The sequence below is a fragment of the Armigeres subalbatus genome, chromosome 1, assembly GCF_024139115.2.
Source record: "Armigeres subalbatus isolate Guangzhou_Male chromosome 1, GZ_Asu_2, whole genome shotgun sequence".
Classification (NCBI taxonomy): Eukaryota; Metazoa; Arthropoda; class Insecta; order Diptera; family Culicidae; genus Armigeres; species Armigeres subalbatus.
Window position 1 is genome coordinate 107,975,314 of NC_085139.1, and position 72,089 is coordinate 108,047,402.

Here is a 72,089-nt window from a genome sequence, read left to right on the forward strand (position 1 = left end):
TTCCTTCTATCTTCATCCTTCTTCCTTCTTCTTTCTCCCTTCTTCCTTCTTCTTTCTTCCTTCTTCCTTCATCCTTTTTCCTTCTTCCTTCTTCCTTCATCCTTTTTCCTTCTTCCTTCTTCCTTTTTCCTTCTTCCTTATTCCTTCTTCCTTCTTCTTTTTTCTTTCATTCTTCTTCCTTCTTTCTTCTTCCTTATTCCTTCTTCCTTCTTCCTTCTCACTTCATCGTTCTTCCTTTTTCTTTCTTCCTTATCCCTATTATCCCTTATCCATTCCCTTCTTTCTTTCTCCTTCCTTCGTTTTTGTTCCTTCTTCCTTTTTTCTTTTTCCTTCTTCTTTTTTTCTTTTTCCTTCTTCCCTCTTCCCTCTTCCTTAACCCTTGTTTTTTCCTTCTACTTCCTTCTTCCTTTTTCTTTCTTCTTTCTTCCTTCTTTCTTCTTTCTTCTTCTTTCTTCCTTCTTCCTTCTTGTTTCTCACTACTCACTTCTTACTTCGTAAGGAAACGTATTTCAACTATTTGGCCAAACGGCATTCTGCCAAATGGCGTTCGGCCAAATGGTCCTTTCGGCCAAATGGCATTCGGCGAAACGACATTCGGCCAAATGACCCTAAGCCTCCAGAACGGAGCTGGTAAGGTGTAGTCCTCGGAGAACGGTCCGGCTGCCTGTATCGTTTGAATTTAGCGGAGACGTTAAATCGAATTCAAAGTAAGGTATACCATCTAAATTGTCAGCATCCAGAGGCGCCGTCACGTTCTGAGACGTGGGTAGGACAAATTGGGTTATCAAATCTATTGAATACTTTTAGAGACTTTCCGGAGATCCCCTAGACATTTCTAGAGATTTTTTCGGATATCCTCAGATAAGCTATAAATTCCCTGTTATGACAGTCTTTAAATTTTATAAAATATTTAATAGTCACAAGCAATTATCACTAACTTCTAAGAACTCGAACCCTTCGAAATATTCGGAAACAGCTACGATCTATCAGTGAAGCTTATGATCGTCCAAAAATCTCTAAGGCAGTTCGGTACTATTTACAGTTTTCCAGTTTTCTTTCTAACTTCTAAGATTTTATGCAAACGTGGGTATATTTGTGATTCCTGCAGATTCCAATAAACTCTTAGAAGCTTTCAACATTTTTCTCTCTCATAGGCTTACTACCAGACATCCGCAAGAGCTACAATCATTATAAAATGCTTCATATTCGCATATTTCTGCGATTGTTCTTTCATATCTTTGCTTCTTTTTTCAATTTTTGGAGACGAGCTAGGCAGTCTATTGACTACCGCTTCTGCCTTATAGACAGGAGATTTGGCGAAGACTAAACAACTACATAACATAATGTGAAATAGGCTACATATTTTTTTAAGTGAATCCTCGATCCATACTTTTGGTCACCTACGTTATCATGATAACCAAATTTCCTTTCCGTGCTAATCTTCGGATTCTGATTTTCTCGGTATCTAGTAGCAACAATAACCACACTAACATTACTCTCCTTTCCCAACTGACTGGACCCGTATGTAGTAAATACCAACCTTTATTCAATTGGATCGTAGCACAATTTACACAAGTTATGACCAGTCACGGAGAGGCAACCATTGAAAAGTACAGTCAGTTTTAGCTAAGTTAAGCTAATCTATATTCTTGTTTAGATATTCATCTTTTGATTACTTCACCTGTCAGACTGTGAATTCTTATAAAATTTCAGAAATTCTCTGAGCCTCCCTGAACTAGCAGAAATAATTACGTACTTCCAGAAAATGTTCAACAAATATATGGAACAGCAGAAACTATTAGAAACTTGAAGACTTGAAGAAGATCTCAATAAATCATAAGGAACTTTTTAAAATGGAAAAAAATCTTCATAGACTCTAAGAAGTTTTTCGGAATAGATTTCTCCTTTACAATCCCGGAAACTTCCACGACTGTCAGTTTTACCACTTATTAACTGTGAAACGTTCAATGATATTTTTTTGATCTAGAATTTAAAACAATATTGATAGTATTAGATCTTTTAGTCATCCATATGGTATTTACTTACCATAATCATGGGTAGGACAATGCTTCGACTGTCCTACCCAGGTATTTTCATGCGTAGGACATGTCCTACCTGTCCCACCCACTCCCGGCGCCACTGTCAGCATCAGTGGCACCGACGCCTTGGGCATCGGGAGCCCACTGTAATATCGGGAATTAGCAATGAAAACCAGAGTGTGGGCATAAATTTAAGTGACTGTGAGATTCGTAAAACATATGAACCGTGCTTAGAGGGAAAATTATCCCGAAATCCGATCCCCAAGTTAGAGGAGCGGAGGTCCACGAAGGTTCTGGATCTGGTCCACACCGACCTGTGCGGACTAATGAGAACGTCAATGCCTGGGGGAAAAAGGTTTCTAATGACTATGATAGACGACTATAGTCGATTTATAGTCGTTTATTTGCTGGAAAAGAAATCAGATGCGGTACAGCGAATCAAGGAGTATGTTCGCTTTGTAGAAAATCTCTTTAATCGAAAGCCAAGAGTTATTCGATCGGATGGTGGGGGGAGTATACAAATAACGAGCTACGAGCTTTTTTTTGCCGCAGAGGGAATCAAAGCGCAGTATACAATGCCATACAACACCCAACAGAATGGCGTCGCAGAGAGGAAGAATCGTTCTTTGCAGGAGATAGCAACGACGAGATCGCAACGGCGCCGGTCTAGCCAAACTGTATTGGGGCGAAGCAGTGTTTACCGCTGCATACCTACATAATAGGTTACCGTCGCGATCTGTTGATGATACACCGTACCAAAAGTGGTATGGTCGGAAACCAGATCTGGGACATCTCAAGGTGTATGGGTGTATGGGTGTCCGGCTTACGTTCATATCCCGGACGTAAAACGAGCGAAATTTGAAGGCACTTAAATTGAGATTCATCGGTTATGCGGATGAACAGAAAGGGTATAGGCGAGGGTATAGGTTTGTCGATACCGAGACCAACAGAGTAACGATCAGCCGCGATGCCAGATTCCTGGAGGTGAATAATGGGTCAAACCAGGAACATAAAAGTGAAGATTATGGGAACAATGTCGAAGAGTGGTGCTTCGTTCCGAAGCTGTAGCCAGTGCAAGAAACTGAAGAAGAACTACGTAGGAAAAGTCGTAGGCAGTAAGTGGGTCTTTAAGGTGAAACGAAATGAAGGAGATGAGATCGTGAGATACAAGGCGCGTATCGTAGCGCAAGGGTTCTCCCAGCGCTATGGTATAGATTATGGCGAAGTGTTTTCTCCAGTGACGAAACACGCTACCCTTCGAATCTTACTGACATATGGATGTTCGAATGGCGTACTTATACGGAAATATCCAGGAGGACATTTACATACGCCGACCTCCCGGATACGAAGTTCGGGGGAAGGAGGAGTTTGTCGGCAAGCCCCGCTGAAGCATTTATGGCCTGAAACAATCCACCAGATGCTGGAACCAGACGCTTAGCAGCGTGTTGTCCAGCTTGGGGTTCAAGTTAAGTTCAGGCGACTCTTGCCTGTACGTGGCGTCGAGGAACAGAGAGAAACGTATATGTCTGGTCGTATATGTCGAAGATTTTCTCATGAGATGCCGCAGTTCGACGATTTTCTCATGAGATACACAGTGTTTATAAAGAGTTATGTAACCATTTTGAGATCGTGTGCCTAGGAGATGTGATGTATTTTCTTGGGTTAGAAGTGGAAAAAGAGAACGGAGTTTACAGTTTGAGTTTGAGAAACAACATCGACAAGCCAATAGATAAAGTGAGGAAATTATTGTAATTACTGAGAACTCGGTTGCCCGAAATAATCATTAAGTGTCAAAAAGTACCGATCTATTCAGTACTTTTTCCTACTGAGTTTTTCGGTAAACTATTTGTTTACTTTTTCACTACTGAGTGCTGAGTTTTTCAGCAAAAAATATCATTAAAAGTATGATGCAATAATAGAAAACAAAAATGTTAAAATATTTAAATTCAAACTTATTCTTTTCCTCAAATTAGGTTTCTTATGTGCGATGAGAGAAAAATTAAATGTTATCCTAATCACTTATCGTTGCCGTCGTCTTAATGTACAATTTGTTATGTTCTTGGCCCTTGGCCCCAATCCGCAGCCCCGAGTATGGCTCAACGCCCCGTAACAAAAATTGCTTCTGGTATTTTTTCTAGTGCAATGTTTTATCATTTACATGCACTTTTTCTCTGGCTGATTGGATGAACATCTAAAATCGGATGAGCTTTTTAGTTTGCGGTTGCTCTAACAGCATCGGAGAGAAAACAGGATTGGAAAAATTTGGGGCACGATGTCGTTATAAATAAACTAATAACCGCGCTGAAAATGATCAACAAGTTAAGTTGTTGTAACGTTTAGTCTGTATGAAACGGTATAATTAGCATAAGGATAAACATTTGTTAATTAGACATTGTAAATAAAACAAAAGTTCAGCAACACAACCAACTGCTCCGTGCTTGTCATGTTGAAAACCCCTGAAAGCATAACCATCAATCACATCATCAGTCTGACTGAAAATACATCGCAGTTGTCCATACTCCACCGCTACCATTTTCAACATATGTGCACATACATGCGAAGAAAGGTGGAACCTTGCTATAAGCGAAAATCATCGCAGCCAAATTCACACACACACCGTCACGTCGCTCTCACCTCTCTATCATAACATCGAGACTCTCCGAAACAACGTCGCTTTAGAAGGCTCCGCTACCGCGTGAATACCATTACACTCACACGACAGCTCCAGCAAGCCAATCTTGACTTGGCACAATTAGTGCTCACGGGTCGCTCGGTCGCGTCGAACGACGAAGAAAGTTTGCGCAACCGTTACATAGAGCGTGCTTTAGGACAGAGCGTAGGAAAGCGGTAATTCGGTTTGGGAATATTCCTCCGCGGTATTGAAAGTAGCCAAAATAGCAAAATCGGGACACAAAACCAGCAGAAAAGCACAGCATTGTAATTTCAGAAGCGTGCCAAGCTGGAAATGATCGCCATTGTCGATGCGCTAGAAAATTGACTTCCACATTGCTGGCTGAAGGAAGGTGGTTTCCCGGGGGAACATACCGAAATACCGACGATAAGCACGAAATAAGGTCGACACGTGCCCGAGCAGCATTCGGATCGATCGCCATATTGGATTGGCACCCCGTGAAAGCAACGAGTACAACGGTTGTGAGAAGTTTGCATGAAGGTTGATCCCTACTTCGAGGAGACCGACACGAGCCTGAACTCACACCGAGTGGCATTGGAGTGGGTCGCGTAGGAAGAGCGTGCGGAGTCATAAAAAAAACCCTACATAGGGTTTTTTCCTTTTAGTGGTTTTATTCCGGCGACCCATCAAGCGTTATTCGTCGTAGCAATTCTCCCCGGAGACGGAAGATTGGGTACACCGACGTCTCGTACGCTGACGTGGCACGGCGAGCAGAGGCCGACGACAGGCGTGGCAGGTCCCTCGGCCTGGTCAGACCGGACGCACCTAAGGATTCGGAGTTTTGCTACGGTGGCGGACGCGACGGGTGTCGACTGTGTGTGTGTGTGTGATTGCGTGGAGTGAACGACCAGAACCCCGAGGATTGATGCAGAGCTGACGTGCGTCATGATCAGGTGGTTGAGCATCGATATTGCTTGAGTGGAGGGCTCGTGAGTACACTCTGAAGATTAGTTTTAAGTGCAAACTATTATATGCACGCCGAGAGCGTCATCGATAAGTGATAGGGCAAGAGAATAGGAGGAGGCCAGAAGGGCCAAGCATATACAATGTGTAAATAAATAATGTATACTAAAAGTTGGGTTTTGCGCTTTTTGACTCGAGCCACCGGAGCCGGTGTAGGTTCTCATTCCCCCTGCACGGCCACTCGTATCATTGTCATTCTAATTTGATGAAAACTCAGTAACAATACTGTGAAAACCGAAAACTCGGTAACAGCTTTTACTGACTTTTTGCTCGATATCAGAAAACCTCGCAGTAAACATCACAAATACTGAAAACTCGGTACTATGCATTATACTAAGGACACACCTGTGGTACTTGTACCATGGTACAAGAGGACAAGAAAATTATTCCAAGACTAGGGTAAATGATGTATTTTGGACAAGCGCAGGACATTCATTAGAAAATATATCGAGATTGAATAGTATAAAACAATTGAAAACCACTAGGTTCATCCAAATACATAATCTATGATTAGTCTTGCGTCTCCATTGCCCAATTTTTGAGTAAATTACGTTTACTAGGTGTAAACTGTGATATACTGCGAACTGAAATATTTTCTTTTTAGACATCAAATATATAATTTCGACATGGAAAATGCATATATTTTGGACAGAGTCATTTTCTCCTAATTTAAAAATGGCCACCTACAGATCTCAATGGTATGACCTACCTACACGTATCCACATTCATTTAAATGCATTTATTTGCTTAACTGACATTGATTAAACCAGAAATTAACATTGTTTCGCAATCTTATCGATATCATTGAAAACAGCCTGACAGTTGGCAATTAATGGTTCATCCATGTACTGTACATGGGGTGACCAATAAATGTCTGATGCATAAAACATAACTTCATTTTGGTCACTCCTTTTTCATCCGTCTCAAGTTCATGTTAAGCGATTGGAATATGTTAGTATCTCAATTACAATTAAACTTTGGCCGCAGGACCTCAAGATTGCCGTTTGAACCAATTTAAACGTGTTTCAGGTGCATGTTACGAAGAGTCCTATAATGCATGTTCTCCTGCATACTGGCGTCCAGCAGGCACTTTGGTAGAAAGCTTTACATTTTAGATAATTTTAAAGATAAATAATAGTTGATTTGTGAATTCTCATCAGGAGCCGCTAGAGTTGAGGTAAAAGTATGCAATGATCATACTTTCGATAAAAAATTTCCTACACATTATCTACAATTGATCGAAGAAGCTCAGGCTTGTCCAAAATATGTACATGTCCAAAATATATCATTTACCCTATCTTTGATAAAGACAATAATCGGTACGGAACTCATTTCAAGATTCTTGTACCATACCACCAGTGTGTCATTAGTATTAACTGTATACAGTAAATAATGAGAACGTTTACAAAAAATCTGTAATTTCCAATGAAATAGCTGACTTTCTCGGTAGTTTTCATGGTTTACGGAGCAAAACAGTAAAAAAAAATACCGAGCAAGAAAATCGAGAATAAGTGTATATCACCCAAGTAACCATTAAGCCGTAAAAACCGACTTTATTTCGGTTCTATAGTCGCATAAAAACTTGAACAACAGTGCTAATAAGATTTAAATTATATTTTAGTGCATCTCAAAAGCCGCTTTTGGCGAATTATTTGGGCTGATATAGTGCTTGCCCCTACCTTTTTTTCCACGCCTATGCCAAAATGTCAAAATTTTTAGACGAGTTGGAACGGGACCAAAAAAAAAAAGAAATGAAAAATAATTGTTTGCGTTCCTTCTTTTTTCTTCCCATAGGGATTCGATGATTTTTTTGCTTATTATATTTAATTCCGGGATTGAACTATTGAACTGTGTTCAGGTTTTGGTTTTGATTCAGGTTTGCTGCTTTACCATCTGATCCATCACGGATTTGAATGGGTGTATTGCTGGGAAGGGATAAAAACAGAAGGATTTCATTTGATGCCTTTGAATCAAAGGGCGAGAAACTTAGCGAGATAGCATTGAACGAAGCATTGAAAATGAAAAATGAATCACATGTAATTAATTGGACGGAACTAAAGGTATCTTTTAGGTAAACATCAATAAATATATTGCCGTAGAACACATTCACATCTCATATAGCATTTATCCGGCATGGTCCATGTAATGTGTTTGTTGTTGTTTCTAATGCGAGTGAGACAGGTTCTAAAATTCTAGGTGTGATTGTTATTGATTCTACCAAAACGTCATAGATCGTAGCTCTAAATTGGTAATAATAATTCCCTTATTCGGCTTGAATTCCCAAGGCTTATATCAAAGCGTTATATACCGATATACGGCTTCTTTTAATGCTTGAAGTTTATACGGCTAATTGGCACTTGAAAATCATATATACAGCTTATAGGCACTGAAATGTTGTTCTATGGTTTATTTAAGGCTTATTAAAGTGCTTAATGGTTACCTGACATCCTATTGTTTAGCCCTGGGTGATGCGGATAGAATCGATTTGGTTGTCAAAGTGAAGCCAAAATTTTCTATTGTGCCGGAGCCAAACATTGAAGATTGTGGTTATGTTCGTTTTAAATCTTATATTGAGAAGTATTGTTATTATTTAGGGAGAAAAATAGAAATAAACTTAGTTTGAGTTTTGCATTCTTTTTACCAAATATATACACATTATATTTCGAGTGGAACATTAGTAGGAATGCAACTAAAATGCACTCGTTACGAGATTTCACGAGATTCAGCAGCTCATTGGAGCTGGAATATATGTAAACCATCGTGAAGTCATGTAGAGTCTCGCGCATCTGTGCGCCTTCATGCAGCATGGAAAGAGAAATTCGAAGAGCGGGAAATGTTTGACAGCCGGAGAACTGCAAAATAATTCTGCCTATCCAGCTTTCCACGCTCGAAATCAATCGGTTGCTGTACTGTTTGACACTAGCTGGAGGAAAACTCACTGTCGAAAAGGCCTTTTTTCCCTTCCCCTCACCCAGGAACGCCAGTGGGCTTTCATCCGGCCAGAGACGTTGGTAATAGATAGAGACCCGCAAACAGTGAAGCCGAAAGTACCAAACGAACCGTCAAACGCGGTACCAAACGAGCAAAGTAAACAAACATTACCAATTGGTACTAAATGCAAGATAGGTATTGTAATCAACATTATAGAAATTATGAAAAAGTTTGAAAAGTTCAGTAAATGAAGATGTTTTCAGAGTTCTCATAGCAAATTTATATATTGCATTCAATCATATTTATTGTTGAATATAAGGGAATGATGCTAAAGAAGAGAAAATATGTAGTTGGAGCAAACGAAATAACTGCTCACACTGAGAGTCACTTCAAGTTCTCACAAATTTTTATGTTGCCGATCGCACAGAATTTTTTTGTCTGCTGCCCGTGAAGCCAGAATTGCTTTTATTCTCTCCGCGTGTCTCTATATAATACAATCGTCTCTGCATCCGGCTAGTGTCAAACAGTACAGTGACCAATTGATTTTTACACACCGATAAGCCGCCATTACCGAGCGTGGAAAGCTGGATAGGATTGAAGAAAAGCGGCTCTATCCGCAGCACCCAGGTTTAGCCCATCGCCAGATCGTAGCCATACACTCACAAAAAACTCCGCATTATATTCATGAGTTTACACATGGATTTTTGCAATGGGGGTAGCGAAATGGATTCCATATTTTCGACACATATATTCCATGCGTACACATGCATTGCATGTATGTTCACACATACTTTCCATGTGGGTCATAGTATCCATGTGTGAATTTGTATGCAAATAAGAATGTGCCGACGCATGATATGTATATTTCAAAATACATGGATTTTTGCCATAAAGTATGTGTCGATTTTCCTGAGTGTAGGATGTCCTGCGGTCAAGTCCTGGGCTATATAGTGATAATTACCGATTTTTTCGGTAATCAATAAATTACCGAATTCGGAATCCCGTTCAGTAAATGAGTTCATTTAACTAAATTTGACTTCACTCGGATGAGCGTGCAAGGATAAAGGCTGTTTGACGGCTAAACTGTCAATTGACAGCGCGTCAAACGTCATCCTTCGCAGTGAAAGTCGCGCATCGCCGTTTTGCAACGCGAGCGGGTTTTGTGAATTTGGTACCTAAATTTTGGATATTTCTCGTTAATTTCGGTATATTTCCGCGTAAATTTTATCGGATTCCTTTCGTTCTGTGACCAGGGTAGTAGTGACCATAGTAGCGAGAACACAAAATCCGCCGAAATGGGAGTACCAGCATTCTTTCGCTGGTTATCGCGGAAGTATCCGTCCGTCATTGTGGAATGCGTGGAGCAAAAGGTGAGTAAAGAATTTAGTTATTAAGAGATGCTTTTTAGTTTAAACAACTTGTAAGGATCAACATATGTGGTCCGCTATATTAATTTCCGATTAAATTAGTTTTTCAATGGAAAAATTGATTAAACTATAACCTCATTTGGGTGGCAGAGATTCCATGTTTGTTTTGCTTGTTTGATAACACGTAGGGGTGTCCATTTTTATTGATTCGATTTAAAATCAAACAGCGATTTGAATTGTTATTTTTATTTGTTCCGAATCTTCTTTGTAGCATGCCGATGAGCACGGAAACCCGTTGTATGACGATATGACCGAACCGAATCCGAATAAGGTGGAATTTGATAACTTGTATCTGGACATGAACGGTATCATTCATCCGTGTACACATCCGGAGGACAAACCGGCACCGAAAGACGAGGACGAGATGATGGTGGCCATCTTCGAGTGCATTGACCGTCTGATGAACATTGTTCGACCGCGGAAATTGCTCTACATGGCCATCGACGGTGTGGCCCCACGGGCCAAAATGAACCAACAGCGGTCACGACGTTTTCGAGCATCCAAGGAAGCGGCAGAGAAAGCTTCCGAAATACAGAAAATTCGAGCGGAACTGCGATCGAAGGGATGCATTCTTCCACCTGAGAAGGAGAAAGGGGCCCACTTCGATTCCAACTGCATCACTCCGGGGACTCCGTTCATGGATAGGCTGAGTAAATGCCTGCAGTACTACGTGCACGATCGCATGAACAATAATCCGGGATGGAAGGGCCTGAAAGTAATCCTGTCGGACGCGAATGTGCCCGGCGAAGGCGAGCACAAAATTATGGACTACATTAGAAAGCAAAGATCGCAACCAGATCACGATCCGAATACTCATCACGTCCTTTGTGGGGCGGATGCCGATTTGATTATGTTGGGACTGGCAACCCACGAGACACATTTTACCATCATTCGAGAGGAATTCCTTCCTAATAAGGAACGGCCATGCGATATTTGCCAGTTGATGGGACACGAAATGAAGGACTGTACTGGTTTACAGTCAGAGCGGGACGTCAATCGGACCCCACCTCCCCCGGGTAAAGAGACACAGTTTATATTTGTCCGACTGAACGTACTCAAAGAGTACCTCGCTAAAGAACTGGACATGCCTAACTTACCGTTCAAGTATGACTTTGAGCGCGTCATTGACGATTGGGTGTTCATGTGCTTCTTCGTAGGAAACGATTTCCTACCACATTTGCCAAGTTTGGAAATTCGAGAGAACGCCATCGATCGGTTAGTCACGCTGTACAAAAAGTGTGTCTACAAGACTAAAGGCTACCTCACCGATTCCGGTAGCGTCACTGTCGATCGCGTCGAGTTAATCATGACGGATCTCGGCTACGCTGAGGACGAAATTTTCCGCCAACGCAAGGTAAGTGAGGATCGCTTCAAAGAGCGCAACAAGCGCATGAAAATGCAAAAGGAACGCGAACAACGACCCAACTTCGAGCAGATTAACAGATCGCAATTTGCACCGACCCCCTTGGGAAGGGGTGTCACTCCGCAGGCCGTTCAGAACCCGCGACAGGAGGCGGCCCACTTCCGGATGCTTGGCAATAACCAAACGCAGCAGCAGCAGCAGAATAATTCCAACGATAATCAAAACCGCCGGGGTCAGAAGCGTAAAGCGGAGGAGCCCCTCACTCCGGCTTCGGCCGAGGAACCAGAAACGCCCGACGAGGTTCGTTTGTGGGAGGATGGATTTAAGGATCGTTACTATGAGTCCAAGTTCGATGTGGCGCCCCAGAACATGAAATTCCGGCAAACTGTTGCCTGGGAGTACGTCCGTGGTCTCTGCTGGGTACTTAAATACTATTACCAGGGCTGTGCCAGCTGGGAGTGGTACTTCCCGTACCACTACGCCCCGTTTGCTTCTGACTTTAAGGCTCTGAGCAACGTTAACACTCGCTTCGAGCGAGGCACTCCGTTCAAACCGCTGCAACAGCTGATGGGTGTGTTTCCGGCTGCCAGTAGAAGTCACGTTCCGCCGGCGTTCGGAGAGCTGATGGTCGATCCGAAATCGCCGATCATTGACTTTTATCCGATCGATTTCCATATTGATTTGAACGGGAAGAAGTTTGCCTGGCAGGGCGTAGCCCTGCTACCGTTCGTCGATGAGAAGCGGTTATTCAAGGCGACCGACCCGAAGGTTCCGCTGCTGACCCACGAGGAACGTAAGTAGCAATTTTTAGATAATGCGTACCTATGTAACATTCGGTAGGAACAGAGGCTTCACAGTTGCCTAAACTTTAGTACAATCAAAACTAATTGCCTATATTCCGGGTATAAGCCACGGAGTGGAAATTAATTACTATGTCTGAAACTCGTTTTGTGCAAATTGCACAACATATGAAAGATTTAGTTCGGAAAATGTATTGGAGGGTAATCACTTGCTTAGGTGGAGTTTAATCCCACGAAACCAGTACGCTAGACAAGTGCTTTCCCTACTAAGGGAAAATCCACAAAGTACTTACTTGATACTTGTTGGGCTACAGCTCTTCGATGAACCTACGCCGAATGGAGTGTCCTTCTCCACTGGACTCGATCTTGGGCCAATCGCTTCCAGTCGCCCTGAACATTAAGCGCCCTCAGGTCCTCTTCAACTGCAAAAAGCCATCGTGTACGCGGCCTTCCACGAAGCCTGCGGCTTCGTTCTCTGCTAAATATTATCTTCGTTTGACGTTCTTTCGGCATACGAACAACGTGACCAGCCCACCATAGTCTGCCGTGTTGTATAAGCTTAATAATATCCAGCCCTTTATACACCTGGTACAATTCGTGATTCATGCGACGCCGCTAGATACCATTCTCCGGTTTACCGCCGAATCTTGTCCGCAGCACCTTACGCTCAAATACTCCGAAAACTCTACGATCAGCCTCCTTTGACGTCCATGTTTCATGGCCGTAGAAAGCCACCGGAAGAATCAGAGTAGTATACAGCGCGAGTTTTGTTTTCGTTTGCAAACTACGGGACTTAAGCTGCACACTACGGAACGTTAGCTGCTATTGGCAGCTGCAATACGCCTTTTCACCTCGCGGGTAACATTATTATCCTACGTCACTAATGTTCCAAGGTACCAAAATTCTTCCAACAATTCACATTTTTCAAATTTTGATCGTGAGTTCAATCCTCGCTGTCTCCATCTCAAAGGGAACAAAAGCGCTATATTGAACAGTAGATTTAAGAGTGCATCACCCTGCTTCAATCCATCTAAGGTAGTCGGTAATGATGTCGATATTTCATCCGAAACCCTTAAACTTGATTTCGATCCGTCCAACGTTATATGAATCAGCCGTTTCAGTTTCGCCGGAAAACCATGTTCTAGCATATTTTGCCATAATTCATTCCCTTTCACTGAATCGTACGCCGCCATGGAATCAATAAACAAATGATGTGTCGGCAAGTTGTACTCCAGGAATTTATCAAGGACTAGTCGGCCCGGCAGACGTTGTCCTGCATAATAGGCGAATATGCGCTTTGTGAACTGCTTAGGTGAAATTTTCATGCGTTTATTAATTTCAGTATTTCATGGTTTAGTCAATTTAACCAATAATTTTCTGAATAGGGAATATCATATAAACTCGTCGGAAACGGTTTCGAACATATTTGCTAAAGAATGAAGTGTAGGAGTCAGCGACGATACAGGATTCACAAGCATGCCATGATTACCAAACTGTTACTATGTATAGCAAATAAATAATTAGGGGGATTCACTTATTAGCGTAGGTTGCTGCGTATCTGATTATAGAAATGTTTCACACTCAATCACAAGGGACATATTTCAAATCACCTTTGAAACATTTCCATAAACAGACACGCCGCAACCTACGCCGTTAAGTGAATCCCCCTATTGTTTTTTCATTCACTATCTGAACATCGTACAAGACAGACGTGTTCTAATTTGATCTATGGCTATATTCCTACAGGTTATGGGCCTGCTAGAACGTTTATTCACTAAATAGTTTTGAAACAAATAAAAGTTTGACTGATCAACCCTAGACAAGGTCACGGGGGTGAACGGTACTGAAGATAATATTCATCTGTGTATCATATCACATTTGGAGCACTTCAGTGTGCCTCTAACGATTCACAGTGGATCGGCTGCTTTGCAGACTGAGCCCCTGATCGTATGTCCCGGCATACTTATCAGGTATAGCTCTTTACATGAAGGATTCGCTAGGGCTCATTAGCACTCTCCAAGGGGTCCGGAAATTAATCAATTTATCGTCATCTGGAAGTAGCGAAGCCAACCTATCCTATCCATAGGTAGGATAGGATAGGTTGTAATATAGTTTGAAATTGAGAAGTCTATACTTTGTATTTTAGAAATATTCAATTTTCAGCATGTTTCAATTGGGAGTGGAGAACTATTTAGACTTATCAGGATGTACATCAGGTTGGAATATTTAAAATAGTAATGTCGATGCATTATGCAATAAAATGAATAGAAAATAGCCTAATGATAGGAATCTGAATTTATGTTTCTTCATAACAATGAATATATGAATATTTCTTGCATAAACCTTGTATTGGTTCTGATGATAAGTCTTAACATCATAGCAAACCAGAAATCAGCCAAGAAAAAGATAGGATTAAAAAAAATGGATTTATCATAAAATGAAATAATAATATTGAACATTTTAGATTCAGTTATTAACCAGATTTTTTTTTTTTAATTTTTGTTTGAGAAATTGTTTAGAATAGCCAAGGTAGAAGTTTACTGTACTATTGGATAGAAAAATATAAAAAATGGAAAATCTGAGATAGAAGAGAGGCAGAAAAAAAATATATAGATTGAGATATAAAAGAGAAAAAGAGATTGATAAAAGGTGAAAGCAGATATTGATAGATAGAGGAAGGACATAGGATTTGTAAGGCAACACTCAACAATTCTTTTGTAGTTTTATACATACTGTATCTAACAATGACTAAAACACTAAGAAGGGAAGATCCATAAAGTACGTCACGCAAAAATTGGCGATTTTAGACCCCCCCTCCCCCCTTCGTCACACTTTTTGTATGTAATCTCTAAAATTTTTGTATGAGTCGTCACGCTGCTCGGAACCTCCCCTCCCCCCTAGGAGCGTGACGTACTTTGTGGACGGCCCCTAAGACAAAGTTATATAAGACCTTTATGTTGAAATATAACAGACAGACAACCGACAACAACACAATGACAATAACAGATCTTAAATATAGAAGACAAGTAGTATTTTACATTAATTATACAACTCACAATAATAGAAATGACTCAATAAATTATCAACGCCTAAGTACATAAAAACAATACTGACATATTCAAGCTGATTCCCACAGTCCGGTGTTCATTTGGTCAAAGTAGACTAGTCTTTCCGGCATAATCACTTGTCAATTTTCAAAAACCCACCCCGATCATAGCAATCCAAAGGGGCAAAAAAAAAATAAAAGTTTGACTGATCAAGATTCTGCCGCAATTGGATTTGCCAGAGGAGATCAAAATGGAGAAATTCGGAATCGAACGGCTTGGAAGTGAAAATTATGAAAACTGGAGTTTCCAAGTAAAGAGCCTTCTGATGCGAGAGGAATTATGGAAATATGTTGTCGGGAATCCGCCGGAGCCTTGGAAGAATGGAGATGCAAAAACCCAAGGGACAATATCCTTATTTGTCGGAATAATGCAGCAGTCCCTGATTCGAAACTGCAAAACCGCGACGGAAATCTGGGACACACTCAAAAAGCACTATCAGAAGACATCATTGACAACCAAAGTATCGGTATTGAAGAAGATCTGTAATCTTACGTACACTGATGGAGATGATATGGAAAGCCATCTACATGAAATGGAGGATATGTTCCTACGTTTGGCAAATGCAGGATTGGAACTCGGTGCAACCCTGACCGTTGTACTTGTTTTGCGAAGTCTACCATCGTCGTTTGAAACTCTAACTACCGCTTTAGAGAGCCGTCTAGAACAAGAATTAACAATGGACCTTATCAAGCAAAAACTATTGGATGAATCATTAAAGCGAAATGAGAAAACAGGGAGAACTGAAACAATCCTATGTACCGAAGCAGTATCCAAAGTAATTGTCTGCCATCACTGCCTGAAGCCTGGACACATGAAACGAGATTGTCGCTTGCTGAATCAGAAGAAGCATGGAAAGAATAAAACTGGTCCGAAACCACCAGCAATGTTCAAGCCAAGAGCCGGTATTGTAAAGGAAGAAGATACGTCAGAATTTGTGTTTGCTGTTACTCCATTGAGCACCCCTACTCCTGAGTCAAATGTAATGAAAGAATGGCTTGTAGACTCTGGGGCTTCGAATCACATGTGTAGTGACGAAAGTTTTTTCCAAGTCATTGAACACATCTCACACATGTCTGTTACCCTTGCTGATGGTCGAGTTGCTGATGTGACTGGAAGAGGAACTGGAAAGTTAAGCTGTAGAAACGGAGACGGGAAGAAAACTGTTATCTCACTGTCGGATGTGCTCCTCATCCCAGAACTTGACGCGAATCTCATTTCAGTTGGTCAACTGGCTGATAAAGGTGCGGAGGTCCGATTTACTGCGAAAGAATGTTTTATTGAACACAACAATCACGTTGCTGTGGTGGCTATCAGACGAGGTGGTCTGTACAACTTAATAGTTACACAACATAATGTGATGGCCGTTACGAAACAACATCCAAAGGATTGCTTGCATAACTGGCACCGTAAGCTGGGACATCGTGACGTTGACGGAATCCAACGACTGGTTCGCGAGGGTCTTGCAACCGGCATTTCTATACGAGACTGCTGTATCCATGAAGTTTGTGAATGTTGTCTTGAAGGAAAATGACACGACTACCTTTCCGAAGCATTCTCACTCAGAGTCCACGAAGATAGCAGATTTAGTCCATACAGACATATGCGGGCCAATGAATACAGTATCGCCAGGAGGAGCGCGGTATTTTATGGGGTGATTGATGACTACAGTCGTTTTGCAACAGTGTATTTTTTGAAACGAAAATCAGAAGCTATCGAACGAATTCAAGATTATGCAGAAATGGTTCATACCAGATTTGGAAGATATCCTGCTGCTATACAATCGGACCAAGGAGGAGAATACAAATCCAAACAGCTTGAAAGATTTTATCGAGCCAAAGGAATAACACTCCAGTTGACGACTGCTTATACGCCGTAACAAAACGGCGTTGCTGAGCGGAAAAATAGAACGCTAGTAGAAATGGCAAGATGTATGTTGCTAGATGCAGGTTTGGGTTACCGCTATTGGGCCGAAGCAATAAATACAGCAACATATTTACAGAACAGAACAACTACAAGATTTGTTGAGCTGACACCACATGAATTATGGTATGGACAAAAACCTGATCTTTCGCATTTACACTTGTTTGGTTGCCAGGCGTACGTGTATATTCTAACAGAAAAGCGATCAAAACTAGAACCTTAATCCACGAAGGTGACGTTTGTGGGCTATTCGGATAACCATAAAGCGTATAGCTTCATCAACCCATCAAGCGATAAGATAGTTTTTAGTCGAGATGCGTGTTTCCTAGAGAATGAAAACACCAGCAAGCATCAGATGAAGCATAACATTGTGATTGAAGTCGAGTCCAGCGTTAGTTCAGAAGGTGACAATGAACCAGTTCATGATGAAAGAGAATATGAAAGCGAATCAGAGTATGAATCTGGTGAAGAAACCCTTACTTCATCATCCGAGGAGATAGTGACACCCGTACGAAGGTCTCAACGAAGTAATCTAGGAGTGAAACCAGCCAGATTTACAGAAACAACCAACATGGCGAAAAAGCAGAAGCATGTTTCTGAGCCAAGAAGCTATGACGAAGCTATCAGTGGTGCAGAGAGCGTTCAATGGTAAGCGGCGATAGAGGAGGAGCTGAAAGTCGCTTAACAAAAATTTTACCTGGGACTTGATGCCACTTCCAACTGGACGCAAAGCAATAGGATCAAAATGGATTTTCAAACGTAAAGAAGATGAGCATGGTAACGTTGTACGCTACAAAGCCCGCTTAGTAGCGCAAGGGTTCACGCAAAAATATGGAACCGATTATGATGAAGTGTTTGCCCCCGTAGTGAAGCAGATGACGTTTCGAGTATTGCTGTCGGTAGCAAGTCAAAGAAATATGGTTATCAAGCATGCTGATGTCAAGACTGCATATTTGCACGGAATACTGGAAGAAGATATTTACATGCGATCACCGCCGGGATCCAACGTCACGGACAGTAATCTTGTGTGTCATCTACGCCGGAGTTTGTACGGTCTGAAGCAAGCCGCACGCGTTTGGAATAAGACCTTTGATAAAGTGATCAAGCAGATGGGATTCGTGCAATCAAATAATGATTCATGCTTGTATGTCCGAAAGAATGGCAAGAAGTCTACTTACTTGGTCGTATACGTAGATGATCTTGTGGTGGCATGTGAGACAGAAGAAGAATATGAAGATATCATTCAAAATTTGAGCAATCATTTCGAAATAACGTCTTTAGGTGATATAAAGCATTTCTTGGGCATCGAGATACAGAGAAACAGCCATGGAGTATCTTTGAAACAGAAAGCATACATCAAGAAGCTTTTGGAGCGTTTTGGAATGAAAGATGCTAAACCGTCCAAAAGTCCCGACCACATCCAAACAAAGGAGGAGAATGAAGACAACTTGCCGAACAACAAACAGTATGCTAGTCTGATCGGATGCTTGTTGTATGTAGCCGTTAACACACGTTCGGATATAGCGGTCAGTATGTCCATTCTGAGGCGAAAAACAAATGAGCCTTCTCAAGCGGACTGGGTGGAAGCCAAGAGAATTCTACGTTGTCTCAAAAATACATTGGACAACGAGCTAGTGCTAGGTCTGGACAATTCTCAGTTGTTTGTCTACATTGATGCGGACTGAGCAGGAGATTCAAGCGACAGAAAATGTACCTCAGGATTCATATTTCGTTTTGCCGGAGGATCAATAAGTTGGGGCGCAAGGAAGCAAATTTGTGTTACTTTGAGTAGTACCGAAGCCGAGTATGTGGCACTTGCCGAATGTTGTCAAGAGTTCCGATGGGTTCAACGCATACTAGAAGACTTCTCTGTGAAGATTCAGATGCCGGTAATCATATACGAAGACAATCAAGGCTGTATCAAACAGTCTACTTCACCAACCGTGGGACGTAGATCAAAACACATTGAAACCTATGTGCGGGAGTTACAGCAAAATGGAGAAATTGAACTTCGTTATTGCCCCACCGAAGAAATGGTGGCAGATATGATGACGAAGCCACTCCAAGCCATCAAGTTGAAACATTGCCGGGAAGCTGCTGGAGTCCTGCCATCGCGGAGGAGTGCCAGCATGCCATGATTACCAAACTGTTACTATGTATAGCAAATAAATAATTGTTTTTTTCATTCACTATCTGAACATCGTACAAGACAGACGTGTTCTTATTTGATCTATGGCTATATTCCTACATGAAGAAAATCCATCCAGCCGTTTTTGAGTTATGCGGATACGCACACAGACTATTTCATTTTTATTATATAGATTTGTCTCGGGGTAAACATTTGATCCGTCGTTGATCGTCCCTCACGAAAACCTGTTTGGTATTCGCCGACGAAGGACTCTTCAAGTGGTCTAAATCTGTTAAACAGAATACGGATTATAATTTTGTGCGCTGAATTAAGGGAGGTTATTCCTCGGTAATTGGATAATTGGCGCACTCCAGTCTGTGCCCTTTCTTAAGGAGAGGGCAAATGAGGCCGTCCAACCAGCACGTAGGCAATTCCTTGTTTTCTCATATTTTCGACATAATATGGTACAGAACTTCATAAAGCTGCTCACTGCCATATTTGAGGAGTTCAGCCGGGAGTTAGTCCTTCCCCGCAGCCTTCTTGTTTTCAGCTCTTTAACAGCTTTTCTAACCTCATCTAGTGTAGGCGACTACACAGCTTGTCCATCGTCGCTAATATTTATCCTGTTGATCGATGCACCGTCACTTTCACTTTTCACCAAAGTCTCGTATTGTTGCTTCCACCTGGCAGCCACTTCGGTTTTATCTGTCAGCAATTATCTGTTATCTGAGGGAACCAGGTTCCCGGGAACACCTTCGAACCTAGCTAAAGTGTCCGAAATTTGTCCACTTTTCTGGTGGAACTAGTTTGCCGGGAACACTTGGATCTAGTGTATAAAAACTAAACTGTCGAACTTATCTTTCAAAATCATGAAGTTTTAAATGTCGCAAGATGGGCTTTGGAACTAACTGAAATCCGAAAATCTTTCAACTTCCCTGAGAAAACCAGGTGCCCGGAACTTGCGGAACCATGTTCTGGTAATCCAATTGTTTAAAAACCGACTTCTGATATTGGTTTGAGCACGTTTGCATTAACATTCTGGGCACTATCGCTCATTTACCAATGGTTTTTAAAAATTGTTATGAACCTTAAAATAGATATGGCGCTTCTTCTCTGCAAATTTCATGGTGCCATTTAGGTCGGACCGAGTACAGCACCAATCTAGTCGCTTCTTTTCGCTAACGTACGTGCTCACTGCTGAAAAAAATCACAAAAATAAAAAAATATCAAATTCCTTTTCGTTGCTTTGTTTTTGATGGGATGAAAATGGGAGCTATTAGATGAAGTGCCGAACCGTTCCCCTACTCTATTACACTAGTAGTCTTGAACTATTTCAAGAAGATTACAATTTGTATCTTTACTACCTGCCCATGATTGCATAATTGTAACACTCGAAGTTTTGTTCATTTTGTAAATATCCTGTGAATCGTTCAAAAAGCTCAATTTACTGCATCTAATCCCACAACAGTAAAATAGGGTTTACTATCTTGCTTATCTGTGGTAAGCTGGCAATGACTGAATTTGTGGGGAGGATTGACAAACGATTTACAAAATCAGCCAAAATGCAAATGTTACAAATATGCGATCATGGGCAGTATATTGATGATGATGATGATGATGATGATGATGATGATACTACCATCTATTGTAGCAAGGCACCTGCCGATAGCACTGGCCATATCTGACAAACGATTTGATCATGATTATATTATTGTTTGTATTTCATCAAACTCCTGTATGAAGGGCCAAAAATGGGTGGGGTGGTTCCATAAGCAGAGACACTTATGCGAATCCACGGGATGAATAGAGAATCTCCTTCCAGAAGAAAGCTCGTACATTCAATAATATAATCTAGCCCTCGATTCCCAGATTGACCCAATAGATGGGGAGAAAAGCCCGCCCTTTATCCACGTTTACAATAGGAAGTTGGCAATTCCACTCTTCATATCCAAATCGCTTCAATCGGGTGCCCTGATGGTTTTTTTTATGTTATATGTGTAATCATGTAGTTTGAACATAATTTGTTAAATATATATAATGGAATTCTCTCACCAAGTTTCAATTTGACCTTTCTTCAACACCAGCTAGTTTCACTTATTGCTCAGCTTCTGAGACGAGTAGACGTGTGTTTCGATTCCGCTCTCCGAAAGTCAAGCGATTCATCAGTGGTTTATTATTTTTACCTATCCGTGCCGCGTCGCGCGATTCTAGTGCTCCGCGATGAGGCGAGAATATACTTTTCGAATAGACTACTCGCGTTTCTTTGTGAAACCGTCTTTCGAGAAGGTGCATGGCTTCTGCCGCACAGTTTTAGGGCTGAAGAAAGAAGATGTAGTGAAACTCCAGTGCCATCGTGGTGAACAATGTGCGTCCGTCAAGGTCAAAGACCTGACGCTCGCACAAAAAATAGTGGACGATCATGACGAATAACATGAACTGGACGTTGCAGATAAGAAGCACAAGCTCCTTATAACCATGGAAGATGGAAGCGTTGAAGTGAAGGTGCACGATTGGCCGGAGAATGTACCTGAAGAAAAGATCGTCGAGTTCCTCAGAGCGTTCGGGGAAGTGATCTCACTACGCGAACTGACGTGGAGTGATGGTTTCGAGTTTGGTGGGTTTCCGCTCGGGATTTGGTCGGCTCGTATGCTGATCCAACGAAACATTGATTATTGATTCGTGGGTCACGATCGATGGACAGCAGGCGTACATCGTCTACAAGGGGCACATCGCCCCATGCAAACACTGCAAGGAACAGACCCTTACTGGCATATCTTGTGTGCAAAACAAGAAACTGCTGGTGCAGAAAAGCTACGCGAATGTGGCGAAGCACGTCGAGCTACGGCAACTACCAAAGAAGACGAGTGGTGCGAAAACCTCGATCGTCAAATCGGCCGGCCAGCAATTTGTCGCTTCACCACCAATATCGCTGGAAGCCTTCCCCGAGCTTCCGAAGCCGGCGAGTCAGACCGAACCGTCTGGCACAATAAATCAGCCAGCGAGCCAGCCAGCTGCAAGCACCGTTCGAACGGTGTCCCCTAGCCCGCTATTGCTAGCACAACACGCATGCACCTCATCGTCGTCATCGCTACAAACACATGCACAGAGTGCCGAAGTTGTATTAGTCGACATCTTTAGAAAGCCTATTAGCGCATTTCGATCACATAGCCGAACAGCCGGCAATGAGACGGATGAATCGTCAACTTCGACAAGAAGTAGCCGAAGCCGAGGTCGCCCGCCCGGCAAGAAGCAACGATGCGAAGCCGATGACGACGAGCGGGATGAAGGCAAAAAACCATAAATGGCTCTCACATCCTACAACCTCGCATCGATAAACATCGGAACCATCACGAACCCCACGAAAATCCACGCGCTCCAAACCTTCATCAGCAGCCAAAGCCTCGATATCGTATGTCTGTAGGAAGTCGAGAACGAACAGCTATCCTTGCCTGGCTTTGTTGTTTTCGCGAATGTGGACCACACGAGAAGAGGTACAGCTATTGCGGTGAAGGAGCACATCCCGGTAACTCACATCGAAAAGAGTCTAGATGGAAGGTTGATCGCGCTGAGAGTCCACGATACGACGGTATGCAACATTTACGCTCCCTCCGGCACTGCGCAGCGAGCGGCCAGAGAAATTGTTTTCAATGGCACGCTGGTATACTATCTCCGTCGCCGCACCGCAAACATCATCCCCGCTGGCGACTTCAATTGTGTTCTACGTGCATGCGACTCGTCCAGCCCAAACACAAGCCCGTCTCTCAAAACAGCCGTCCAACAGTTGCAGCTGCATGACGTGTGGGAAAAACTCTGCCCACGTTGTTTCACAGATCACAAAGCGCTGACGGTAAGAATATGTCCCCCCACTGGGACAGGAGCCCGGGCGTGGCTTTTGGGCCCTGCGGCCTCATCTTCTGACAGAAGAAAACGTTGCCGAGTTCCATTATAAGTGGCAATATTGGACTCGGCAGCTCAGAAACTATGGGTCGTGGATGGAATGGTGGTTGTCGTACGCTAAGCCCAAAATCAAAACTTTTTTCAAGGGGAAATCTCGAGCCAGGAATTCCACGACGCGCACCAGCGTCTCTATGCGCAACTACGGCTAGCGTACGACAGATATTATCGACATCCCGAAATGTTGACCACCATAAGCCGTCTAAAAGGTGAAATGTTGGCGCTGCTACGAAACTTTTCCCATGCGTTTATGCGTAGGGGTAGTAGGGGCAATATGAGCATACGGGGCAATATGAGCCACCCTCATTTTGAGCTTATTGACTAGTTTTATCATGTAAAAGTTATATGATCTTTAAGAGCATGCTCCACATATGCATCAACGTAAAAAACCGCATTAAAATTCAATTCAAACATGAAAATACACTTGAAAATGTAAATTTTCGCTGCATAGGCAAAATTATTATAAGATTTGAAGTTTATAAATAAGGTTTTGACACAAAACTGATTAAAATACAGGTTAAAAATACACCACAATCAAAAGGTATATTATAATTGAATATTGTGCACACATGTTTGTTTTGATACAAATCTGAATTTATCATAAAACTTTTTTTTCCCAAAACCGGTCTCTATGGGGCAATACCTGCACAGAGCAAGATATCAGGCCTTAAAATTCGAACAAGTTCAAATTTCAGTAGTAAAATACAAGAATATTATCATATATAGATTCATTACGGAAAAATTACAACAGCGCATTACTGCGATTGAAACAGAAAAAATGACCATTGACCAATTGAAATGTGGCTGTTCAAACGGTGAAGAGTGACAAATCGGTTCAATCCGCTGTTGTGCGGTTTTTTAATTTTATTTGGTATGGAATAGTCACAACTATTGTAGGAATATCATATTCTTCCATATTACGATACTTTTTTCGCCTAAATAAAGGTTTTGGATGGGTGGCCCATACTGCCCCAAATGGTGGCTCATAATGCCCCGTATAGTCGGGAACACACATTGAAATCAATACATTTTCAAAAGTGCATTCCAACAATTTCCAAACGCATTTTTCGTCATTCATCGACGTAATATGAAAGGTAACATTCTCTAGTATAAGTCAACTACATTTAAACGATTTTTTTTGAGTTTTTCGGCGCTTTTCGGAACGATTTCCTTAGGTGGCCCATATTGCCCTGATCACCCGTATTAACGAAACGCATCTGGCGGGAGAGCCCATGTCGATCTTTCAGCTGGGGGAAAGACGACAAAAAAACAACCATCACGCAGCTGCAAACGGCTGAAAACGATTTGGTGGACGAGCCACAAGCAATCGAAACAAATCTGTTTGCCTTTTTTCGAATCTCTACTCGGAAGAAGCAACAGAAAACAACGAGGACGTGTTTTTTTGCGAACGAGTCATCCCACCGGACGACCCCCAACCAGAGATGCATAGAAGAGATCACGACGGCAGAAATATTATCTGCGTTCAGAGCGAGTGCGCCAAAACAATCCCCGGTGCCGACGGGATTCCGCGTGAGTTTAACGTGATCCACCGTGAGTTGAATCTGCTTCTCAATGAAGCACTCACCGGCAACTTCCCACATGCCTTCGTGGAGGGCATTATCGTGTTAGTGCGAAAGAAGGGTGGAGATAACACGGCCCGTGCCTATCGGCCCATATCGTTGCTCAACAGCGACTACAAACAAACTTCTCTTCCGCGTCCTCAAAAACCGGCTAGATAGTGTGATGCAAGTCCACCATGTACTGAGCGACGGGCAGAAATGTTCTAACTCAGAGCGCAACATCTTCCAGGCCACTCTTGCTCTGAAAGATCGGATTGCCAATCTCTGCCACCACCGTCGCGCCGGAAAGCTCATCAGCTTCGATCTCGAGAACGCTTTCGATCGGGTACGCCATTCATTCCTCTTCCATGCGAGCGCTTGGTTTCAACCAGGAGCTCATCGCTCTTCTCGGACGCATTGCCAGTCAGTCTACTTCACGGCTACTCATCAATGGGCGCCTCTCTCGTCCGATCGATATCGCTCGTTCGGTGCGGCAAGGGGACCCACTCTCCATGCATCTCTTCGTCATATATCTTCACCCGTTGGTTCGCAGGCTCGAGCAAGTGTGTGGAGAGGATCTGCTTGTTGCCTACGCCGACGACATCAGCGTGATAGTGTCGTCACCGTGGCAGATAGAGGCGATGAAAGAAATATTCCGGCGCTTTGGGCTTGCCGCCGGCGCAAATTTGAATTTGCGAAAAACCGTCGCGGTAAATGTGGGGCTCTGTGAAGACAATCAAATTAACACCCAGTGGCTGCAAACAGCCAATGTGGTCAAAATTCTGGGTGTTGTCTTCACAAATTCAATTAGACTAATGACCAAGCTCAACTGGGATGCGCTGGTGGGAAAGTTCGCTCAACAGTTGTGGTTGCAATCGCTCCGTACACTGACTCTGCATCAAAGGGTAACAATGCTTAACACGTTCGGTACATCAAAACTGTGGTACCTTTCGTCGGTGTTGCCTCCGTCTGGTATCCACACGGCGAAAGTCACTTCATCGATGGGGACGTACCTGTGGAGAGGAATGCCTGCACGCGTTCCCATTATGCAGATGGCACGGAAGAAGGAGCACGGCGGCTTGAATCTACATACTTTGGCGCTTAAAAGTCGCAGTTTGGCCACCAACAGGCACATCAAGGAGATCGATTCCATTCCCTACTACAAATCCTTTCTAGTCCATGCAAATCCCCGCCCCGTAATTCCCATGGATCATCCTGACATAAAATCAATCCTTTCAAATATCTCCCAAATTCCCATCCATATCCGACAAAACCCCTCCGCCGATCAAATCCACCAGCACTTCGTCCAGCAAACGGAGCTGCCAAAGGTGGAACGAAACAGTCCAGCAGTCGACTGGCCACGCGCGTGGCGAAACATCGGAATGAAAGAGCTGTCGTCTGCGCAGCGAACTCAACTTTTCTTGCTGGTGAATGGTAAAACAGAGCTCCGAAGACTGCTGTGCAGCACGTAATGCAACGCGTGGAAGATGAGAACTGCCAATACTGCGGCACCCAGACAGCTGAAACACTTCAGCACAAATTTTCTTCCTGCGCTCGTGTCGGCATGGACGGTTCTCCAGCAGAAGCTTTTGGAATTAATGGGTGGATGGAGAAGGCTTTCGTTTACGATCTGGCTAAACCTTTTTCTTTTTATTTGTTTTTTTATTCTTTATTAAGGTGTTTTTTTAATCTACAGACTAAGTTCAACACCGCCTGGCTAAACCTGTTCTACCAGGCATAAGAAGAACAACTCGTGTGAAAATACTGAAATATTTCATAAACTACATCCACTTTGTTGATAACTCTAACAACAGAATTGATGTTAATGATTCAGTTTTTCACCTTGAATTAGATTTTTGAACTCCAAACAATATTGTAAATACTAACTTAAATGACAATAAACTAAATTCTAAACCAAAAAAAAAGGTTTATACCGTCTTCAGAGGTGCAGAACCAACAGTTCGTCAAGAAATGTCCTGATTTAAATCGGGGAATATGCTTTGTTCTGGTTGAAAGATCGCGAAAATAGGCTTCTTGATTTCTGGAAAGATGAAATAAAAAGACGGATGGCAGTATCATAAATAATGACATGAACGTTTTTTTTAAACAAATAATACATATGAAGTAATGAAACAATGTGAATTCTACAAACATAGTGAAAATATAAAACATCCAAACTTCCATGAGCAATAATTTCGATCATGGGCAGTACAGTTATGAGCCAAAAATGCTAATATTCATGTTCTCTATTATTTACAGGGTTACGCAACGAAAATGGCCTCGCCCGGTTATACTTGTCACCCGGTCCGGATGCATACAAAATAGCCAAAGGGTTATACAGCGGCACGGTCAACTTCGAACAGGAAGTTCCCATCCTGGCCGACTGTATGCGGGGTGTTGTCATCCCGACCAAGGAAAACGTCCCGCACGATGGCGTTCTACCGTCACCCATTCCCGGATTGCACCCGGTGTGCGAGAACAGAATCGTAACCATGAAGTTCCTGGATCCGCAGTATGCGGATGATTTCGTATATCCATCCCGGAAGCTGGAGGGAGCTCGCGATCAGCCGAAGGTACTGGGAGCGAACGAGGGTCCGGTTATTGGATTCGGACAGCGAACGAACCGTGGCGGGCTGGGTAGTGCCGGTCACAGGATGATGAATCATTATACCGGGAACAACAGAGGAGGTGGCGGTGGCGGCGGTGGAGGAGGAGGAGGCGGAGGTGGAGGTGGAAATGGTGGACGCAATGATTACAGCAACTTTTCGAGAGGTAAGTACCTACAGAGCTTTCTTTTCACTACCCCCAATTATTGTCAAACAGCAGGATTTTATCTGCGGTGCTTGTTACTAGAAGAGTCCTTTCCAAAGCCTAACCTTAGTGAGCTAGAAAGGCAACCGTTAGCACAGCATTTCTCAAAGAATTTTATGTTTCGTGATTACAATTGCACATTTGTAGCGCTTCTAATGCTACGAAACGGTGCGTAATACTGATAACCAGGTGCAGATTTCTAACCATAGTTAAAATAAGCCTAAATTATTTGGTAGGAGAAGGAGATCCCATGTTAAGATTTTATACAGTACAGTACCAGCAACCAAATAGTGTTTCACCCCGTTCGCAGTTAAATCAAGAACCACTGTGCTTGACTCTCGTTATGAGCTTGCGTTGGGGTTGGCGTTTGGTTTGCGGCGGTCGTGACAATTTGCGATTTGATGGCAGAATTTTTGGCATTTGCATCGCGCGCCCGGCTTTCGACGACTTTCGTTCATTGTGGGGAAGGGTCGAATCAAGCACTAGAGCACGTTTTGCCGTATGACGGTTAATTATTGTTCGTGTACCGATGTAAGAAGCAAGGTTGATAATGCCTGCCTAACGAAAGAGGTATGTCGTCTGTTGCCGTGTGGGTTTTACGAGCACTTGACAAATGAGTTACCATTGAATGAGGATTAACTTTGCAGTAAAGTACAAATCCAAGGTTTTGATTTAAACTCCCTACAAAATTGATTCATCAAATTGAGTTTTGTTGATCAGTAATAACAACAATTTACAGGTTATCGCACATCAGTAAAGTTAAATTATATGCTTCTCGGAGAGTCGGCAATAAATATATATTTTTGGCTGTGATACATTGGAAATAAGAAAAGGAGATCAAGTCAACCCGATTTTCCCTTAAGAACGCTATTGACCGTCTCTGAAAAATTTGGAATAATTCTGTGCATTTATAGTATAGTTCATCACTACAACAGCTTCTGCCTGGTATCCAGCGGCTTATTAACGAATGCTGTGTAGCGTCAGTGATACTTAAGGTGGTAGCCTCGCCAGCGCGATTTAGGTAACATGATCCCGGTAAAGTAGCTTACTGAAGCTTTTCAAATATCAATTCAAAATTTTGGTAACCGACCCGGCAATGAAACGAAGACTATGATTAGAAACTCGTGTCAGGACCCTAAATGAACCTGAGCTATTTATATCGATTTATATCAGAACTTGTTATTCTGTTACAGATTTTTTTTAACAGCGATTTTTATAAAACATGCACCATTAGTAGTTAACTAACAAAAATTGTAACAAAATGTCTTCTAGTTTTATGAAAAAGCATGAAAAAGTGTTACATGAAAAGTGATGAAAATAACTACAATTATTACAAATTATGTTATTTGAAAGAACAAAACTATCACCTATTGTGTTACAAGTATTGCTATTCGTATTCATTATATCATTTTACAATCATGTTATGCCGATCATGGAATTTTCGTTTCTTCATCCGGGACTATTGATATAATTGTGATTTGTGACATAATTTTTTATGTCTAACGGGGCTGGTTTCCTTGGATTCTCTCAAGGTTGTAAGTCGATACCTCACCCCAGCGATCGGGCAACCCGGGAACCTCGCCTAAGTTCCCTTCTCAACCTTAAATATGAATTCCATCAGGGTCAGTTAAGGGGGAAGGGGCTCACATCACCCCAATTCCAACATTTTCGCCTAACTCGTTGCGTCCATCTCCTGGTCGTTCATTGCAGCACCGCGAGTTTGAGTTGACCCGTTGATGACCGGTGCCATTGTGACTCTTCCAACTGTGTCCTTAAGTTTTTATAATATCTTCATTTTTGGAAATTATTTTCGAATTTTTCACTGGAACTACTTTGAAGCTCTTTGTCATTCCCAAGGAAAATAATTGGAGTTTACTTGAGAAATTCTTATTTTTTTTCTTATTTTCAAATTTTCACGGAAATTTCAAAGGTATTTCAACGGAAAATTTTTCAGAAGGATTTTTTTGAATTTCTACGGGAAGTTATTTGTATTGCTCATAAGAGATTCTTCGAAAGTTCAATCGGAAATTATTTACAAAAGGGAAGATATCTTTTTAATTAATTCGTTTCGTCGTAAACGATTAATCGTTTTGTCGTAAATTATTCAGCGGAAATCCATTTGGCCGAATTGCAATCGGCCGAAATTAACGTTTGGGCGACACGGTTGCACATCGAAAACGGTTTGGCCGAAAATTTCTTTTGGATAAAGTGACATACTGTCGAGGTACGAGGCACGAAAACGGATTTCCGGATAAACTGACACGGTTGATCAAAGCGACGATGGATCGGGTGATGTGCGTAGTTCGAGTTTCAGGGGCATTCTCGAGTTCCTTTGAAACCCGCAGAGGGTTACGGCAAGGTGATGGTCTTTCGTGTCTGCTATTCAACATCGCTTTGGAAGGGGTAATACGAAGAGCAAGGATTAACACGAGTGGTACAATTTTCAATAAGTCCGTCCAGCTATTTGGCTTCGCCGACGACATAGATATTATGGCACGTAACTTTGAGAAGATGGAGGAAGCCTACATCAGACTGAAGAGGGAAGCCAAGCGGATCGGACTAGTCATCAACACGTCGAAGACGAAGTACATGATAGGAAGAGGTTCAAGAGAAGACAATGTGAGCCACCCACCGCGAGTTGGCATCGGTGGTGACGAAATCGAGGTGGTAGAAGAATTTGTGTACTTGGGCTCACTTGTGACTGCCGAAAATGATACCAGCAGAGAAATTCGGAGACGTATAGTGGCTGGAAATCGTGCATACTTTGGACTCCGCAAGACGCTCCGATCGAATAGAGTTCGCCGCCGTACCAAACTGACAATCTACAAAACGCTCATTAGACCGGTAGTCCTCTACGGACACGAGACCTGGACGATGCTCGTAGAGGACCAACGCGCACTCGGAGTTTTCGAAAGGAAAGTGCTGCGTACCATCTATGGTGGGGTGCAGATGGCGGACGGTACGTGGAGGAGGCGAATGAACCACGAGTTGCATCAGCTGCAGGGAGAACCATCCATCGTTCACACCGCGAAAATCGGACGACTGCGGTGGGCCGGGCACGTAGCCAGAATGTCGGACAATAACCCGGTGAAAATGGTTCTCGACAACGATCCGACGGGTACAAGAAGGCGAGGTGCGCAGCGGGCAAGGTGGATCGATCAGGTGGAAGATGACTTGCGGACCCTCCGTAGACTGCGTGGTTGGCGACGTGTAGCCATGGACCGAGCCGAATGGAAAAGACTCTTATATACCGCACAGGCCACTTCGGCCTTAGTCTGAATAAATGAAATGAAATGACATACTATCGAACTGGTAATTTGGTCGAAAAAGCCATTTTCCCTAACTGATCGTTAGCCCAAAATGGTCGTTTGGCCGAATAGGTAATATGGCGAAAATGCCATTTGGGAGAAATGCTCGCCTTTCTGCCAAATGATCATTTCGGCCAAATGACTTTTTCTACCAAACGACTTTCTTGGTCAAATGACCAGTTTGACCGAACGACATTTTCGGTCGTATGCCCACTTCGGCTAAATGACATTTTCAGCCAGATGAGTTTTGGCCTTAAGGTTGGTTAGGCCAAATGACATATTCGGCCAACACCTTCCGGCCTTGTAGCATTCGGGCAAATGGCCCTTCCTGTTATTTGTCCAAAAGTCATTCGGCGAAAAGCTATTTGTTCGAATGCCACTTGGCCAAATAACACGTTAAGCCGAAAGTCATCTAGCCAAATTCCATTCGACCGAAATTATTTAGGTCGAGAATGTCATTCGGTCGAAAGGGACATTCGGCAAAAATTTTGGTCGAAAAAGTTGTTTGTTCCAAAAGGTCATTTGGCCGAGGAAGTCGTTCGACAGAATAGATCATTTGGCCGAAATGTCCTTTCTGCAAACAAACATTTTGGCCAAACGGCATTTTCTGCCAGATGACCTATTCGGCTAAACTGCTTTTTTTTGCAAAATGATCAATTCAGCCGAACAAGACTTTCTGCCGAACGATGTTGAACTTAATTTTAAGATTAAAAAAAACACCTAAATAAAGTCTGTCGTATGTTTATTGCGGTCAAATGGCCATTTTTGCCATACGACCGAATTACTTTGAGCTAGATGGACTTCTTTCAAATGGTTTTCTCGATCAAACTACATATTTGGCCTAACAACTTTTAGCCTTGTGGCTTTCGTCCAAATGATTTTCTCCCAAACGACCCTTCTCGGACATTCTATTTCAGCGCGAAATTCTTTGGATTTCAATTTGAAATCACTTGGAGTTTCCACTCGAAGTTTTTCTTAGTTCTTAGACAAATAGAGATCAGCGGTGTGACAAGTTTTAAACGACGGCGCGCCGATGCAAGAATACAGGTGGCGGCGTCCCAACTAACATTTAATGTCAATGTAAATGTTATTTCATTATGTGTGCTATACATAGGATCAAGAACTTCTATTCAATGCTTTTACCAGCAAATCTGGCGAATCTATTCAGCTGTTTTTGACGTGGCTGCACAACTACTTTAAAGCATGTTACACAATTTTTTCTCCATCTTTACTAAACCATTTAGTAATATAATTCGCTTCAATGGCGCTTATTCAGATTTTTTGAATCTGTTAAATAAGTTTTATACAGCCACTGAATTCAATTCGATTAAATATTATTTGAGAGGAGAGTAAATTTTGGAGTTTATTTATTGTTTTTTTTTGTGAAAACTCAAATACCAATTTTGTTGCTACCTAGATTCAAACTCCTGATCTCCTGATTCAATGGCCGCTGCTCTGTCATCACCGTCACTTTGACATATGTAAATAACAAAGAAAATTACGGATGTGCTTCTTCGCATACCCTATAGGTTATTTCACTAACGCTATTTTCAGATTCATGCTGTATAAACGTTAGAAAGAGGCCTACATGCTGCTTTCAGCACATAAGATGCTAACAAGCAACTCAGTTACATACATGAGTTCTTAACCGATAAGCTTTGTTGCTAATTCAGACAGAGCTGTTTTATGACTATATGAAAGCTGCATAAACGATAAAAGATGAAATATATTCGGCACAAACTGACTAGCTGATAGATATTTGGGTAATAGTCGAGTTGAAGTTTAAGGGATTATTTGCGGAGGCTTTTCTTTTATTCAGCATTGGCTGCTTTTATTCAAATATTATACAGCCAAAGGCTAGAAGATGAAGCTTTTAGCACCAAAATTGTTAGTTGGGGTACCAACAACTGTCTGCGGCGATGGCATGGCACGGCGGCGCACACCTCTAACGCCAAAATCGTTCCGAAAACATTTGATTTGGTTTTTTGTTAGTATTTGTGGATGCTTCCGAACGAATTCCTGATTAATTTAAAAAGGCATTCTTTACTCTAAACATTGATCAATACACTTTTCTCGATGGTTAGCCTGGTGATCAATACAACATGAGTGACACTCTTTCAAAAATACATATGAATAAATGTGCCAATCATACAATTGAAAATGTGTTGAACATTTATAGTCGTTGTTTCGATCTACGGGCAAAAAAAATGCCCTCTTCAAAGGAATTCCGGAAGAACTCCCGAAGTAATATCTATTGAAATCTAAGAATTTATTCGGGAAATCAATTGGGGATTGCTTTGTGAAGATAATTAAGAATTAGGAATTCCTGGAGGAACCTTGCGAAAGCATTTCGGAGTCAATTTTCAAAGGAATTTCCAGAGGATTTTCCAAAGGAATCACTTATGGAGTATACCCTAGGAATTATTTGCATAAATTTCTAAATTATCCCTGTCGGAATTTCCAAAATGAGTTTCTGAAAAAATCCTAGAGGAATTCCAGGAGGAATTTCCCAATAATTGTTTAAAGAATTCCTGAAGGAAACTTAAAAAAATCTAAAGGAATTTGGGAAAGATTTTCGAAAGAATTCCCGTAGGAATGTCGAATGGATTTTTCAAGAGCAATGTCAATTTTTCAAGAGAATTCCAGAAACATTTTCGAAGAAATTTGTAAAATTTCCAAAGAAATTCGTAAAAAAAAATCCGAAGGAATCTCCACTGGATTTTGACGTAAACTACGTCTAAGGGGAAGACTCGGATACAGGGTGACAAATGAAAATTTCCAAATTCGAGACCGTCACGAAATCATGTAAGATTTTGAAATTTAATAGCGCCTTTATCTTCAGATGGATTTTTGAGATTTATATATCAATCGATTCGAAAATTCTCTACCAATTTGTCAATTATATTGAAACTTTGGGTTATGAATGTTAAAATAGGGTATCGGATCATTTTAGCAGCACCCTCTTTTCTTGTCCGCAAGAGTCTCGTTTCGGCCGTCGCCGTTCAGTGCGGTTGGCTTTTAGACTCTCCTTTTTGTGCGGTGTTTCGCACAAAAAGTAAAACAATGGAGCCGGACCAGTGACCGCGGTCGAAACAAATGTAACAAAAATACGTAAAGTGCATGGTGTATAAAAAGTGATCCAGATAGGGGCATGTTTGTGCAGGCATGAGACGATCAATTGTTATCAATGCCAATGCCCTTGCTAGTAATGCAATCAATTTATATTAAAAAACGACTTTGGAAAATGCATTTTTTTGCAAACTGAAAACTAATAAGGCCGTTAAACATATTTATTGAACATTATGGTCTCCGCCAAGTCAAGGGGGAGGAGGTAATCTTCTTCTACTGAATCGAGCAGCATGAAAATTTGAATCCAGAGATTTTTGGGGCCGGGGAAGGTTCTTAAGATGGTTAGAGACCCCTCTCCTATTTGAAACCTGGCTCATATACAAATGAAACACCAATTTCATCATAACTCGAGATCAAGCAAATGGAAACAAATCTGGCGTGTGGAGGTTTTGGAAGAGAAGACATGTTTCTGTGGTGGTTTGCAACGCCTCCTTCTTCTGGAAAGGGGGGCTCCCATACAAATGAACCAAAAATTTCTGCATAACTCGAGAATTAATCAATTTTAGGCGAACAAAGTTCGACGGGTCTGCTAGTAAAAAATAAATATTAAAATGAAAAAAAAAACTAAAATAAAAAAACTCCTCGGATTTGTTAAAGAATGTTTTGAAAGTTCTCAAAATTTACCGGAAATTTTTTTTGCTGCCCCTCAAGTTGTTATTTTTGAGCAAAATAACAATGTGGGTGACACATATTTAAAAAAAATATTTATATCGGCCTAATAATATTTTGTCCAATTAAATGCGCGCCTGAATCAGAAGGATTTAACTTTGATTCAGGAAGTGTGAATGCACTTAAGATATTTTTATAATACGTGGGTGCAATAATGCGGTACTTATTGTACATGACAAAAGCTTCGGAACGCATACGTTCTTGAAACAGACTATGCTGCTCCTCTTTGCCTATGACGGTGCCTTTCAGTCAGAACGACAAAGCAGGAGTAGCTTAGCAAACTCGGTTTGCCAACGGCGGGCTGAAGCTGATGATCATTCGGCACAAATTTCAGTATTCACCCATGCATTTATATAGGGCCGTCGCATTCACACAGCAGTGAGTGAACTGAATAGACTGTCAGTGCGGGCTGCGTGTGCAATGAGAAGAGAGGTCTTTTGTTTACTTTATCTTTGATTTTTGCTGCTAACAATTTTCAGTTTTCACTACTAGGAAGTGAGTGTGAAGAGGGAATGGTATCAATATCCAACAACTTTCAGTCACTGAGATTGAGAATTCGCACCACTGGATACAATAGAGCTATCACCTTCTTGTTCCCTGATTCCAAAGTCTTGCAATGATATAAATAAATTGTTTGCATGAATATTTTATCCATAGTGACACTCAGTGTTGGTAGAATCATCGAGGTTTCATGCACGAGCTAACTCGCCTGCGATTCTGTAGGGGAAGCATCGCGCTTGAGTTTCTCGGCCAGAATCGCATCGCTTCACTCACTCACCGAAAAATGATTTCGTTCTAAAAAGCGTCAAAACGCAATCGAGACGTATGTTTTGTTTATATATAATTATTAGCCATTGTTTTAGACGAAAAATAGTTAATTCAATGCATTCAACAATGAAGAACACGTAAATATCATGCAATGATGCAAATTGCGATTCAAATCATGAGCAAATTTCTCGGTCATAATTCTGATGGGATTTGACTCACGCATGGTTTGAATCGCCGATGAGATTTGAGATTTTGAGATTTTACCAACACTGCCAGACAGTAGGAGTTAGAATGTAATAACACACACACTATCTTTTCCCGTCCGCAACGTTTACTACTCGCGCGCACCACAACCAAATTAATTGGGTTTTGGTACATGATTGATATTTTATGATTTCTAGTGATGCACGAAAAACAAGATATGCCTATGATTGGAATGTTTCTGAATAATAAATGTTGCAAATGGAAAAGAGAATGCTCCCCTAGGGCTTCTTCTATTGAAATATTTCATCAAATGCTTCAAAACCCAAATGTAGGCAACTCGGATTCAAGAAAGGCATCATTACCACTGAGGACTAAATTTGGGTTTTCATAGTAAATTTTTTAAACAATTGTCGTATCCAACAATTTTCATATCTTAAGATACGCTAGTTTTGCTCGAAACCAGTGACATAAGTAATCAAATGAATTTTCTAAAAATATTCATGCATGATGGCACTACACTCCTCAATGAACAAAACTTCCTTACGTAGTTTACGTTGGGCGGTTGTGTCTTGTACATAACACTTCTAATTTTTTTTTTGTGGGAATGCCCGGAAGCATTCCTTGAGGTGTTTCTAAAGCTTTTGTAAGGAAATTTCCGAATAAATTCCTAAAAAATCCCAAGGAGTTTCTGAAGCATTTTTGGAAGGTATTTACAATAGCAGCATAAGTACATACTACAACGCCAGTCGTGCTGTAGCCATTGAAATTATTTTGCCAAGCCAAACTTGGCCGTTTGTTGTCCATCATGTTGTAGATGTTGTAGTGCAAGTTTGGTTTCATCACCCAAATCAGTTACATTTATAGCATCGTTACTTTGGCTGCTAGGTCCAAGCAAACTAGATGTTGGTCACGCGAACGGGAGCAAGATAGGCAATTTTATACTTTAATTTTATACTTAAACTGTGTATTTCCAAACGAGTTTCTTAAGAAATTTTCAAAGGATCTCCTGAAAGAGTTTTAAAATGAATTTCTTAAAACATTTCCGAAGAAATTGCTAAAAGAAGGAACTCGTAACTCCCCATATGATTTTCTGAAGAAATTTCTGCAAGACGATCTGAAGGAATTCTCGAAGAAATTTCCAAATTAACTTCAGACAGTTTCTAAAGAGAATTCTAAAACAATTCTTCAATAATTTTCCGAAGAAATTCCTTAACGAATTCTCGAAGATATTTCAAAAGAATACCTGAAGAAATCTCCAAAGTATTTTACGGAGATATTTCCGAGGGATTTTCTCTATTTGAAAGAATTTCTGAAGTCGTTTCTGGAGCATTTTTCGAAGGAATCTACAGAACCTGGAGGAATTTTTGAAGGAATACCTAGAAGAATTTCCGATGGAATTCCTGGAGGAATTTTTGATTGAATGGCTGGAGCAATTTCTAGATGTACTTGCTAAGGGAATCCTGAAGGTATTTCCTGGTAGCACCTGGAAAAATCAGGAAATTTTGTTTTTGACGTAGGATTACGTCCTTCCGGAGGATAGGGGGTTATTCTGCAGATTCAAATCTGAGACCGTCACGAAAAGTGGTCAGGAAGTATGGGCTAATAACCTAACCGTTTCCCAACCGATTTTAAAGATTTTGGAATTAATCAATCGACGATTTCTTTAAGATTTTGCACAACTATCGAAAAAATGTATTCGAGGTGCTAAACTATTGAAAAAATGCATTTCACCAGGCACTGTGAAAAATTGTTAAACCAACCAATCGCGTATGTGCATCGCAAGCACAGACATCAAAATCTTGCAACTTACGGGATGGGCTCTAATCCTCAGTTCAATTAAGTTTTGTCGGAGAGCGGACATAACGATGACGCCCGTAGCAGCAGTCTCAGCAGAAAGCAGATCATCGAGAGGCCGTCGCCAAAAGAAGCAATCTTCGGACTATCGTTTAGTTACTGTTAGTGGCGCATTGTGAAAAGAAAATCGGTTCTTCTGAGGACTAAAATTTTATGAGAAGAAAGGCAAAAATGGCGTCGATTACGGTCCCCGGATACCAGTGGCGTCATTGAAAATGTTTTCTTAATAGTGGCTACGTAGCAGAAAATTATCGAATGACTGTCCGACAGTAGCAGCAGTTAAGTGAAATTGTTACGCAAGGTACGGACTATTGTTTGTTTGCCTTGATGCGCATTGTGGATCAAAATCGATTCTTGTCAAATCTACCATTTTACGCAAGAGAAGGTAGAGCCGAAATATTTTCTTCAAAGTGCAAATCATAACCGCTTGGCGACGGTAGAAAGTTGGAATAGGTAGCAGTGAAAGCGCGGGAAGTAAACGCTACAAATTTATTTGCAATGGTGACGTCTCATATCATTGAGTTGCGTTAGTAGCAGTCAAATGAAATTTTCGCAAGATTCTGATTTCGGTATTCTTGCTGTTTATTATTGTTAAGGCGCGTTATTGGAAACAGAATCATCATTTTACACGAGAGAAGGTTGAGCCGAGACAAATATTTTATCAAAATGCAAATCATAATCACTTGGTGACGAAATTCTTTGTCGGTAACTTTGTCGGCCTCCAATCGAGCGAATGCCGACGGCACTAACACTATGCCGTATAGTCTATGAAAAATAAACACTACGGTGACTGAGAATGTTATGAAACACTCAAACTTTGGATAATGCCAGAAACAACTGCTTCTGCTCAGCACAGAGTTTCTTCTACCAACATAATTATTTATCTGCATATTTCGCGTAAGGAATTAAGTGAAAACACTACATTTTAACGGATTTGGTGTATTTTTGTTCGTTGCAATCTTTAATTTAATGTGTTTTCGACACCACTCTCTCTTGTAAAAATGGTAAACAATGCAAATTTTTACAAATACCACGACAATTTATGATAGTATACACTCAGCGAACTGAACTATCGAAATTTATAACTGGCGCCTTATGAATATTCGACTGATTATTCCATCAACAGTGCTTCTTATACGCAGTTACCTCCTCGAATACCCAAGCGTCGATGGGCGTGTGGTATGCATACCGGCCTCCCGATCACGACGTCCATGGTTCGAACCCAGTCTGCCGCACTTCACTTTTTTTTAAATGAAAACCATCATTCATAAGGCAACATATTGAAATTCATACCGATTCCTTGTGGCAAATTTCCATAAGGCGTTTTATTGAAAATCGTACTTCCATTTTCCTCAGTGTATGAGCATTTAGTCATTGAAGTATAAATCTATGCGCCAAATAAGAGGGTACTGTCATACTTGCCAAACTCCATATGAAAAAAAATTCGTTGTCGCCCCTCTGGTAGCAGCCCATGCGCTCCTTGCAGGGAGACACTGCAAAACAATGCATTATAACGGATGACGTCTATCGTGTTCCAGTGGCAAATCATAAATTGGCTGACAGTGGCATCAGTAGCAGTGAAGTGGAAATTAATTTCAAAATTTTGATTTCCTGCGTGCGCGGTATGAAAACTCCTTTCCTCTTTGAGTGAGACTGGGGCCGTTTTAAGTGGAGCTGCATCCTAGTTCATTCACTAGGAGCTGACTTACTTGGTGACGACTTTGGAACCCTCCGAGACGGCGGGCTTGGCCAGCTCGATACGCACGAAGCTGTCGTTTACGAGGCTGTTTATGATGCTCGACGACTTCGATGAGACGCCCTTGATGATGTTTCTCTTAGCCTTGCTGCCGCCACTCGTAGCAACCATTGTCGCTGCCGCCGCCCGTAGCAACCATCATCGCTGTTGCCTTTTCCACAGCCTTTTCACCGCCGGTGGTGTCTGTTCTGGCGCTGCGATGCAATTGTCCTGCCGATTCTGTCGAGAAAACAAGACTTTGGCTGGTCAGAATACGTTTGCATGGAGACCGAGGCCCCGCCCTTTGGGAGCCGTATCATTGGTACCGGCTTGCTTGCTCCGCCTTCCGTTCATTTGATGCCAGTGCTTTCGTACATAACCAGGGCCAATAAAGTTTCTTCTTTTTCTTCTTTTAGTTCTTCAAAGTGCAAATTATAATCGCTTGGCGTCGGCAGCAGCGCAAGCGCTCTTCGGAGGGAGATGCTGCGAAAATTGATTCGCATGGATGGTGTCTATCGCGTTTTACTGGCAACTTATCGAGTGGCTGACGTTGGGGTCAGTGACAATGAAATGAAATTTTCTCTAGATTCTGCTTCGATTTTGTCGCTGCTTGTGATTGGGAAGGTGCATTACTGAAAACAAATGGGTTCTTTTCAGAATCATAATTTCACACGAGAGAAGGTTGAGCCGAGACAAATATTTTTCAAAGTACAAATCATAAGCTTTTTTGCTGCTTGTGATTGAATAGGCGTATTGTGGGAAAAACAAAATTGGTTCTTATCATAACCATCAAATTACATGGGAGAAGTTTGAGCTAAGACGAAATTTCTTCAAAGTGCAACTCATAATTGCTTGGGAGCAGCAGAACAACCCCTTATTCAAATAAGTATGAAAATTGCTAACAGTTGTGTATATTTTTAATCGAATATCATCTTTAATCCCAGCACCTACTAAAAAGGGGTAATCTTGGAATAAACATGTTCTCACCAGGTTCAGACTGGCATTCAATATGCATGCATTCTCTAGCACAGACATCACTTTCAATGGCTAACGTAATCCTACGTCCAATTGGCGGTCGTGTCTCGGATACAACCTTCTACTTTTTTTTACAGATGAGTAGACATCCTGAAATATGCACAGTTCACCAAAGGAATAGTTTTCTTGGGACTAGAAAGCTATTCTCACTGTACATGCTTTGGAGTTTCTTAAATTCAAGACCAATAACGATACCGGCCTCGTCCTCGCAGTCAATGAGGATTAGGGGAGGAAAATTAGTTCGACACATTACGAGATGAACCGGCCTAGGGCCGAAAATCTCGTAAATAAAGATAATTCAAATTCAATTAGTTCGACACTCATTGCTACAAGAGACTGAGAAATCCTCTGCCTCTCCATGAGTGCACTGGAAAGGAATAGTATGTTAGTTGGAAAGGAATTCTAATGGAACTCGCCTTGGTAAGCGTCAAATTATTCTGAACGACGTGCACATCCCCCACTGGGACATTGCCGCCTCGCAGTGTTCATTAAGCACTTCTGCAGTTATTAACTGCGATGTTCCTCAGCCAAGTTACCATTTCTGCATTCGTATATCAAGAGGCTAACACGATGATATGCCCAGGGAAGTCGAGACAATTGCCAATCCGAAAACTATCTAGACCGACTCCGGGAATCGAACCCAGCCACCCTCAGCATGGTCTTGCTTTGTAGCAGCGCATCTTACCGCACGGCCAAGGATGGCCCCACGAGCTATTGCATACTATGTAATTGTTTCACTTCAGATATCCTTCTCGATGGCTACTGTAAACTGTGGAGTATCGCAATTGCCTTGACCGAAGCGAAGTGCAATACAAGCGCGTGATCCACCGAACACGCAAGCCGGTGACAAGCACGATGTCATCATCACCAATAGACATAGCCCGCTGTTATCAGTGAAACGCAGTATGGAAAAAAAATAGCCCGGGACATCCTGGCTACGATCTGGCGATGGGCTAAACAATAGGATGTCAATAAACTGGATCGACGTGATAGAATCGGGTGGACGTGATAAAATCGGAGATAGACAAATTCGGGGAGTGATAAAATCTAGCAACCAGAGACCGGCGGAGTGAAAAACTGTCAAATTATTTCTAATAAAATGGGGTCAATACCGTAAAGCCCCAAGCACAATGTTAGCGGAATGGCAACGGAAACGGCAAATTTGACAGAAAATATAAGGGGTCAAATTTGCCGTTACCGTCGCCGTTCCGCAGACATTGTGTTTGGGGCTTAAGGATAAAGAAAAACTCACAAAGTCATTTTGAGATTAAAATGAGTTTTAACACCCTCAGCTGGTAGAAATGTTTCAAATCTTCCATTCAAGTACTAAAGCCCTCTGTACACCTCCCGTGAACGTGAACATGAACAAGAGGTGAGAAAGAGCGATAATTTCACAGTGAACATCGTCGTGGACAATCGAGTCTAGTTGGAAGTGTTGAATTATTGCCCACGAATGCAGGCAGCAAGTAAGTGTGCAGTAGTAAACGAAGAAAATAAAAATGAAACATATTGTCGCATATATGTATATTAGAGTGGGGCGTCATGGTCATTTTTTCAAATCAATGGTTTTTCGAAGCCATTCTGGGTCCTGAACAACTGTGCAGAATTTGGGACCGATAGGTTGCTTCCTCGCTTTCCGCATCGCGTTTGAAGTTTGTATGGAAATTAGTATGGGAGAACGTATATTTTTGCATTTCTACTACTACAGGTTTCAGTTCACCGTAAACCAAGTGGCACATTGCGTTAAAGTATAACCCAAAGGATGCTGAAAAACTTTGCTGAAGAAGGCACGTTGCTGGAACGTCTACGAAAAAAGTTATAACGCTTCGAAGATTGAATGTTCAAACCATATGCAAAAAATCGTTTATTCTGCCAGCACTGCCGAACTACGTAGACCAATAATTTAACTGAAAGTTATTTTAAAATAATTGATCTTATAGGGCACTAGAGCTAATGGGAGCTATCCGGAATCATTTCACAAAGAAAAAAATCCGACAAGAAGGAATATGGGTGTTGCCCTTCGATAACCATAGGTCGTGCGGTAGTGCTGGCAGAAACATTGATTTCTCGCATATGGTTTGAACAATCAATTTTCGAAACGTAATAACATTTTTTGTAGACCTTCCAGCTATGTACCTTCTTCGGCAAAGTCTTTCGGCATCTTCCAGACTATATGCTAACGTATTGAGTCACGTGATTGATGATAAATTGAAGCCGCTAATAGCAAAAATGTAAAAAAGTACGTTTTCCCATACTAATCTCCATGTAAATTTAAAACGCGATGCGGCATGCGAGGTCGCAACCAATCGAGCCCATATTTTGCACAGTTGATTGGGGTCCCAAAATGATTCAGAAAAACCTTGATCTCACTTGATCGGACGAAATTTTCGTTTTTCCATACAACTGCGCCCCACTCTAATGTATATGAATTATTTGAGTGGGTAATCTAAGGAACGATGTTGATCAAGTTATTTAATTTTAATCGTAATTTTCGTTTAAATATTCGGAATTTTTTATGAAAAGTCAATAGTTACATATACTTAATGATTTCTGAATGGCAAATTTTCAACTGTGCTACCAAATGTATACATTTTGCGTTCAAAGTTGAATTAACAAGTTCCGGTGGTCAATTGACCTGAATCCAAATATTTTCTTTCGACTGGTATGCATCAAAGGAGAGAACAACACATTTTGTCAAATTATCTATATAATTTTGTACAGGATCATTACATACACAAATTGGGTCATACAGAATTGCTAGATTTTTCTATGTACAAGAATGTTGGCCTACATTTTTAATGATTTTCTTCGAAATGTATAAACATTAATTTATCAAATATTCGTTGAATGAAATAATATTAGTTAAATAAATTGATAATGCAATTGAAATGTGAAGCAATTTGTAATGTTGCAAGAAGCAAATCTACTGAACAGAGAGATACGAAAATAAAAATAAATGAGATGGAAAGTAATCACTCACGAACTCGTGAGAATGCGAATGCGTTTTGTCGATGATGGTTTTATTTAACTCTAGCGAGTTTGAGTAGTTCTGGCAAACCTACCCACGAAGCATGTAATTCACATATTCATTCTGTTTCATACATTAATACAATAATGTTCAATTATGCAATTATAGTTAAGAAAATACGAATGTACGAAAAGAGAAGAAATTTCTTCAAATTTTCTATCTAGTGACTTCTACCCCATTTGAACGATTGATTTTGACATGTAGTAACAAGTTTAATTTGATGAGGAATTATTTTTTTTTTTACTTTTGCTAGATACAATTTTTGGCTTTCTCTTTTGGCTTACATTTGTTTAATACTTTTCTTTATCTCTTTTTTTGTAAATTTACACAGGATTTTGTTTTTAGACGATTTTTTTTGCTCGTTTTTTTGATCGTTTGGCTTCAATTTACCACCAAACTCTTCGAAACATGATTCAAAAAATCCAGAATAAATCAAAGAAAAATCACATGATAATTAATATGCGTTAAAAATTTAGGATGAGTGGAAAATTGAGAAAATGTAAATCGTGTAAAAACAGAATCCAGTGTAGAATATTTGACAAGAGTTCGCCAATAAAAAATTCCAATTTTTGCTCAAGTTTTGGTGTATAAAATTCAATTGCTCACATATCGTATCGTATATAATTGTTGTGCTTACTATTGAAAGTCTTAATATGCATTTAATATTTTTTGCTGTGCTGAGATTTTGTTGATAGTCATTATCCAAATTATGTAAATAAGTCACATAGACTGTTTGACAAAACAAGATATAATTTTCCTGAGTTTTCATGGAATTCATGTTTTCTGATTTTCAAATAAACACCTTTATTGAATAAATTCATATAGGGGAACTGCTCCTTGAATTCATACCATGTATCCAAATCAATACCATTCGAAAACAAAGAATCGGTGCGCAAATTGTTTTATTTCTCCATTTTTGTGATTTTTTCAGCAGCAGGATTACAACAAAACACGACACAAATTGAGCCTAAATTGCCTGTTTCGCGAATGTTATTGATATAGGAGCATGTTATTATTAATGGAACAGATACCCTATAGCTAATCACAAACATTCAGAATAATATTTATTATTAATATTTGTACCTCGTGGACGGTCATAACGCAAAGAGCATACGAACATGTGCATACAAAAAAACAAGCTCGGACAGACAGGCAGGATGAAAACGTCAGAGAGGCAGCTACACATCTTGTTGGATTCTTCATTCTCCCTGTATTGCTGTGGTGGATATATGGCGTATATGGTGTATATATCAGAGAGGAGAGAAGCTTTCTCTGGTAAATCAGGTAAAAAAATTCCACGGAGCTAGTTCACGTTCGAATGGCAAAAGCATTCTGAAAATCTGTTCACCGTGAACAACAGAGACGATGCACAAGCATATCGGAAGCATATCAAATGATTCAGTAGTAGCAAAGCAGAAAAAGTATGCCAAGCATTTATAACTAATATAGCTAAGACTTTGAATAAACAAAAGAATTAATAAATAAATAAATGACTTCAAATTAATGGGTTGATAAATTAAAAAATGAACAATCGATTAAATTACAAAATTATTGATTTGAAAAACTAATAAATGGATAATTTTTTAGATTAATAAATTCAGAAATGAATGAATTTATAAATTATTGAATAAAAATAAATAAATAAATATAATAAAATATTCAAACATAAAATAGTAAAATAATAAAAAATATTTCATAATATGGTATGTTATGTTAATAAGTATGTTAATAAATTATTAAATTACCAAATTGATAAATAAACAAATTTATAAATCAATGAAATAATAAATTAATAAAATGATGAATAAAAAAATTGATAAATTAATCAATTAATAATTAATAAATTACTAAACTGCCGCTGCAAGCATAACTGTCAAATATTTACATGATTTGCTATCTATATGGAAAAGTTATGCTCTTATGAACAGTAAATTAATAAATTAAAAAGAAATTAATAAACTAATCACTCAAAAATCTAATATATCAACAACAAAAAATAATAAATCAATAAATTTATTTTGAAACCTAGTAAATCAGTGACTCAATAAATAAGCAAATGAATAAATTATAATTAATGAACAATAATGATGGTGTTGTAAAAAATACACAAAAAAAAATTTCCTTCATTGCACATTAGGTAATCCGCTTTCAAAAGAGAAAAAAATAATAACTTTCTTTACGGAAAACTTACAGAAGAGATTAGTTGGCTTATTCAAAAAAGGATTTTCCAAAGAATTTAAGAATTAAGGACGTGGAACACTTCTGTATGTAGTTGTGAGGCTCGTTTTGCCCCAATGTCCCATGCATCACGAGTTTACATATTTTTTGTCATTTTATCTTTAGGACATTGTCTAAAATTGTGTTTATCTCTGCACTGTGGATCGACAGAAGGGCATTACATATATTTTGCTGGAAAAAGTTGAAAATTTCAGGGATTTTGGTGTTTAATAAGCTTCAAAATGCAATTTATTTGAATTTTCCGGCCGCGTCAATTTGAAATCGTCGCAAAGCAAATTGTCGCCAGCAAACATGGACATTAGATCTGTCAGATCAACTACGAACAAAATTGTTTGATTTCAATAATCAGATTATTTCCAGAAGTTGAGTACTTTTTTTGCATGTTTTAATGATTTGACTTTGCATTAACACAGATTTAAATTAAAGATATTGGCGACGATTTTAAAGGTGCATAAAAAGTGATCGACGCGATTTGTTACCAGCGAAACTTAAAATACTATTAATTTAAATGATATTTGCCAATGATATAAAGAAAATAACAAATAATCATATATTTCATTGAATGTATTGAATTATAGGGGACTTTGGGGTCATACAAGTCTAAAAGCTCATTAAATATATATATTTTTACAAAATAGGATAACTTTTTTCACGGACGACAGAGGAGAATGAGAGCTTATTCAAAAGAAAATTTTCAAAGAAATTCAGTGAGTGATTTTTTATAGACGCGGGATACTACTGTATGTAGTTATTGAGCTCGTATTACGCCTGTGTCCCATAAATCTTTTTTTTTATATTTTTCGTCCTTTTATCTGTAAAATATTGTACTAAAATTGTGTTTTCCTCTTCATTGTGGATCTATACACTAGCACTAGCACTATACATATTTTGTTGGCAAAAGTTGAAAATTAAAGTGTTTTTGGGCTAAAATAATCATCAAAGCGCATTTTTGTGAATTTATTTTTAATATAAAATAAGCTTCTGAGCTTGTTGACCTCAAAAACCCCTCGAATCAATTTTTCAATGCAATACACGAGTATTTGTTATTTTCATAGTATTATTGACAAATTATCATTAAATTAACATTACTCCATCATCTATTAACTCACAATTATTGAGCTATATAATTGCATAGAGGAATTTGGGCGAAAAGGCATGAGAAAAGAATATTTCCGATCTCATCCTATCGATTGTCACATCGACTTTCAAATAATATGATAACTCTTGTCTAGTTGTGCGATCGGGTATGGTTTGGAAATGTTCGGCATCGGCTCTATCAAGAAGTATTTAAAAATCGTATTTTATCCAATAAATCACAAAACAAAACATTTGCAAAATGATTTACTTCATTAGTTATTGTTTCACAAACATTTATTAATGTCTGTACAACATTTTTGGACAATAATATCAACAATTATCTGTAAATATTATTTATTTTTACAGAATACATGAAAAATTCACATAAAATGCACTTTGATGCCTATTTGACCCCTAAATCCCTTAAATTTCTAACTATTACCATATTTAGTGCACCTCTATGGATCCACAGTGAAGAGATGTGCACAATTTTAGAGAAATTGCCTAAAGATAAAATATAGAAAAAATATGAAAACTCGTGATATATGGAACATTGGGGCAAAACATGCTCAATATCTACATACAGAAGTGTTCCACGTCCAATGAAACAGCACTCACTGAATCTTCTTGGAAAATTCTCTTTCGAATAAGCCCTTGATTTCTTCTGTTAATCGCTCGTAAAGAAAGTTAAAAAATTCCTCCTTCGAAATCGGATTTTCCCATTGTGCATTTGCTCCACTGAAACTTGGCTTACCTTCTAGAATAATTTGAAAGCTGTCAATCGCATAAGTATGTATCTTGTGTGGCAAGTAAAATGGATACACTATACACTGGAAGGGAGCCGATAATGTTTCCAACCGCAAACATTCTAGGCCGGACCGAGAATCGAACTCGCCATTTGTGTTGGGAATCCTACGCCTTTGCTCGCAAGGCTAACTGGAGACCCGTATAAATTAATATAATTTAATAAAAATAAAACACCAATAAAAAACCAAATCTTCCAGTCGTATTTCTTTTGTATATAAATTAACTATTACATCAAATATAAATCATAAAATTAAAAAAAAAAAATTATGAATAAATACAATGGTTTCTAGTTAGCCTTGTCAGCAAAGGCGAAGTATTCTCGATTTTCGTTGCGGTCTAAAAGATTTTTTTCGGGTTTTCGGCAATCTCGACTCACTGGCCATAGCGTATCTTTGTACTTGCAACATAAGACACATATCCATGCAATGGACGGGTACAGAATAGAAACAACAAATAATAACTGTGGAAATGTTAATGGAATATTGAGTAAAGAAGCAGGCCAAGATTCAGTGGTAATATAGAGCCATTGAAGAGGAAGAAGAAGAAGAAAAAGAATGAATTATTTTTTTATGAATGAAGTAATCTATCTATGAAAATATAAATTTTTCGATTGAATATACGAATGATTGAAGTATTAAAATAAATATTTAAAAAGAAAAAATAATATTACCAAATAATAAAAAAGAAACACAATTCTCGCTTAACTTTTCAAAAGGTCCTAAGTAACATTTTTTTCATGATTTAATTTGAGTATTGCAATCAACAGATTGACATGAAATACGTTGATTGCATTATTCAAATTAAATCATGAAAAAAATGTTACTTAGGACCTTTTGAAAAGTTAAGCGAGAATTCATTTATGAGATACTACTGAGTTAATTTCCTTCCGACCAAACCGATACGAGTAGTAAAATGAGCAACAGCGACACACAAAGCAGGAATCCACCGAAACCGATTCAACGAGAACAGTAAACACTCTCGGTCGGTGTGAACTCCCAATCCAAATCAATCTATTCTCCTTGTATTTTTGAATTCACCACAGCTCCACGTTCATGTTCACCGTCGCGTATACACTTGCGATGAGTTCACCGCAGATACGATTTCACGATGATTTCACAGGTATGACCGTGGAATGCTCATAAATCTGACATTTTTGATGTTTTTCATGTTTTTATGCATCTCACTACTAAATGCAGCATCTGCCTTTCATTTGAACATGATTCCCTCACGATTTGAGTATGTATCAAGAAGTTATTATCGAAAAACAGTTTGTTCACGTTCACGTTCACGGGAGGTGTAAAATGCGCTTAACTTGTAAGATAATAGTTTTTTTTATTGTGGAAGAAGTAATTAAAGGAACAATGCTCAAAATACTGGGAATGTCTGGTGTTGGTGTGTCCATTTAAGATAATGAATATAATGATAAAAACAGGCCTGGTAGCGGGTCACTTTTTAGTGACTTGGTCACTTTTTTCGAGCAAGTCACTAAGAAGTCTCTTTTTTCGACCTCAAGTCACTAAAGTCACTTGTTCGTGGCGGAAATGAAATTACGGATCTTGGGAAAATGATTGCTCTGAAACTTCGCCAGCAATTTTACTCGCTCTTATTGGCATTTCACCAGTAGCTAATTAAAGGTGTTTTACGTCAGAATTTATAAATTCGTATATGGTCATGCAAGCAGGAGACCTGCCTATTTGTGTGATTTTTTTTAACTATCAGGCTTTCCACAGTAAGGGAAGGTTTGGAGACTTGATTCCTTGAGAGACTTGACCCCTTGGGAGACTTGGTGGTATTTTCTAATAAATCCTCTAGAGTCTAGACAAATGATCATTATATGGCGAGTTGTTTTTTGGATTGACAATCTTGTTTACTCTATTACTTACTGTGTTTTGTCCCTCCTGAAGTTTTTTTAAGTGGCCACAAAGAATTTGAACATCTCCTCCCAACAATGACCAAATGATATCATTTTTTACAGCACAAAGCCATAAGTATGCTAAATTGTCTGCACTGATAAAAATTCCTGCATTCCATTACAATTTAAAGATATTTGAATTTTTAGTTGTTGCCCCAATATGAGGGGACTTGATCTCTCATTAGTCACACATAAAATTGGCGAGAAAATTCAAGAAAATATAAATTGTGCTAAAGCAGATAATTTTTTTGTAGATATAGATGTAATGAAGGGTTTGCTCGAAAAAATATTTATTGAGTAGATATCGTTTAAATAATCCCTTCATTACATCTATGTCTTCCCAAGACTATCCAATTTCGAAGATGGCATGCGCTGTCGAGTTCCATAGCAAAAATCATTGATGAATACGCACAGCAAGTCGAAAAATCTGCGTTTTTATATTATTTAAATATTTAAAAGTTCAGAGTTCATTAAAGCAAGTTCTTGGAGAAGGAACAATACCCTTCGAATATTTTTCATGATGACAGCACTCCAAAAAATCAATTATGTATCAATAACAACCAGGGTTCGTAATGCTCACTCAATCTCAGGAGCACATGATTTTCCCTCACGTAAGTTTTCGGGGAGAAATCGCTTTTCGGGAAAGAAAAACAGCCTGGAGAGTGATAACAATTTTTCGCTCACTTCGATTGCCGCTAATCGTTGGTTTGCTCTTTTTCTTTCATATTCGAGTCTTTTCGTGGCATCGTCAATGCAAATGGTAGTAGCTTATGTGGAACAAATAACTAAACGCTTTCATACAGATAGCGTGGTGGTGTGGCTAAAGTAAGCGCATCCTAACAGCTATTATTGTTACTATTCTGGGTTCGAATCCCGGCGCGGCCATACAATTTTGTAATTGTTCTGCGATAATTCTCGCGAAAAGTGAGTTAGAGGTAAAAGTAATGAAACGAAAAAGGATTTTCATCTAATATGCAAGATTTTCGTTCATCTTCCAATGCTAATTCTAAGGAAAAGATTGATGGCTGAAAGATGATCCTCAACATAAACAACCAAACTAGATTTTCCCTTGGCACGAAAAACGCTTGCTTTGGTCTCATTGAAACGAAAAGTCGAAACCCTGATAACAACAACAGTTACAGACTACCATACATCCGTGAAGTTAAGTTATACATTTCATGGAGAAAACCTCGTGCTTAGAATCATGGGGCCGTAACTGCATTAATTCATTATTTTCAGATACACGTTAGAATCCCGATATGCATTTTGGACAAGGTGGACCCCGATAATTTCAACAGTACCCTATTCATGTTACTGTTACTTTGTTAATTGCGATAGTTTGCCGAAGATTGTATGGTTTGGTGCGATAAAGGATTATTGTATCTTGCACCAGACGCAACAATCACGGTTGTAACTTTGGAAACAGTTGAGTTATTAACGAAACAAATCGATTAAGAGAAAACGATTAATACCCAAATGATTCTCAGCGCGTGGTATTTTGGTAAAATAAAGATATTTATTTTTATATCGATATATTGCATCTATCTGCAATCGAATTGAGCGGAGGTACATTAAATATGTAAGGGATCCCCAAAAGTAATTTTGTTGTAAGAACATGAGAAAATAAGAGCCGTTTTCCCTCCCAACATCCACTTCGATCAATATTTTAGAATTCTCCAAAATATATTATGATGATAATTTATACATTTTAAATGGCATAAATGGTCGGGGTTCAGCCAAAACGCACCAAGCGCCAACGAAAAATTACCCATTTTTCTGCCCAAACTTTCGTTTAGCAGATTTAATTGATCGCAAATTGTATCGGATATCCCTCAATCCAATAAATGAGGATATCCTATTGCAAATGTACGCTTGAATTGTTATGAAACGATTTCCGTTGTCCTTGTACCTACGAACAAAATATCACAAGTCAGTCAAAAAGCCGCTTGGTGCGTTTTGGCTGAACCCCGACCAAACGTAAGATTTTTTTTTTAGATTTTGTTAGATTTGTTAGCTTTTGATAGCTTTTGAATCTGAAGTCGAGCCCGATGGTCCTGCATTATAAGCAGGAGGTCGAGCGTTTAATCCCAGGCTCGTTGTTTCTTTTTCTACCAAAACGATCCGTACTGTTGTTTCTTTCGTACTAACAATTCCAAAAATTTCCTTGGCACATTTGACAAATCTGCATCTTTCTTAAGTAGAAATTATTTTTCGGGAAAGAAACACAGGTCTTATAAGTGATAACCTTGTTTCGTTCACTTCCAGTGGCGCAAACATTTGATTTGCTAGCAGGACTACTCATAATTTTGAGTAATCCTGCTTTTGACTGATATTTAGTAAAGTTCCCGTGGGTTAAAAAAAGAGCGGCCAATATAATTTTACTTAGTAACTGAGTAGATAAAAGTTAGCTTGCACGATTTTCGTTTCTCTTCTGGATTCGTTATGAGAAAGTGGTGAGTGAAAGATGTTCTCCGCCAGAAATTACGAAAAAACATTCTCCTTCGACCCAAAAACACTTGAATTCGTCTCATCAAACTTGCAACTGAAACTAAAAGTCACTATTTGGTCACTTTTTCTGCAACTGAAAGTCACTATTTGGTCCCTTTTTTCGTCAGCTTTGGTCACTAAAGTCACTATTTTGAGTGGCATTGGTCGCTACCAGCCCTGTAAAAAGTAACTTGTTTAAATTTCCATACATTCAATTTCCTTTCTCATATTTAAAACAATAATTATAATAAATGGCGTAATAGCCTATTCATTATAAGGTTGTGTTCGAATTCCGCCTCAGTAATGGGACAACTCTAGATTGCTTTGGGAATAGGTCTAATGTACAAAAGATAGTCTCTCTTTGTTCACGTTCTCTTTCGTTAATATATGAGCTAGTTTTACATTTTTAACTTTAGCACGCTAAGCAAAGCTATCTGCCAAGAAATCCGATGTAAACTTTGATATATTTTTGTTATAATCGAAAGAGAAAGAAACGAAAGTGAAACTCTCTTCTGGAGCTATTCACAAATAATAATTTTTAGTCTCAGAAAAAATAAAATAAAATTTCAAAAAATATCAAAATTAAAGTTAATAAATGTGAATTCATAGAAATATTTGAATTTATCTTCCTAAAATGCTTTTTTTTAAACCCAACTTCAACTTTAATATCAGCATTTTAACTAAACATTGAGTTTTTATTTTCGAAATCCTGGGCATAATGTTCTATCCGATATCTCACCCGAATGTTCGTACATAGTTCATAATGGGTAATACATTCCTTGATTCCTTATTGCACCCTTCCTACCATTCACATGCCAGGAACCGTTCGCTGGATGGCATTGCGAGAAAAAAATTAATGCGCCTGCATTAAGCCTCTCGAAATCAATTTGCTATTTATTGTCTGGTTTCTTTCATTTTTTCTCGCTCATTGCGCGCTATTATTCCCACTCGAGTGTCACCGGCCCGATATTTCGTTCTCTTGCTATTTCCACGAATACCTACTAAAAAATCAAGCACTGTTCTCGCATGGACAGGGTGGTTTCGAATGTACATTTTATAGACATTTGTTATACTCAACAAGCTAGAGAATCATTAAATGGAAATATCGGAATCTTTAAAAAAAATGTCAAGGACTTTCTTTAATAGAATTCTAGGAAATATTTCTCAAGCAACGCACGAAATATACTCTCTAAAAAACTTTAATTCGTATTTTACATTCTCTGCATGCATACTACATAACAAAACATACACACATACAGACATCACCTCAGTTCGTCGAGCTTAGTCGACTGATAAATAACACTATGGGTCTCCGGGCCTCCTATCAAAAATTCGTTTTTGGAGCGAACATATAGCCTTTACGTATACTTTGTATACGAGAAAGGCAAAAAGGTTGAAAATCGTTTAAAATGCACTGCTACACATTTTCCGCGATGCATTACCAATAGGCTTAAAACTTATTAATCCGATAATGCCATGCCTTTCGAGAGGGCATTCAAGCAACTACAATCCAACACATCGAAGGTGTTTGGACCCATTGTTACGGCCCGATCCGAAACCGTCCGCCCCATGCTTGGCTCGTTAACTCTGGCTGTTGCGTTTTAATGCTGCCAAAGCTGTATAATTATGACCCTCCGGCACATGCCCATCGCTTTGTATATTTGTTTCCGTTTCGGGACTGCTATAGGTAGCGAACGCCAATCGCTTGTCGCGGGGTTCCGCATTTTGTATCAAACACCAACTGTTTAATATACACTTGTCCATTCACTACTGAGTAGATGATGCGATGTAATGCGACCTATTGATGCATGAAAAGTGCTTTTTTGGGGATGAAAGATTCAAGCCCTTTTCGAACACCGTCGTTCGAACGCACAAAAACAGTCCCTTCTAAATTTTGGCAAAATCCACTTTTATTCTTCAATTCTTCATTTCTTCAATGTTTGATTTTTAAAATTCTTAACCTTTTTAATTTTTCATTTTGTCAGACACTTTGTTTAGTTTGTGTTTCTCCAAATCAAAAATTTAAAAATTTAAAAATTTAAAAATTTAAAAATTTAAAAATTTAAAAATTTAAAAATTTAAAAATTTGAAATTTTAAAAAATTAATAAATTAAAAAAATCTAAATTTAAAATTTAAAATTTAAAAACTTAAAAATTTAAAAATTCAAAAATTTTAAAATATAAAAATTCAAAAATATAAAAATTTAAAAATTTTAAAAATTGAAAATTTTAAAATTTAAAATTTAAAATCTAAAAATTTAAAATTTTAAAACTTTAAAATTTTAAGATTTTAAGGATTTCAAATTAAAAAATTTGAAAATTTAAATATTTTAAAATTTTAAAATTTAATATAATTTTAAAATTTTTAAATTTAATATTATTTAAAAATTTAAAATTTTAATGATTGAAAAATTAAAAAAATTGAAATTTTAAAAATTTAAAAAATTAAAAATTAAAAAAATTAATATTTAAAACTTTAAAAATTTAAAAAGGTTAAAATTTAAAAATTTAAAAATCTTAAAATTTTAAAATTTAAAATTTAAAATTGAAAAATTTAAAAATTTAAAATTTAAAATTTAAAAATTTAAAAATTTAAAATTTAAAATTTAAAATTTAAAAATTTAAAATTTAAAAATTTAAAATTTAAAATTTGAAGATTAAAAAATTTAAAAATTTATAAATTTAAAAATTTAAAAATTTAAAAATTTAAGAATTTAAAAATTTAAAAATTTAAAAATTTAAAAATTTAAAAATTTAAAAATTTAAAATTTTTAAAATTTAAAAAATTTAGAGATTAAAAATTTAAAAATTTTAAAATCTAATAATTTGAAAATTTAAAAATTTTAAAATTAAAAACTTAAAAATTCAAAAACTTAAAAATTTAAAAATTGAAAGATTGAAAAATTTAAGAATTTAAAATAAAAAAAAAGAAATTTAAAAATTTTAAAAATTTTAAAATTTTTAAAGTTTTCAAATTTAAAAATTTAAAAATTTAAGAATTTGAAAATTAAAAAAAAAAATTAAAAATTTGAAAATTTGAAAATTTAAAAATTTAAAAATTTAAAAATTTAAAAACTTAAAAATTTAAAAATTTAAAAAAATAAAGATTTAAAAATTTTAAAAATTAAAAAAAAAAGAAATTTTAAAAATTTAAAAATTTAAAAATAAAAAAAATGAATTTTAAAAATTTAAAAATTTAAAAATTTAAGGATTTAAAAATTTGAAAATTAAAAAAAAAATTATATTTAAAAATTTAAAAATTTAAAAATTTAAAAATTTAGAAATTTAAAAATTTAGAAATTTAAAAATTTAGAAATTTCATTGGGGAAATGACGGCTTCGGCAGGTTTTGTTATATTATTGTGAGGGGGGTTTTCTATAACCAATAATGCTTAAATTGGGCCTAAACATTCTAAACATTCTTTGCATATCAAAGAATATTGTGACTGAATTTCATAAAATTTGGTCAACAAAAACCCCCCTGACAATAATAGAACAAAACATGCCAAAGCCGTCATTTCCCCTTACTTAAAAATTTTAAAATTTTAAAATCTTAAAATTTTAAAATTTTAAAATTTTAAGATTTAAAAATTGAAAGAAATTCAAACTGGAAAATTTGAAAACTGAATGAAAATCGTGATATTAAAAATTTGAGAATTGAAATTTGTTTGGAACAACTAAATCCAATTTTTTTTTCAAACGGCCTACGGATTTCATGAAGGCTTTCGGGAAGTAAAACCAGGATCTCAGCGATTGCCATACTGCCGTTCTACACATAATTGTCCCATGTACATAGGAAATCCCAGCAAACATGGGACAAATATGCGTATGACGGCAGCATATCGGTTTAAAATTTAATGAGAATTTTAGAACATAAGCATCGTTGAAGTTTGGGGGCGGAAAATAAGTTTGGGGCGCAAAGGTTTATTTGCGTTAAGTGAATGCAAAAACACACGTCTTTTGATGCTCGCAAGGTTGGGGCAAGAAGGGGCTTGTCTGTAATCAGAAGAGCAAACGAAATAGATTTATGATTTTTGTTGCTTCAGAATAAAATTTAAATTTTAAAATCCTACGGTTTTATTTTTATCTGAATACCCAGTATTTTAGACATTTGTTATACCAAAAATACAAAATAAACGGAATTGCTTGCGTTAACTCTAATCGAGATCTACCGTGCTCTATCGCACCCTACACGTGGTAGATTTATTCGCCTACGGGATTTCAGGAAGCGGCAACCCCGAGCAGGGGACATCACGCACGAACAATCCAAAGGAGACAAACACGTACACGCATATTTGATGATGTGTCTTCTTCAATGGCAAGGATTCCATTATTTTGATCCCACGTAAGAAGACTCTCCCGCCCATCGACGACCGTGTCGTCGTCTGATGGCAGGATAATGATAGGTTCAATTAGGCCTTCACAAGTGCCTTTATCTGACGGGTCGCATCTTCCTCCGATATGCTTCCTCGCATCCTTCATGCTCCCGTGTTGCCTCTGCCCTTCCTTTCTTCGAAAATCGGTTCGGTTGCGTTCCGATTCATTACGCGTAGTGAAAGGCATATCCAGCTACCGATTGTTTTGTTTTCTTCAATTTTTATCGCATTTAGAGTTTTCTGTGTGAATTGGAGCGGTTCGCTTTCTAAAGCAAAACAAAAAGTATAATAAGAAAATTCTCGTAAATCCCTCTGTTGGTGGTTCGGTAGCACCCAAAGGCGTTTCTATTTTGGTTTCGGCAAACAAAGACTAATGGGAAGATAATGCCTTCGGATCGGAGTATTAAATTACAAGCTTTGGCGAGTTAAATGCCGATAGTTTTGTCATGACTGGCAGTGTCACGCGGCACATTAGCTTGAAATTAAATTTATAATAGCTTTCACAATGTATGATTCATAAAACAATATAAGTATTTTAAATAATGTTTCTTCAAATTTAGAAGAACGGTTTCGACTTGTACTTGTTGTTTGCTGCACAGTTAGTAAAGAATTGAGTAAAAGTTTGCCTAATTATTATTTTTGCTGTGATAGTTCACTTAACTCACGTTATGGTATTCTATCGTCCTTCTCCACACAGGCGGAAACTCATCCAACAATAGCAGCTACCAAAGCTCTGCCAGTAACAGCTCGCAGTCGGGCTACAACAATTCGAACAATCGCAGTGGACCCAGTGCCAGCGGCAATTTGAGCGCCTTCGAGCAACTGAGCAGCCGTATCAATCAGTATCAGCAGCAGGTGATGAGCGAAATCTCCCGCAATGCCAGCAGTTCCGGAATGTTGCTACCCAATCCGTTCGCCAATCAAATTCCGTACGACTACAATAATAGCAGGGATCGGCAGAACAGTGGTGGGTACCAGAACCGACGGGGTGGTGGCGGCGGTTTCCAGCAGAATCAACGTGGAAGAAACGCTGGGGGTAATTTCGGTGGCAATCAGTTCGGGCAGCGCAATCAAGGCGGTCAGCGATTTAACAACAACTTCAACAATGGAGGGGGTGGCGGTGGGAATCGCTTTGGTCAGAACAATGCCGGAGGCAATCGGTTTAATAACAATCGGAGAAACTTTTAAATGACATTTTTTGGAAAAAAAAGGTAGGTGGTCTCATAGCACTCGTTGCTGCTATAGAAAAATCATATTTAATATAACATTTCCATTTGAAATCGATACGAAACACAACCACTTGTCAAAATGGATGGCCATGCATCCGTTTGATTTTTTTGTAAAATTTATGTTGTCTGCTGCGAGATAGAAAATAGTTTAAAAAAAGCGTTTTTTCCGACACGCCGTCAACTTGTATGTTCTTCTGCTGGGTGATCTAAAGAAAGTTTATTCAGTAAAAATTAATAAATTTTTACTTGATAGGAGTTTTTAGTACAATGATGATGTATTGATTGTATTTAACAAAAAGAGTTGACATGGAAAGCTCAATAAAAAGGGTTGCAATTCAAGATTATGGTTTATATATTTTCTAAGACAATCCAAAATTTCTCAAAATACAGAAACACATAGACTGCCCTTTAATTATTGAGTTGAGATGAGTGTGTAGAAGTACATGAAGTTAATCGTATTTCACAATGATGTGGAAATGAAAATAAAATCCAATTCGACTAAATTCTGATGTCATATTAAAAATTTACTCGTCGATAGAAACCCTTTCCGCCAACTATCAAATCCTGACAGCCAATTTGAGTAAGATCCGATTAGACCACCCTTCGTCCATTTAACTCAGCAATCTACCGAAGGAGACGGCCGTTTCCTTAAAGTCAGACTACGTGACCCGTGCATTATGACGGCTGTACGGTTGTTTTTGGCATATATGAAGGATCAGTCGGCTAATGTATGCGTCGAGGGAATGACTCTAACAAGCATCAGGATGCACCTTGCATCTAAAGGACTGCCGACGGCACCAGAAAATTTACATCCAATATTCAGCCAAGTTCATGGGCCAGCTGAAGATGCAGCTGATCTACAGTCATATTATCACCAATATCTGTCGAGCGAACGGACACATCGCCTACAGCAGCTATGGGAGAGCATAACGAGGTACCACTCTCCTTCCCCCGAAAATTTTCGCAAGTAAGGACGCCTTCTACGGCTGAAGAAAGTGTGCGGCCTAGTTCTCCCGAACGAGCTATCACGGGGTGTGCTGTCTAATCGCGCGTGCGACTCCGTTCGTTGTCCCACGAGGAAAGAGGCAAAGTCATGGCCTGCTATTTATTAGTTAGTGTTGGCAACCAAACCGTTATACGATATTTGCATATCTGTCATCAATGCACTCTAAAAGTGGATTGCCCAACTCCTAATATATCTCACCCTCACAATCCCCTTCTTCTCTCACTAAAAAGAAGAAAAAAAGCCATTGACTTAGGATTTTCATAAACAACTATTTACATCGCATTTTTTTTTCTAATGGAATTCAAATATTTCACAATGATTTTCCAATCTGATACTCAAATCCAATGTATGAACCCGAAAAGCAAATCCAATATTCCTATTCCATGAACAAAGTTTTATTCCCAGACCAACATTGGAACGTTTTTATAATGGAAAACTAAAATCAAACAATCAGATAGAATGATCAAGTTTTTTTTTCATTCTCCTCATCTTCCATGGCTCTGCATTACAACTAGTTCTCGGTTTACTATTTATGTGTTCTTTAGCATTTCCACAGTAATTAATTGAAAGTTTTATTTATGCCTGCCATAGCATGGTTATGTATTTTGTCCATCCAATTTTCACAACTAATATTCTAATCCAACTCCATCTTTCAAATACAATCTCTAGCTTATAACCAAAAGTTGATTCTAAAATAATATTAAATATTTGCAACCAAGCCAATTCCAATTTTCAAATCTATATCAAAAATCAAATGTTTCATTAAAAACCAATACCAAAAACAACCCAAGTTTAATATTTCAATTCAAAGTCCACATATAAATACGCAAATACAATTTTAATAAGCAAATTAATCCAGCCTTTTTTAACATTCTGAAAATGTCAACTATTTCAGATTCATGATCCTCCAGCTGATCCTCCATTCTTTCGACATTTTAACTCGTTTAAGTCAAACCAATGAGAAAACAAATAACTTTTTTTTGCGTTTTTCCAGAGCGTCTGCGACGTCACAAGCCAAAACTTTCAATCCAGTGCTCTACCACAGCAGCTTCGACATCACATGTCGAAACCGATGAGAAAACAAATCATTTATGCTGGCACTCTTCCAGAGCGCCTTCAACTTTATTTAAGTAAAAACCGTTGAGAAACAACACATTTGTCAATCCAGCGTCTTCGACATCAGAAGTCGATGTGCAAATCATTTTATCCGACGCTTTTCCAGAGCGTCTTCGACACTACAAACCGATGAGCAAATCATTCATTCCGACGCTTCCCACAGCGTCTTCGACATCACAAGTCGAATCCGATAGACAAATCATTCAATCCGACGCTTTTACAGAGCGTCTTCGATATCACAAGTCGAAACCGATGTACAAATTTATCAATCCGACGCTCTTCCAGAGCGTCTTCGACATCACAAGTCGAAACCGATGTGCAAATCATTTAATTCGACGCTCTTCTAGAGCGTCTTCAACACTACAAGTCGAAACCGATGAGCAAATTTATCAATCCGACGCTCTTCCAGAGCGTCTTCGACATCACAAGTCGAAACCGATGTACAAATCATTCAATCCGACGCTCTTCCACAGCCTCTTCGACATCACAAGTCGAAACCGATGAGCAAATAATTTAATCCGACGCTCTTCCAGAGAGTCTTCGACACTACAAGTCGAAACCGATGAGCAAATTTATCAATCCGACGCTCTTCCAGAGCGTCTTCGACATCACAAGTCGAAACCGATGTACAAATCATTCAATCCGACGCTCTTCCACAGCGTCTTCGACATCACAAGTCGAAACCGATGAGCAAATAATTTAATCCGACGCTCTTCCAGAGAGTCTTCGACACTACAAGTCGAAACCGATGAGCAAATTTATCAATCCGACGCTCTTCCAGAGCGTCTTTGACATCACAAGTCGAAACCGATGTACAAATCATTCAATCCGACGCTCTTCGACATCACAAGTCGAAGCCGATGAGCAAATAATTTAATCCGACGCTCTTCCAGAGAGTCTTCGACACTACAAGTCGAAACCGATGAGCAAATTTATCAATCCGACGCTCTTCCAGAGCGTCTTCGACATCACAAGTCGAAACCGATGTACAAATCATTCAATCCGACGCTCTTCCACAGCGTCTTCGACATCACAAGTCGAAACCGATGAGCAAATAATTTAATCCGACGCTCTTCCAGAGAGTTTTCGACACTACAAGTCGAAACCGATGAGCAAATTTATCAATCCGACGCTCTTCCAGAGCGTCTTTGACATCACAAGTCGAAACCGATGTACAAATAATTCAATCCGACGCTATTCCACAGCCTCTTCGACATCACAAGTCGAAACCGATGAGCAAATAATTTAATCCGACGCTCTTCCAGAGAGTCTTCGACACTACAAGTCGAAACCGATGAGCAAATTTATCAATCCGACGCTCTTCCAGAGCGTCTTCGACATCACAAGTCGAAACCGATGTACAAATCATTCAATCCGACGCTCTTCCACAGCGTCTTCGACATCACAAGTCGAAACCGATGAGCAAATAATTTAATCCGACGCTCTTTCAGAGCGTCTTCGACACTACAAGTCGAAACCCATGAGCAAATTTATCAATCCGACGCTCTTCCATAGCGTCTTCGACATCACAAGTCGAAACCGATGTGGAAATCATTTAATCCGACGCTCTTCTAGAGCGTCTTCGACATCACGTCGAAACCGATGTGCAAATCATTTAATCCGACGCTCTTCCAGAGCGCCTTCGACACAAGTCGAAACCGATGAGCAAATTTATCAATCCGACGCTCTTCCAGAGCGTCTTCGACATTACAAGTCGAAACCGATGAAAAAATGTCCCAAACACGCTCACAGGATACTTACAAAAACAACCTGGCAGAATCGCCAAATGTGCGGCCTAGTTCTGCCGAACGAGCTATCACGGAGTGTGCTGTCTAATTGCGCGTGCCACTCCGTTCGTTGTCCCACGAGGGAAGAGGCAAAGTCATGGCCTGCTTTTTATTAGTTAGTGTTGGCAACCAAACCGTTATACGATATTTGCATATCTGTCATCAATGCACTCTAAAAGTGGATTGCCCAACTCCTAATATATCTCACCCTTATCTTATCAACCAACGGGGTACATATTTTAGCAACCAGCGTACTTCCAACAAATTCTTAATTATAACAGAATGCGACTGAAATTTTGATTTCAATCGCATGAAAAGCCCAGCTAAAATAAAGAAAATTCATAATAACATTTTAAGCTCGCCTGTCTCGGTAATTTTGGCAACTGAAACCAGCTGGGATGAAAGCGTGAATAGTGAAGAACTCTTATTTGGAAGCAGCTTTAATGTATTCAGGGACGACCGCGATTTCTCAGAATTTAATACAAGTCTGGCGGTGGAGTTCTAATCTCTACAAATTTTGATTCAGAAATAATAATTACAAAAAAAAAAACTTTGAGCACGTCTGAGTGAAATCTAACATTGCAGGAGAAGCCCATGTTTTTCCCTCTGTGTATTTTCCACCGGAACACACATCTTATGAAAGCTTTTGGAAAACTGCAGATTAAATGTTATCGGAACTTCCATCTGAAGTCAAAGTACATATTTACGGAGACTTCAATCAACGCACCGCTGTTTTTATTCCGGATTCAGATATCTAACAAATCCTATTTCCAGTCGTTGGGGAAAATGAAACACTAATGTTTATATTTTACAGAACTGCTACCTAGGACTTAACCAAATCAATCGTATTAAAAACCAACAGAACTGTTACCTTGATCTCCTACTAACGAATATTCAAGAGGATTTTTGTGAGTCTTGAATCCCTTATAGAAAAACGAAACGTTCCACACGGCCATTGAATACTCGGTTCATTCATGAGTATCAAAAACCCAGCGACAGTGACTTTGATGAAGTCCTTGAGTACCATAAAGCAAACTATGACAGCATAAGACATAAGCTAAGTAGAAAATTAGAGAATGAAGGTAATATTGAATCTTCCGTTGATGTCTATAACATTATTTTTGATATTACAGTCGCCTCACCAGATCTAGATATTGAAGGGACCATAGAGATAGAGAGAGATAGAGGAATGGAAGGGAAATTGAAATGGGTACTATCCAAAAAAGCTCGACAACAAAACAAATGTCAGTTCTTGTTGTTGTCTACTTGTTATTGTCCAATGATGGTCTAGTAGCCTGAAAATTTGAACATATCGACATAAGCAGAGTGAACCCAAAACATAATATGATCAGAATACATCGAGATAGGGAGGTTATCGTGATGTGGAATGCCCAAATGTATGTAGATTGAAGGGACCGAGGAAACCATCGATATAGGGAGAGATATCGAGATATAGAACATCTAGATGTAGAGAGTGGACTGTATTATTAACGAGGTTCTAAAAAGAAGAAAACGACGGAACGGAAATTCAAAATATGTATTCAATTTGGTACACCAGGTAGATAAAAAAAATTAAAGAATCGCAAACAAAAATTACACAAAACTTACAAGCTAGATAATACGAATGAAAATTTGGAAAAATATTTAGATATTTGCGATCAATTAAAACTAGAAATTGATGTACCATTTGAAGAGCACAACACGAAAACTGAAATCGAAATAAAGTTATGCCCAAAGAACTTCTTCTTTTACGTAAAATCCAATTAAAATCAGACAATTTTCTATCATCCATATGTTTAGATGAACGCACGCGTTAATTACTCGGAAGATATCTGTAATCTTTTTAGAGATTTCTCCCAAAAAAATTGCTCCACCTTTTTGGAACAAGATCGCGACCTTGATTTTTTTGCGCCTATTCCAGAATTCGCTGGAGATATCGGTGGCAATCAGATCGGTAAACACAAAAAAACTAAGTTGCATCTAAAAGCCCGGGCCCTGGCGGTATTCCGCCGACATTTATGAAGAGTCTGGCTAAAGAGCTGACTGCACCTTTGTTCTGGCTCATCAGATTGTCATTCACTCAGGAAAATCGACACATAGGTACCTTATGGAAAAAATCCATGTATTTTGAAATACGCATATCATGTCGTCGACACATGCGCAAGTGAAGTAATTCAAGTTAAAAATGCCACGGCTCAATATTTGACGGATTTGCTTATTTTTTTCAGTTTCACACAAAATGATTGTCACTATTTCCAGGCATCAGAGCTGAGGGGTGCTTCGGAAGGTCGGATTGTGGCCAACCGATTGATTACGGATGAAGCCGCCGAGGGAAGTGGCCAAAAATAGAACCATACTTCATGAATTTCAAATGACTTTGCGAATATGCCTTTTTTGTTCTAACTATGTTTCAACTCACTTGACCACTTTTCAGCCAGCAGTCTTCCGGAATCGGACACAAAGATGATTTGAAACAAAAATGGCATATTTGCAAAGTCCTTAGAAATTCATGAAGCTTGATACCCATATTGCTTGGTCCGCACTGATCCCATGTATGGCCGCTATCCCGGGTCCCCCAGGGTCTTCCGGAAGTGAATACAAAGTGGCCAGATGTTGGGAAACAAAAAAAAAAAACAAAAATGGCGTAATCGCAAAGTCCTTTGAAACTCATGAAGGTTTATACCCATATTGCCTGGTCCGGACTAATTCCATTTTTGGTCGCTATTCCGAGTCCCCCAGGGTCGTCCGGAATCGGCTACACAGTGGCCGGCTGACTTTGAAATTCATTGATCCCACAAAATAAAAATATTCGCAAAGTCCTTTAAAACTCATGAAGTTTGATGCCCATATGGCCACTATCCCGGGTTCCCCAGGGTCTTCTGGAACCAACTACAAAGTGGCCAGTTGACTTGAAAGGAAAACCAAAATTATCATATTTGCAATGCTAATTGAAATCCATGAAGTTTGATACCCATATTGCCTGGTCCGTACTGACCAATATGACCGCTATCCCGGGTCTCCAGGGTCTTCCGAAATCAGCTACAAAGTGGCCAGATGACTTGAAAGGAAAACCAAAAATGCCATATTTGCAATACTATTTGACATTCATGAAGTTTGATATCCATATTGCCTGAATCAGAATGGTTCTATTTTTGGCCACTTCCCTCGGCGGCTAATCGGTTGGCCACCATCCGACCTTCCGAAGCACCCCTCAGCTCTAATACATGATGCCTGGAAATAGGGTTTCTTACACCATTCCCGGCCTAACATGCGTACGACTGCATTATTTAATTGATATTTATGACTTGGAGCAACTTTTCCTGAATTTTGTGGGCCGTGTAATATTGCGATGGGGTTCACCTCTGCTTAAAAAATAGCTATTCTTGCTAAACACCGCTTGAAAAAGCTTTTATTTGACTTAAATTAACATGGTGCAGCACTAATTTCAGTCGCAGGCGATTGCTTTTCCGGTATACCCCAAGTCTCCTCGGCATACGCAGTATTTTACTCAATCTCTCAACATCTAACTCTCATTCTCTCTCTCGGGACGGTAGAAAATGCGACGTAAACAAAAATATGCACATTCCACGATAACGTGATGCCAGATGGTATTATACATAATAATTTTTATTTGGTTGAGAAGATATATTCACTCATCCAAATTCCTTCCAAATACTTGAAAAAATATTTTTTTCACTCTTTGAAATTAAGATAATTATAAATAACATAAAAGCGTCAACGTTTTAGACAGTTTTCCTATTAACAATGAAGGATTATCTTCATACTAAAATAAGACTCCTGCCCTTTTGGCAGCACTGTACAGCTAGAAGTTCTTGAGCCGATGTGATTTTTTGTTCGGTTTGAGGATACATTTTTAAATGTATTCCAATATGCTTATATAAGTTCTAGTTATACAAACAATTAAAAACAGATTGAAGTGCGTGAGTTAAGCATTATTGTGTGGTGATAAACAACCTGAAGCAATGGTTGTATCGAGCACTGTGACGATTTTCAGGTAGGTGTTTATTTGATGATACCCTTTTGTAAAAGTAAAAAGAATCACTCCGGCTCAGTGGTGTTGCAACGAAGAGCAAAAATTTGAAATCTACATTTTGATTTTCTATAATTGGATCGATTAGGAGTGAAATAAATGGTTGAAAAATATTGAGTATTGTGCGAGATAAATAGGAGACTTTTTAAAAATTATCAATCCTAAACCTACGGCTTCCAAATACTATAAATCATTAGTTTTCTGTACAGTGAGTCGGGAATGGGGTCCATAGGCCCAAGTAGTGATTTGCCCTAGTAACAATCATTTTGTGTGAAATTGAGGAAAATTATCTCGTTTCATTCGTCAAAACTTTTTTTAAATCTTTATTAAGGAGACGTACTTTTTTACATTTTTTACATTGGGAAAACGTACTTTTTTACATTTTTGCTCTTAGCGGCTTCAATTTATCATCAATCACGTGACTCAATACGTTAACATATAGTCTGGAAGATGCCGAAAGACTTTGCCGAAGAAGGTACGTAGCTGGAAGGTCTACAAAAAATGTTATTACGTTTCGAAAATTGATTGTTTAAACCATATACAAGAAATCAATGTTTCTGCCAGCACTACCCAACAACCTATGGTTATCGAAGGGCAAAACCCATCTTCCTTCTTGTCGGATTTTTTTCGTTGTGAAATAATTTCGGATAGCTCCCATTAGCTCTAAAGCCCTATAAGATCAATTATTTTGAAATAACACTCAGTTAAATTATTGGTCTACGTAGTATGGCAGTGCTGGCAGAATGAACGATTTTTTGCATATGGTTTGAACACTCAATGTTCGAGGCGTTATAACTTTTTGACGTAGGACTTACGTCTTTCTTTACTACACTGGGTGTCATTTAGATTTTTGGAAATCGAGAGCGTTACGCTGGAAGGGAAGATTTTGAACGTTACTAGCGCCTTTATCTTTCGATGGATTTTTATATTATATATCAACACTCTCCAGCAATTTGCCTATTTCATTGAAACTTAAGATTATTAACGATGAGTTATTGAAAATTTCAATTCAAATCCAGTAAAAATTTCATATGTAACCAATCTCGTGTATTCCTAACACGGACATCAGAATGCGGTATGTCACGGGCCTTCGGGTCTATCGGAAGATTTTCTTTGTGTATAAAAGAAGCAGTGTCTACCGTGTGCGAGTCATTACAATTTGTGACAGCAGCGCGTACTGACGTGCTTTTCGCTCGCGCATTTTTCGTTTCGTTCGTTCGTTCGCTGTGTTTACCTACACAGCGACAGCATGCAGCCACCAGTGGAAGAACTGCCGGTGGGTCTTAGAATATGCATGAAAGAAGTGGGCGCATATTTTTGTCATTCTGTGCTTGATGATGGTCGGATGCAGTGGTGTCGATTGCGATGGATGCAATCGCCCATCGTATCGCTCGGAGTTCACGGCTAGAGGCCGCTGATGGCTGAGGCAGCGATGATGGATGAAGAAGAATAAAATTAGAGAGATTTGGTCTGCTCATCCAGGTGATTGGTTTCATAATCCACATGATCCCGGGATTCAAATACCATCATTAATAAAAATATATAAATGCCCTACATTTGCTTGAGTAAATAAGGGCTTAATAGTTAGAAACAAAGCAATTCTAATAAAAGGGGCAGCAGGGACTATGTCCAAGGGCTTGACGATCCCTCCCCATGGCCACTGCGAGTTGAGGGGCCTGCCTAGGATATGGTGGGGTTTGGCAGTGGGCTCTGTTAAACCTCTACAAAAAGCTGCATGTGTCCATAAGCAGGCCCTATCAAACCCAGTCAACACATGAACGTATATGGTGTCGTGTAGGATGCTGAAGTGCAGGCGATAGAGGTACTTTTCCTCACAACATGTATGTATATCGTCTCCAATTTAGCATCTTGTATTGCACCATGTGCGATTTTATGTAGACTGGGAAGCGACCGTGTGCCGCTCAAAGCGCACAAGCCCAACACGAGTGCCAACCGGCACATCAGGATTAATACCAGTGAGATCCTGATTACGGTATACTGGTCAAGGCAAGTGACAGACACGCGCGCGCGAAAGTAATGCAAAATAAATGACATGTAAAATGAACGTAAATTTACATTCTTACTTAACGTCAAATAGAGATAAAATAAGGGTTGCTGAATAACATTAGCTTTCTGATTACTATCAATTATTTTCAATCCCGTTTCTTTTTTACTTTTCTTACGTTAATGAAATGATAACGCGGGCGCCTAATCCGAAATTCAAATGAACAATCGCTCACTTTGAGCGATTGATTGTTTATTCTCGCGAAGAATGAACAATTGAACAAATTAAGGAAATGCTAATACTGCTGTGTAGAAGTTTCATAGGTCACATCACGTTCCATGTTGAATCCTGATCTATGTTACTGATTACCCCACCCAACTAACACTACTTCCTTCCCGTGGTAAATGTGGAGATGCAGAGGTATTCTCGGTCTCTAGTAGCAACAATTACCACACACTCACATTCCCTCCCTTTCCCAACTGACTGTAAGGACTTGGCCGGCGCCGTTATTGATCAATATTTGCGAGCTGCTGAAACGTGCACTTCGAGAATAATTGGTAAATCCCAACCACTATTTACTTGGATCGTAGTGCAATTTGCACCAGTTCTGATCAATCACGGAGTAGCAACCATTGATATGTACAGTCAGTCTAAGCTAAGCTAAGCTAAGCTAAGAAACAAAGCAATTCTAATAAAACTAATAATAGTTTTATTTCCAGGGGTTTTGAATAAAAAATTTGCTAATAGTTCTACACAGCATGGAAGTTGTCGTTTCTAATATCAATACCTATAATCAAACTCCATAGACCCAAAAGTTAGAAGTTAAATGTAAATACGTTACGTTTATACAAGTCCTACGTCCACTCACGGTTATGTTGAAAACATTACCTATTTCTCGTTTTTTGTGGACGTTCCAGCAACGTGTCTTCTTCAACAAAGTTTTTCGGCACCCTCTGGGTTATACTTATAATTGCAATGTGCCTCTTGGTTTACGATGAACTGAAACCTCTAGTAGTAGAAATGCAAAAATATACGTTCTCCTATACTAATTTCCATACAAACTTCAAACGTTATGCGGAAAGCGAGGAAGCAACCAATCGGTCCCAAATTCTGCACAGTTCTTCAGGACCCAGAATGGCTTCGAAAAATCATTGATTTGAAAAAAAAAAATACCATGACGCCCCACTCAAATATCTATATACATAATAATAATAATAATCTATATAAATAAAAATGAATTTATGTCTGTCTGAACCTTATAGACTCGGAAACTACTGAAGCGATCGGCGTGAAAATTTGTATGCAGAGGTTTCTGGGGCCGGGGAAGGTTCTTGAGATGGTTCGAGACCCCTCCCTCCTTTGGGAAGGATGGCTCCCATACAAAAGAAACAGCAATTTCTTCATAACTCGAGAACTAATCAGAGAATAAATCAATTTTAGACGAAACGAAGTTTGTCGGATCTGCTAGTAAGTCTTCTATACAGGGCTGACAATGGTCATCGTCATAGCACGAAATGCCACAGTAACTTCATTGCTACTCCACACATCGTCAATGACGCGTTAGCTTTCGTCGTCTAACCAAATCGTCATGGCGACATCGAAGAACTTTTGGTTGCGCGACTATCATCGTGGTACGCATGCGGCGTGAAGAAAACGAATAGGTGTTGCGTCGTGCAATGTTATGATGAAGACTAATTTTTTTGCGCTTTCTTCATACGACGCACGCTATGTTTAAAGGCAACTATTATGCAAAGTGAATGCACCTCGGATGTTAAGCCGTTAGATCATAGTTTTTGACCTCTAGTTTAAGGATCTGCGTTGATTAAAATATTTCATCGGTGAAATTTTGACTTTTTTACTATTTATAGTAATATTTTTAACCTAAAAACCTTTTCTGATTTTTTTAAATTTTTTGAAACAAGTTATATAAAATCCAACCACTTCTTTTTTTTCCTGATGCTTTAGGAAACATTTTCATATAAAAACATTTTTCATATGATGAAAATACTAGAAGTTATATTAAAATTACTGCCAGCCTCAAATGTTCTTACGGTTTATTATGAATAGATCTGGAGCCTTCCTTAGCCGTGCGGTAAGATGCACTGCTACACTGCAAGACCATGCTAAAAGTGGCTGGGTTCGATTCCCGGTCTTGTCTAGGAAATATTCTCGCCTTCCCTGGGCATAAAGTATCATCGTAGCATCATGATATACGAATGCGAAAATGATAACTTGGACTAGATACCTCGCAGTTAATAACTATTGAAGTACTGAATGAACACTAAGCTCCGAGGCGGCATATGTCAGAGTGGTTGATGTAATGCCAATAAGAAGTATTATTAAATTTAAGAACATAATATCACTTTTTAACATCTTAAATCAACAAACAATTCAAACTACGAACTAGTTCAAAGTAGTATTTATGTTCTGTATTTCAAACTTGATTGAACCTCAATCTACGTCTGCATTATGTGACCACTGTTATATGCTACCACCGAGGATAACAGTTTACTTGCATACTGTTCGTGGTTATCTGGCATTTTGTAGTTTTGCTAAATAGTATAGAAATTTCTGTGGATTGCTCCATATACTTTGTAGGGCCTCCCTGTAATACGCTCAATTCAAGAACATGGAATTTCAAAATAAGAAATTTTTCGATGATTGGTAGCCCGGCTGCTATCCAACTGTCACAAAAAGCTCGTATATGCTCGTATGGCGTCTGAATAGAAGTCCAACAATGTTACACTAAAACAGCAATCAACTACCTGTGGTAGGCTCTGCAATACCTTGTAATAACCATTGCATTATTTTCCTTTCAAAACACCCGTTCAACTAAAAGACTTTGGCAGTAACGCCCAGTGAAATCAAGTTGAGCGTGATAAGTTGCGTTGACCTCTAATGTCCAGACTTCAGATTTGTCTGGATGTTTTTTTTTTGCTACAGGGCCGAAAATTTGGTAGAGCAATCTCACCAGCAAATTTAGCGCTGGAGGAGGTGTTTTGTCCAAAATTATGTCATAGTCTCCTCCTTCCAGAAGATGATTATGAACACAATTGAAATATAATCGAGCTTTTTCCTTGACCTGTCTAGCGTTAAATTTTGTTTCTATGGTAACAAGTGGTGCAGGGCTGCTGTTTTTTTTTCAATAGACTCGTGTGAGTTATGCAGTTACACAAGAATTCGCTATCGAAAAATGAAAGATATGTTCGGTGTCAACAGTATTTTTAGTATAACTTCTGCTACTTTCATCATATGAAAATTATTTTTATATGAAAATTTTCCTTGAAGCGTGAGGTAAAAAATGTGGTGCTTGGATTTTAAATAACTTGCTTCAAAATAATTTAAAAAATCAGAATAGATTTTTAGGTTAAAAATATCCCCTTAAATGGTAAAAAAAGTCAAATTTTCACCGATGGAATATTTCAATCGACACAGATCCTTAAACTAGAGGTCAAAAACTATGACCTAACGCCTTAACATCCGAGGTGCATTCACTTTGCATAATAGTTGCCTTTAAACATAGCGTGCGACGAGAATGACTATTGTCAGCCCTGTTTCTATAATCTATATATAGATATGTACATAAAAATGAACTTCTGTCTGTCTGAACCTTATAGACTCCGAAACTACTGAACCGATCAGCGTGGAAATTTGTATGCAGAGGTTTTTGGGGCCGGGAAAGATTCTTAAGATGGTTTAAGACCCCCCCCCCCTTTGCACAGGGGGGCTCCCATGAAAATGAAACACCAATTTTTTCATAACTCGAGAATTAATCAGAGAATAAATCAATTTTAGGCGAGGCGAAGTTCGTGGGGTCTGCTAGTTTCATAATAAAAATATAGAAATAAACTAAAATATTTTCAAATGACAATAATGAAAAAAAAAAAGATAACAAATTTGAAATTCAATCGTAGTAGGTATTTGCCAGCATACTAGGAAGCTAATGAGAAGAAATTTGAAATTCAATCCCAGTAGGCTGACAGGCAATTCTAGATTGTTTGAAGGGTGACATAGAATATAAATGAAGATCATTTAGTGTTCGTTTCTTGAGGTGGAAGGACGCTGATTGTTTATCGGCGTCCAAAGCCTGTTTTCCACGGAGAAGATAGACAAATCGTTTGGCTACGATACGTTTGACTTTTAATATTATGCTTACAAATAGGTGCCAACGTATACAAATCAATGAATAAATGAAAATAATGGTATCTATCAGGGGTCTTTCACAAATTACGTAACACTGTAGTGGGAGGGAGGGGGTCAGGCCGAGCGTTACGATCCATACAAAAAAAATTGAACCTTCCATACAAAAAGTTTTACGTGGGGGGGGAGGAGGTGGTCCAAAATCATCAAATTAAGCTTTACGTAATTTGTGAAAGAACCATCACTAACGTTCTATTTCGACATTTTTTTTTATTTTTATGACGTACGAGAAACTTATCAACACTGCTAGATTGATTCATCTGGGTTTTCTATTGGAATTTTTGTGGAACATTTTTTTCATTTTTCAAGAATGATACGATCGGTAAACCTTTCTTATTAATCGCACATGGTTATTACTATTCCTATCGAAACGAA

At 39.0% G+C, this 72,089-nt stretch overlaps 1 protein-coding gene across 1 annotated transcript; it reads left to right on the forward strand.

Moving 5' to 3' along the window:
* The first annotated feature begins 9,722 nt into the window (after window positions 1-9,722).
* On the forward strand, window positions 9,723-57,888 carry LOC134204694 (5'-3' exoribonuclease 2 homolog). The gene is made up of 4 exons (XM_062679477.1): window positions 9,723-9,995; window positions 10,264-12,208; window positions 27,143-27,655; window positions 57,018-57,888. Exons 1-4 carry the CDS (start codon window positions 9,921-9,923, stop codon window positions 57,506-57,508), a joined length of 3,024 nt encoding a protein of 1,007 aa, XP_062535461.1. The 5' UTR covers window positions 9,723-9,920; the 3' UTR covers window positions 57,509-57,888.
* The last annotated feature ends 14,201 nt before the right edge of the window (window positions 57,889-72,089 follow it).

What these genes read in the sequence shown, in the direction of transcription:
- LOC134204694 (XM_062679477.1), top strand. Translation starts at nt 9,921, where the DNA reads ATGGGAGTACCAGCATTCTTTCGCTGGTTATCGCGGAAGTATCCGTCC. An exon ending in TGGAATGCGTGGAGCAAAAG is followed by an intron (nt 9,996 to 10,263) that starts GTGAGTAAAGAA and finishes TCTTCTTTGTAG; the next exon opens with CATGCCGATGAGCACGGAAA. An exon ending in GCTGCTGACCCACGAGGAAC is followed by an intron (nt 12,209 to 27,142) that starts GTAAGTAGCAAT and finishes TATTATTTACAG; the next exon opens with GGTTACGCAACGAAAATGGC.